Raw genomic sequence first — 71740 nt, forward strand, 5'->3', positions numbered from 1 at the left:
AATCCTCAATATAAATATTTCCCTCAAATTGTTAGAATGCTTTCTTATCTAGTTTTACAAAAATGCCCGTATTTATCATACATTGTATTCCTCACATCAATGTCCGGTCTTTGGACTCAGGTTATTTCCCTACCAGGCAGGGAGGTCATCAGGATATCAGCCACCTGTCATATTGCTGTGCTCTGTGTCCCTTGCACTTTTTTCCCCCTGTAGCTAGGATAATGCCAAATTCCGAGAAATACAGGGTTTCACCCCTCCCATTAGTTTCTGCAGTTATTTTATACTTTTTAAGAATTTTAAATTTATAATTACTCATCTAATGTTAATAGATTACCAATCTATTTGTATTTAATTACTAATCTAAGATATTAATAATAGAGGAAACTGGCTGCAGTGTATGTGGGAACACTATGTCCCCTCTTTGCAACATTTTTATAAATCTAACACAATTTTCAAGTTACGTGTCTATTTAAATATAAAAAATAAGATTGGTTTATGGATAGGGGAATGAATAGATCAGCAATTGTGTGATGAAAAAATATAGTAAAATATTACTGATAAGATCTAGTGCTGCACATGTAAGTATTCACAAACTTTGCTCTATGTTTGAAAAAAATCATTGTAAAATATAAAATGAATATAAAAAATTCATTATAAAATATCCATATAAAATAAACTATGGATGATAGAAATTCATTATAAAATATAAAATAAAGAAAATAGGCTCATGTAATTAAAAGCAATATTATTAATTTTTTCTTTTTGTGCTGAAATTTGTCCTTTTCCCCTTTCTTATTTTTTTACCAGCATGATTATAAAAGTTCAAAAGAAGAAAATTTTCAAAAAAATTTTTAAATAAAAGAGAAGAAGAAAATTTTCACTTCTGTCACTTTTCACTTTTGTCACTTTTCATTTTGTTTCATGATTATTATTGAAAATAATTTTGTCATACAAAAGGATGTTTAGAAATTATCCCCTCTGGGTTCCTACCCGCTGGAAATCACTAGATATGCTACTGCTGAGATCAAGCAAGGGTGGGTCCCCAGGTTGTCCCCCAGCCCAGCTCCCGTCCTGGGGTAAGTCTGTGAGGGAGGGAGGTCAAGTCTGTGAGTATGGTTAGGCTGGACTGGCCTCCTCAGCGGCTTCTGCTCTGCCCTTGGGGCATCAAGGACACCTGCAAAATAAAACTGGGCACTTTTGGCCCAGACATTAGCTGCCTCAGACCCAGACAGAATCCCAGGGAGATGGACCTGAGCCAGTGGCGACACCTGGTATCTGGGGAAAGAGCCAGAGAAACACGATTTTGTAGGGGGATCCCAACGTGATCCCCGTTATGGGCAAGCCAGGAAATGCGGGTTAAAGCTTCAGCAGCACCTTTATGTTTTCTAGGAAAATTGTTTGAGGACAACAGTAAAAAGCATTAATATTTTGGTGCCTTTTATAACTCATCTGGTTATTTTCAACACCCTCTCTCCACCTTCTCAACTTGTATAATGAGGAATTAGGTATGCAGCCCGGGGGTCCGCTGGGGCCTCGCTGCCCATTTCATCTTTGGCTCAATTTCCCTGGTTTTCTGAAGGTTTTCAGGGTACTTACGTTCTATATGGCCTGGAGCTTTACCGTTCCATAATTAGGACTCTTATTTTGTCACGCAGGAACCTAGACATGAAACCCTGCCACGTCTTCACTTAAGACTTCAGAGGACTGGGCGCCTGGGTGGCTCAGTGGTTTAAGCCTCTGCCTTCGGCTCAGATCATGGTCTCAGGGTCCTGGGATCAAGTCCCGCGTCGGGCTCTCTGCTTGGCGGGGAGCCTGCTTCCTCCTCTCTCTCTCTCTGCCTGCCTCTCTGCCTACTTGTGATCTCTGTCTGTCAAATAAATACATAAATAAAATCTTAAAAAAAAAAAAAGACTTCAGAGGAGTGATGGGGGCGGGGGTGTGGCCTGGGTGGTTACATGGTAACACAGATGACTTGAGGGGCACAGCTCCACTCACTAGAAAGGCCCAAGTGGCCAGGCCGCTGTCACCACATCCTGGACTTGCTTCAAAGCTAGAAACCATCTCAGTCCCCTGAAAGGGGCTGAAGCAGCGTTCATGAATGTGGAAAACACTGCCCAAAGAACCCTAATGGCTTACCAGGTTCTGTGCTTCTTTCTTAGTAATGGAAGGGAAGAAATGCAACAATCTGTCCTTTACTTTGGGGGAACGTCTCAGTACAGGCCAGCCTCTAGACCCCTAAACATTTCACAGATACAGCAGAGCCTTGGATCTCCACCCTCTGAAAGACAAGGATCTTACTGAGGCCTTCAACTTACTCTTCTGGCTCACCAGTGTGATTAATATGGTTTCATTGATAGAGCAGACCAATTGGAAGGGATATTTTCTTCAAGCTTCTAAGAGTCATCCCAGCAGCGTGGTGACACCATCTCCTGGGGCCCTTGCCAGGGTGAACTTCTGTGTCATGGGAGAATGCTCTTACCAGCAAAATCTTCCTTATTCAACTTCACTTTCTCTGCCCCCTCCTTAACCCCGCACTCGGGATCTACGCACCCTCTTCTACTTTTGCTCCTTTGAGGCATTGTCTGGTTTCCTCTTTAGCAGGCCCGTCGGTAATGTTGGACCGAACCCTTGTTATCGGTTTGGGGGTATGAGATGGGGGTTGTGCAGGGGGTTAAAATCCTCTGAGGGAAAATGGTATTTTCCCATAAGGCAAAAATCTCTGTACCAACTTCAGAAGTGAAGAGTGCTAAATTTTAACTTGGAGAGTGGGCCCCTTTTACAGCCCAGAGGATTCGGGGGGAAATCTGGGGAGTCAAGATTTGCAAGAACATCAACCCATGTGTCCTTACCCCATATCTCAGGATCTCATTCCTTCTTCATTAACGGCATGACTTTGGCGTAGCTAACTCGCTAGGATTGAGAATTCTGTCTTCACTGCGGCTCAGCTACCTTACACATTAAGTTCTGGGCCTCAGCTTCACAAGGTCTGGCCTCTTCAGTTGGTGATTAATCACTCCCAGGCTTTCTTGTCTCTCTCAGTGACCAGTAACAGCCATCCCATCCACTATCCTTCTATCACTACCTTCCCTGAAGCTCCAGATCCCTCAGAGGCCGAACCCTCCAGGGCATTGCCTCCTGCTGGCATTCCAGCCCAGCTCACCACTGCTAAAAGTTTTCCTATGGTACCTCTAACTTATCAGGGACCCTGCCTACCACCAGTGAGGGCTTCTTATTACCCTCCAGTCTGTAGGTGACCCATCTCCAAAATCTTATTTTAGAATGTGTTTCCCAGGACCACACCACCTCCATACCAACTACTGGAAGGAAGGATCTTCCCCATTCTCAGACTCTGAGATTTGCTTGTAGGGGCATATTAGGGAGTGCTTTCTGGATCTGCTACCCTGAGGGAGAAGTTGAGTTGAAGGACAGTTGGAGCAGAGGCCTCTGGGCCTCTGGGCCACAGGGAGCTCTGGAGCTGGGATGGTCAGTCAGAGGTGTCCTGAACTGAGGATTTAGACCATGTCAGTGAGTTACTGCTCCTGAGGACAGGACGTATTTGGAGTGAGACAGCTTCCTGAGTGGGCTGACGTTACCAACAGCTGGTGAAATGAGTGTCTTGGTTCTGAAGTAGAGATCTGGGGGTACACCATGACATCTACTACAGATAAATGACCAAGGCCAACCAGGAGTAAGAGATAGCCCAGAACATGGGAATATCAACACTAAAACTGAACCAGTCCTAAATGAGCTTGGACATCTGGTTGCCCTACAGCTCCTGACCTCAAAATACTAATGGGAGCTGCAAATTTACCCACTACAATTTCCTCTGTAACAATAAATGTGTATCTGTGGAATAGACATCAGCAGTTAAGATGCTGGGCCATTGGATGAATTTTCAAGGGGGTAGCTTAGCTACAAAAGGGTGCTAGAGTATTTGTGATAATTTGACTTATAATCTTCAGGGGGCAAGTCATGGAACAGGAATATCCACCTCTCTTATGTTAGGTCCCTGATAGAAAAACACACTGAAAGTTGCTCAAATAAGGCCACTCTGAGGAAGTAAAAGTTAGTATCAGAAAAACTACAAACGTCCTAGATGTCTTGACACCATGTCAGCTAGCAAAAGCACCAGAAAAACCTGGGGTTCTTCTCATTGCAAATGCAGAATCCTACCAGCAGAAATGCTGATTTGGCATCTCTAGGGTGAGGGTAGGGGACGGCGGGGAGCTGCCTTTTAAATGGGCTTCATCGGGATTCCAGTGCAAGTGACACTAGATCACACTTTAAGAGATGCTGTACTGTTTCTACTATCCCCTCCCTTTCAGCCCGTTGGTTTATCATCAATGACATTTTTAAGTTTCTAGCAAGTCAGGTTGCCAGGTTCAATACAGGACAGCTGGTTAAATTTGCATTTCAGATAAACTATAACTTCTTAATGTAAATATGTGTTATGATAACATATAAAATAATATAAAAGTATAATATCAATATGTTATAATAAATAGAATATATGAATAATATTATAAGTTATATGATTAAATTAAATGGTATGGAATATTATAGTATATTATGATAAAATATAAATTATGAATAATAAGAAATTATTCAGTATTCATCTGAAATGCAAATTTAACTGGGCACACTGCATTTTTATTTGCTAAATCTCCCAACATGGCTATCAAGGGAATTCTCAAACATACAGAAGTAAAAGGAATAGTAGAACAAACCCACATATAACCAACACTCTGCTTGGACAATTATCAACATTTTGCCCCAATTGTTTTTTCATTTAGTTTTTGTGCCTATCATTCTATTCCATGTTGTGGGGGAGAATGCAGAAAAAAACTCGTGTCCTTAAATAGATTATCCTCAAGTGGGGGGAACGCAGTGAACATTCCTAAAATAACTAGTAAAGAAATTAGTGTTAAAGTCTATAATGCCGACTGTAAGGAGCACAGGAGGCTGGAGAAGGGAGCATCAGTGTTGACAGGAGTGGTCTTGGATGAAACAAGCCCAGAGCTGGGATTGTGTAAGGCCCAGTAAAATCTGTTGAATAAAGATGAGATGAGCAGGCTTTCCAGGTAAGGTAACCAGCATGACCAGATTGTATTCACTTGGCTCCATAAAAGTCTCTCTCCATTTGAAAGTACTTACTGCTCCCCGCCCCCGCCTCCCCCGCCCCCGGGCTTCACACTTTAAATCATCAGGGCCCACAGCAGCTGTCACCCATCAGGCTAATATACACCAAGCCCTACTGCAAATTACATCATCAGAACCGATTAGCCCTTGAATGTGTCAGCACAATGGCTGTTCAATCTTCTCTGGATGACTTGTTAATTAACCTCTGCAATATGCTGTCTTTGACATCATTGGGGAGTTCAGTTTTTTCTTGATTGAAAGTAGCCCTGGGGAGAATTATAAATTGATAAGAGAAACAAAATTCTATTCAGATGCCCAGCTTTATGCTCATGCTTATGAAACATCCTGGCTACTTGAGCCTATAGGCATAGGTCCAATAATTAGGAAAAATTCAGGATGATGCTGTAGCTCATATCTTGAATTGCATTAGCATTTGAAATGGTCTATTTTCTTATGCATGTGTTAATGGCACAAAATCTAGGGTCATACATTTAGTAAATTTTTGCTTTTTAATTCCTCTCAACTTCAAATACCACTAATTCAAGTACTAGGGATGAAAACTTGAAAAAATATTTTACTGAAATATAATATAGATACAGATCAGGATACATAACCAGTATCCCCAGGAGCCCCCTTCGCACTCCCGTCTGGAAAGTGACCCCCTCCACCCAAACAATAGCCACTATCTGTACTTCTAACACCACAGAGGGGTTTTGCCTAGTTTTGTACTTTATATAAATGGAATCATACAGTATCTGCTCTCTTTTGTATCTGGCTTCTCTCAATCACTCAACACTACCTTTGCAAAATTCAAGGGATGCTAATTTTAAAATGACTTTTGTTATGAAATAGATAATATGTACCCCACATTAAAAATTGGAGAACACATGATTGCTTTTCATTAGCTTTAAAATGACACGTGTGCTTGTACACAATTTATTTGGTCAAGGTTATAAGCTTTTATAAAGGTCCTCAGCAAAAAGAAACGTTCTCATTTCTTTTTTGATATTTTTATTAATCCTCTTATCCTGGCCTAATATTATGTCTGTTATCCCATTTCTCCAAAATTTAATCCTTAGCCAGCCCCAAGTGCCTTACCATCTTTGCAGCACCTTTATAATGAGAAGAGAAATACAGGAATAAGACGCAGTTTATTTTTCAGCTGGTGTGCTCGCTGGTAGCTGGTGGCCATTAGGAAAGTAGTTATGTTGCCAGCTCTGCCCCTGTAAGGACATCTGTCATCTGTCAGAGTGATACTCTGGGACTTTTCTAAGAAGAGTGGGTGTGTGCCCAAGAGTTGCAGTGAAGAAGCAAGGTTGGGTTGTTCGTGCTCACCTTATTATGAGCATGAGTTCAGCTGAAAATAGCCCACTTATCTCATAAGCCACCCAGTAAATAAGGGAACCTCCACCCTTAGCAAAATGCTGTGTGGATTTGTGGCTTGAATGATCAGGCATAATGTAGTGCACAGATAACTGTCACAGGAATTTACATACTATTAGCCACAAATCATGCCCAGTGTTGCTCTGAGATAGACATTCTTTTTTCAGTTTTTAAAATTATTGTAAAATACACATAACATAAAATTTAGCCTCTTAATCATTTTTAAGTGTTCAGTTCAATGGTATTAAGTACATTCATTCACATTTTTGTGCAACAATCACCACCATCCATCTCCAGAACTCTTCTCATCATGCAAAACTGAACCTCTGCAGTGTTAAATAATAATTCCCCATTGCCCTCTTTCCCATCTCTGGCAATCACCATTCCACTTTCTTTGAGATACAGACTTTTAAAAAAATTACAAAATACAAAATTCTTGCTCATGTACTCAATCCTGGCTCTGGGGACCCAAGTTTTCCTTATAAGAAGGTCGTTCTCTGCTCTCCAGGATGAACTCCAGCCCATTATCTTCTTCTCTCTTCATCTTTGCAAAGGTCATCACCCTAACCTCAGGATTCCCTTTGGCATCTCAGACCATTTGCGCAGGTAGGAGGAGTTCCTTGTTTTAAATATAAGGACTTAGAGTGTATCTCACCCTCAGCCATCTCTTGTTGTCATTTCTGGTTCTTCTCATTCTAGAGTGTTCCAGTGAGTTGCATGCTGGTTCACACCATGCCTCATGCTGACTTAGGAATCTTCTTCAAAGTCCATGAGGCAGGATGGGTTGTGAGTGACGCTTTTCTCACACTAGGTAATTTCTGACCTGTTCTATGATTCAGTCCCTTACCCCTTATGTCTTGAGCCACCTCACCTTGCCTAACCCAGTGGCCCTTCTTAAAAGAAGACCTACCATCAGGGACTTTTAACCATAGCTAGTTGACAAAGTCAGCAAATAAGCTCTGCAAAATTCAGCCATAAAACTGGACAAAATTGACTAGAACAATTATTTCAGTATTCTGAGAATCGATGAAAAGCCCACAATAATCTGAAAATCACTTATGTTTGGACTTGAGGGAAGAATGGTGGGTGTCTGCAGCATTCTGGCCTGGGGTTGCCCCCGTTCTTTCCCTGTCCCCAAGCCTGGGTTGGCCAGTGTCGATGATGTTCTGGCAGAACAGGTCACGAGTACCAGCACTACCTCTGCCATGATCAAAAGGGTTCATCAGTTTGGTCTGCCCTTCCTGCAGGGAAACTTGAAGAGCTCCAGAGATGTTAATTATGTGGGCTACTACAAAAGACTATAGTTATCTTGTTTTCATGTCTTGTCTTAACTTCTTTAAAAGACATACAGTTATACAAAACAATAATTATAACATTGTATTGTTGAACTTATAGATATGCAAATGTAATAAAAATGACAATAATAACAAAAGGGAAGAGGAAATAGAGGTTTATTAAAGCAAAGTTTCTACCTTTTTCTAAAATTAAATTAGAATTGATCTGAACTAGATTATGATAAATTAAAATGCATATTGTAACCCTTAAATTACAATCCTTAAAAAAGTAACTAAATTTTTTTTTTCAAAATTAACAAAGTAGGGGCACCTGGGTGGCTCAGTGGGTTAATCCTCTGCCTTCGGCTCAGGTCATGTTCTCAGGGTTCTGGGATCGAGCCCCACATAGGGCTCTCTGCTCAGCAAGGAGCCTGCTTTCCCCTCTCTCTCTGCCTGCCTCTCTGCATACTTGTGATCTCTGTCTGTCATATGAATAAATAAAATCTTTTTAAAAAATTAACAAAGTAATTTAAGGATACATTGAAATATTTGACATAAAAAAAGCCAGTCAAGGAGGAACAGATGACTGAAAAAAAGAATTGACATGTAGAAAACATAGAGGGAAAAATGGCAACTCCAAATCCAACCAAACCAGCAATTGCATTAAATGTGAAAGGTCTAAACACCCCAGTCAAAACGCAGAGATTGTCAGACTGGATAAAAATACACAGTCCAACCATACACTGTCTTTAAGAGAGAACTTAGATTCAAAGACACAAATAGATTGAAAGTGAGAGGATGGAAAAGATATACCCCTCAAACAGTAATCATTAGAGAACTGGATTGGTTTTATTAATATCAGACAAAGTAGATTTTTTTTAAAGATTTTATTTATTCATTTGACAGAGATCACAAGTAGGCAGAGAGGCAGGCAGAGAGAGAGGTAGAAGCAGGCTCCCCGCCGAGCAGAGAGCCTGATGCGGGGCTCCATCCCAGGACCTGGGATCATGACCCGAGCCAAAGGCAGAGGCTTTAACCCACTGAACCACCCAGGCGCCCCTCAGACAAAGTAGATTTAAAGACACATATTACTGGAGACAAACAGGGACATTTCATAATGACAGAAGAGTCAGTACCCGAGAAAGAACAATTATAAATATATATGCACTTAACAAGTAGGTCTCAAAATATATGAAGTGAAAATAGATGCCTATCCCAGAGATAACCCAGGTGAAAGAGGCAAAGATAAGGTTGCTGTCTCCCCATCCTCCCAACTCTGGTCTCCTGCTTGTCCTGCCAAGTTGCACAGCATTTATATTGACATTTTGTAATCACACATTTACTTGTTTGGCTCACTCAGAGCCCCTTTGCCCTTCGTATGCCCAGTATTGAGCACTCTTTAGCATATGCAGTATATTTTAAAAATTAACCAACAACTGACGGGAATTCCAGGCAGAGGGCAAGAAACTAAAGAGAATATGGCATATTCTAGGAACTCTAAGTTGTTCCAAATGCCTTCAGTAGCATTTCTGAAACTGAATTCCTTGAGCTGTTAACAAAGTTTAGTGCTCAAACTGAACCCACTGTGTTCCTTTGTTGGACATTCTCAATGTCCATTACTGTGTTGAAATTTGTTTCCATCCTTCCTCAAACTGATTTGACCAGACTTTAATAATATCTTGAGGAAGTGCTCCTCAGAACAGCACTGGAGAGATATGAACCTAGAGAGTAGGATAGTTGTGAAGGGTTGTGGGAGATGAGCCCAGAGGGGTAGGCAGGAGCCAGGCCACGAGGAGCCTGGTAAGAAATGCTAGGAAATTTGAATTTTATTTTTGCAGACCACATAAAGTCATTGAATGATTTTACTTAGACAAGGGAGTATCATTGTGCAATTTGCATTTCATAAGGATCATCCTGGCAACCGCATAGATGATGTATTGGAGGAAGGCCAGGTTCAAGGCAGAAGAACTGGTTGGGAAAGTGGTGGCAGCAGCCCATGATGAAAGCTTAGACTAAGTCTGTGGTAACAGGAGTGAGGAGGAGGGACTGAACTAAGAAAACATATTTGGGAAACAGAATTGACAGGTCTTCATGATCAATTTCATCTAAGGGTGAGAGAGAGGGAGGTATCCATGAAACGTTCTAGTTTTCTGACTTAGACTGTTGGTGGGTGGTGATGACATTCATTTGACAGAGAAGAGACGGGCAGAACTGTGGGGGTAGAGGTTTAGTTTGAGGTACTCAGGAAAGTTCAGTTGGAAATTCAGATGTGAAGCTCCAGAGAGTTCTGGGGCGGATGTGAAGAGGTGAGAGTCATAGAAATACTGGTTCAGTGGAAGTGACAGGTTTGAATGAGGTGATTCAGAGCGAGTAGGGTGAGAAGGAAGTGAGCAGGAGACTGAGCCTTGGAAATCAATATGTGAGAGATCAACAGAGGAAGGATTAACTAAGAAGGAAGAGATGAAGCAGTAGAAGGGAAACCAGGGGCGCGTTGGTGGCTCAATTGGTTAAATGTTGATCTCAGCTCAGGTCTTGATTTCAGGATCTTGGGTTCAAGTCCCATATTGGGCTCCACACTGGGCATGGAGCATACTTAGAAGAGGAAGAGGAAAAGGAAGAAGGAGAAGAAGGAGAAGGGAAACCAGAAAAAGGATATCAGGAAGCCAAGATAGGATAGGGAGAAAATATGATTAGATCAACAGCAAGTTCTAGAAAATCAGAAAAAAATGAGGAATGGTAAGTAGCCACTGTATTTAAGAATGTGAATGGAATTGCTAGCCTTGGGGGAAAGTTCTAGTAGAGGGGTGGAGAGGGGCAAAGTTAGTTGAAAGTTAAGGTAAGCCAGACTGTGGTTGGTTGAATGAGAGGCAAATGTGAATAGTGGACACCTATTACTCTTGCAAGTAGTTTAGCTTTGAAAGAAGAGCAAGAGAACTACAGGGCAGTAGCTCGAGGGGCTGGGGTCCTCAGAGAAGCTGTTTCCTTAAAGGTGGATGGCACTTCAGGAAAGGGGGTAGAGCACACTTATGTGCCAGAGAGAAGCCAGAGAGAGAGAGGGGGAAGGTGTCATCACAGGGGATTGAGCAACGCTACTGAGGAGACAGGAGGAGATGTGATACAGGTGAGGCCCGTGAAAACAGGACCAGCAATGTTTTCTGACTCTAGTAGCTTCCCCATCATTTGACAAATATCCTTAAAACAGAACTGTTAGGATAGATTCAGTAAATTAGACAGAGAACTCTTGTTACATATTTTTGTATTCTCTACCATAGCATGCTAGATGGGGCAGATATGCCTATGATTCTTAAAATTTATTAAATCATTCCTCTGATCCAGACTCAACAACATTCTGTTGCTGACAGGGAATGAAAGTAGAAACCCATTCAAGTCCTTCAGCGTCTAGCTAACGTCACGGGCTGCTCCTGTTTCCACTGTGGCTGTCCTCTCTGGTCAGGATGCTGTGTCGACTTGCCCACAAATGTGCCTGGCTCATCCTGCTTCCTTTGCCCTGCTCCCACCCTATCACAATATTATCCCCCTCTGTATATATAGGGAGACTGAGAATACAATCCCGACCTATCCTAGCCTACAGGACCCTTAGGAATGTGCCATCTGCCCATCTCTCCAATTGGATTTGAAACCACTCTCCCCCATGCCTTCTTTGCTCCTCCAACGGGAAAGTATTTTCCTGCCCTCAGACATTCGCCCTGAGTCTGCTGCCTGGGATGCTCTTTCTTTGGCATTTTTTGTGGCTGGCTCCTTCTCAACCTTCAGGTCTCAGCCTGAATGTCGCTTCATCTCATGTGATGAAAGTCGATCTATGCAGAGTACATCTTGCACCCCATTATGAGCGATCATAATACATTTTTTATTTCCTTCAAAGCACTGAGAACTCTCTCTGCTTATTTTGTTTATTGTCCTTCCCTCCTTCCCCCAACAGAATGGAAGCCCCATGAGGGCTCTTCCCAGTCTGTCCTATCCCCTTCTTACCCCCAGTGTCCAGTGTAGTGCTTGACAAGTGGTTTATGAGTGTGTTTCATCAATAAACGAACAGCTCCTCCACACTCTCAAACCCCAGCTTAAATCCCACCTACTTAGTTAATAATAATAATAATAATAATAATAATATCTGATATATATTGAGTGCTTCCTTTGTGCCAGCGGTCGCATATATTATCTTACTTAATGACCCCCCTCCCCCATTGACCTCCTGTAACTCATACAGTACTTATGAACCAGAACACACATTCTGTGTTTACTTGAAATTTAGCCTCCTGCTTTGTTATTTGATATATGCATCACTCTTTTTGCTCCAGTGAAGTGAAAATTGTTAGTGCTCCCCCATAGCACTCAGAATGTTCAAGGTATGCTGAGTGACTAAAGATATTCCCCCCAGGTTATAAGATTCACATAATAAAAGTGTTGATAAGGGGATGCCTGGGTGGCTCATCTGCCTTCAGCTCAGTTCCACATCTGGCTCCTTGCTCAGCCGGGAGCCTGCTTCTCCCTCTGCTTGCTGTTCCCCCTGCTAGTGCTTTCTATCTCTCTCTCTCTGTGTCAAATAAAAAAATAAAATCTTCTTAAGAATTTAAAAAATGTTGGGCGCCTGGGTGGCTCAGTGGGTTGAAGCCTCTGCCTTTGGCTCAGGTCATGATCCCAGGGTCTTGGGATGGAGCCCCGAATTAGGCTCTCTGCTCAGCAGGGAGCCTGCTTCCTCCCTCTCTCTCTGCTTGCCTTTCTGCCTCCTTGTGATCTCTGTGTCAAATAAATAAATAAAATCTTTTTTAAAAATTTTTTTAGATGTTGATAAGTTATGTTTATTCTAAACTTCAGACAGAAAATCGAACCCAATATACAAGGGGTCAAACGCCATTCAACCAGTAAAATGTCAAAATGGTTAAGGCTAGATAGTTTGAGGTTTGAGGTAGGAGATATGCAGTTCGAACCCCTCCATTTCCAGAAGAATTTGCTAAAATCTTAACTTTCTAGAAGAAAAATTGTCCAGCTTGGCAAAAGTGCTTGCAAAACCCAGCATTATCTCACACAAAGAAACGCTGTGGCAGGTTCCTTAAGAAAGTCTCCCAGCATGAAGCATTGGGTTTTGAAATATCTGATTTGCCGTGTCGTGCAGTCCCAAGCTGAAGTGCCCTTTGGTGTGCATGATCTCAGGAATCCCTTTGCACGTGCCGTGGATAGGAGAACCTGGAGTCTATCCTGATGAAGGTGGCGGGAGGAAGATCCTCCCAAACTCTTCTAGATTCTTCTGCAGTCTGGAAATTCTGTCCCACATCTCACCTTGGGTTTCAGTTGCAACCTGCTAGTTCAAGTTTTGAGCTCAGATCAAAGGAAACATCCCTGTTCCCCAAGGAATCCACCCTTCATCGTAAAGATGACTTCAGAGTCAATCTACTCTGCTTACCCCATATGGGGATGGTCCTCCCCAAGGCTCTTAGTAAGCTTGGAGTCCCCAAGGGCTCTTATCGCTAGCGCTCTACCCCTGGGTGAACCACAGGAGTCACTCCTGAAATCTCAGACTCTGAGGACGCGCAGTAGTGATTTCCTTCTTGGGTTCCACCCTGGAGCAGATGTGTACAATCAGGAAAATGTCACCCGACCTGTCTCTCCTCATCTGATAGGTCAGCCAGAAGCACCAATTCTTCTGGGTGACCTACTGGATATGCTTTCTTGAAGAGAGATCCCTTCTATTAAAAAAGGTATCTTCTCTTAATTGTATTTTAAGCTCCATAGAAACAACTGTTCATTGCAATAGAATATGGGCAATGCTGTACTTTGCCAAGGATTCTGTTTTTCACCTTCTTCAGTGGTCAGGGTATAATTAAATGCCAGCATTCTGATGATACACATTTTCCATCCCAGCTGCTTGAAGTTCCTTCTCTGCTAGATAGTTTAGTAATTATCTCTTTGGCCACTACCTGCCTCCCCCAGGGAACGGCCTGCCAGGACGACCTCTACACCTCCTTCCATTTTAGAGTCTCTATAAATTAGGAAGAACTCTTGTCATCTTGAGTAATGTCATGATGTAGCTTATTTATTTATTTATGGGAGTGGAATGTGGCTATCTTTTCTCACTTTAACTTAGGACCACTGGGGACAAGCAACCTCAAGGTAGCCATGATTTACCAGAATGTCAGTTTTTTTAAATCTTTATATGCACAACATTCCAGAGTGTAAATGGAATAAGAGGAAAGAAGACAAAATTTATTGTCATAATCGTGTGGGGCTAGCTTTGGGAGAACCAAGTGCTCACATTCATTCAAGAGCTCACATTTGGGTACTGACATTATCTCCAAGTGAGACTGTAGAATCCCAATGTGTGTGTGTGTGTGTGTGTGCGTGTGTTAGCAGATCACTCGCCAAGTGTAAATAAACATTTAAAATATGCCACAGGGCAATCCTGCTCTTGGTGTTGCGTTTTTTTATTTGTTTATTTAATATATCAGGAACCAACTCCCCCTTACTCCCACCTCCACCCCACGCAAGAGCCGGTCCCAGGCTACTGGGGGGCCTGACTCAGCATCCTACCACCAGCGGGGGACAGGGTGAAAGGGAGACTTGGAGGATGGGGTTTGGGCAGCAGGAATTGCAGAGTCAGGTCCCAGGCCTCAGAGATTCCGGCTCGGTGCTCCAGCGGAAGCCCATGAAGGACGGATGGAGGGACCAGAGGACTGTTTGGACGCCGCAAACGCCAGACAGCCTGGCCGCCACCTGCCGGCGAGCTGGGGGCGGGGCCTCGCCGGGCTGGGTTGGAGCGGCGGGCGCGACGGGGCGGAGCCGTGGCGAGGCGCGGGCCGCGGGAGGGCAGGCTCCGGCCGGGAGAGGTGGGTCGGTGGCGGGCAGGGAGCGGTTCCCGCTACGACTCGGGAGGCGCCCTGGGCCCCCGCGCGCTAGCGCCGGGCGGGGCCGAGGCGCCCGCGGCCTCGGAGCGCCCGGAAGGGCCGGGCCTGCGCGCTCCTGGGGGCCGGGGGCTGGTGGCGGGAGCGCGGCGGGAGCGCGGCGGGAGGGGCTTCGAGCAGGTCTGCTAGTCGTTTCCGTTTTCCTCCTTGTCTGAGGCTCATTCCCAGACCGGAAGGTGCCAGGGCCGAGCGACGCACAGTCCCACCCACTCGGACCCCCTTGTGTTTGGCCACGCGGGCCCCCATTCCTCCCCAGACCTCGCCCATCCAAGCGGTTTCAGGGTACGCCTGTATGGACACAGCTCCCCAAGGTGAAAAGTTAGCCTTTAGCCGTTTTGAAGTTCGTACCTGGGGGGAAGGAGAAACACTCCCGTGGGGCAGAGGAGATGCCAGAGGGAGAGCCGTAAGGAACTCACAGGCCCTCACCCGAGGAGTGCTTTTTTGCTCTAGGCCCGTGGCGTGAATTTGCCAGGCCCTGGACCCCTGCTTTTATCCCTCCCGGAGTTCGGCATAGCCGCCTGGGAGCAGCTTCGGGGCCATGCCGATTTCACCCTTTAAAAGCATTGCATCCTGATTTTGTGTGTGTGTGTGTGTGTCTCACATTTAGATCCTCCACTCAGTGACGCAGAGCCTTTCAGGGTTGGCTGCGAGCCAAACCCCAGCTTCCCGATGCAGCCTGAATCCAGCCAGTATGAAGAGGAGACCCCTTCCCTCTTGTGGGGCTTGGATCCCGTGTTTGTAGCCTTTGCAAAACTCTACATCGGGGATATCCTGGACTTAAAGGAGTCCCGCCAGGTACCAGGTATGTGGCTGGTGGGCCTGGAGGATGCTCAGGGCTGCACCTGCACCTCACCCTTCTTTCTCCAAAGCTGCAGGAAGCTGGGGCTTAGTGGCTTTCAGGAGAGCCTTCCCTGCTGCAGGCTCTGAAGATGACCTAGCGTGGACTCTCAAATGAATACTTTTCTGTGCAAGTTACAGAGTCTGAGTCTTATTTTTATTTTTTAAAATAAATGCGTGAGGAAGTAACCTTTGTTCCCTGGAATGTTTGGGGTTTTTTGGTTTTTTTGTTTTGTTGTTTTTGGTCTGGCTTTGAGGTCTTTAATATTTTAACATGCTCAGTGTTTTTCTCTGGGACAGCTGTTGGTGGAAAGCTTCAGCGGACCAGACATCTCCAGGCCTGTTCCCTGGCCTGGACATGTGACTTACCTGCAAAGCTTAGGTGTCTTCTTTGTAAAAAATGGGGATTAACCAGGCCTGATTTTCTTGTGGGGTTTTGTTTTGTTTTCAACTACTCAGAACCAAGTAATATAAACTCCCTGAGAGGAGATACATTATCTGCCTTATTCATCTACATAATTTCAGTGCTTAGAACTGTGCCTGGCATGTGGTGGGCCCTCAGAAAGTAATTGGAGCAACAAAGTATTATAAATGTAAAGTTAAAGAAATCATTTTTTTCTTTTAAAGGTGGTTACTAAAGATACGTTCTTCATGCCTAGAAACATAACATATAATTTGGGGTAGATTTAAGTAATTCACATAGCTGTGTGTGGATCTTCACATGTTTATGGTGCTAGGTGAAAAGTTTGGTTCAACTCTTTGCTGTTTTGAGTGAAAAGCAAGCTGTGAGTCAGAAGTAGTCAAGAAGCTCAAGTATTTGAGTCAAGTCAAGCTACTTGACTATCAAGTAGTCAAGAAGTCACGGTTTTAATGAGAGGATATTTTGTGTGTTTCCAGTTCTATGTACAAATATATTTGGAGGACCTTATTCTAAAGCCTTATGTGCAAAACACCTTGGTTTCCTAATTATTGTTGGAAATGATCTATGTTTGTTTTTTTGTGTTTTTTCTTGGAAGGCAGCCGTCCTCCCCCACAGTTGTCCATTTTCCAGAACAGGCTGGTATTTTTCATAGCTCATCTCAGGAAGAAAGTAATTCACACCAAATGCCAGCTTTGCATTTGAAGAAAGTTCTTATAGAGTGGCTCAAGGAAATGTCTGGGCATGACAGGGGCTTAACTCTTTTTGCGGGCAAAAGACCTCATGATGTATTAACAGCCAACCAAGGAAAACGGATCCTGATGGTCTTTGCTAGGTCACTGGTAAAGCTGTTTTAGATGTGATTTTGTTGCCAGGTGGACTGGGGAGACTCCTGACCCCGAGGCCTCCGTCCATCCTTTCCCAGAGATGTTGCCAGAAGCTCTTTTTCCCATTGCAAGAGAGAATTCAAGGAGAGACCCGAGACAAGGGTTGAGCGGTGCAAATTGGAAAGTTTATTAAAGTGAGAGTACACTCTCGACACAGAGGGAGGCAAACCATAAGAGACTCAACTTTAGGAATCAAACTGAAGGTTGCTGGAGGGGAGGTGGAGTGGAGGGATGGGGTAACTGGGTGATGGGCATTAAGGAGGGCATGTGATGTGATGAGCCCTGGGTGTTGTATGCAATGAATCATTGAACTCTACTTGTGAAACTAATAATACACTATATGCTAATAAATTAAATTTAAAGAAAATTTAAAAAAAATAAAGTGAATGCAAGTGAGCTCAAGGGAGAGCTGCATCCCAGGTTTTGGGTTCCTGTCTTTTACTGACAGGTGTTAATTAGGGGTTGGAATATTTATTACTTGGGGAGGCATTTTTTTGAGGAGCGGGGCTTTGTGTCTTTTCCCCCTTACTTGATCCAGGTTCTTGGCTCTCTTTGTCTTGAGACTGTCTGATTTGATCCAGCTTCTTACAGCTTTGTTTTTGGAGTGCTGCAGGGACAGGACTCTGACTTCCCCCATAGCTAGCCATGACTCCCCCTTTGTTGGCCTAACTGCTGACTGTAACAGTTTTTAAAATGAAACATCATGCTTGAAGCAGGCACCAACCATAATTGCAAGAGAGTGATTTTGAGATTATACTGTAGGGCTCAAGGGGTGGGAAATGCCCCTAGTCTGGGTTTTTCTTTCTGTGTTGTTTTCATTGTTGTTTCTGGTTTGGTTTGAGGAGAGGGGTTTTCCATGCTGACCCCTGGGGAAAGGAGCGGGCTAGAGATTGAGTTGTCATGTGGCCAAGGATTCAGTCATGCCTGCAAAATGAAACCCAAATAAAAACTCTGGACACCGAGGCTCAGGTGAATTTTCCTGGTTGGCAATCGTGCATTGATTTGTCAGGACGGTGATCTGTTGTGTGGGTGTGGAAGCTTTGCGCTTGGACTCTTCCAGACCTTGTCCGATGGATCTCTTTAGTGAGCGAGCCCTGGTTTGTACCCTTCATTATAAAACTATAGTCATAAGTCTAGTACCTTCCTGAGTTGTGTCCCATTCTAACACAACACCAAAGCTGAGAGAGTTGTAGGCCTCCTGAAGTTGTAGCCAGTTGGTCAGAAGTGTGGGTGGCTTGAGAACACCCCGATTCAGGGCTGCTGAGTGAAGAAAGCAATTGTGTGGTAGACTGTGCCCTTGGCTTGAAATTTGACCTTTGTATTTGCCATCCATCAGAATTGCCTTGCAAAATGGTTGCAGAATGTCTACTTCTCTAAATTAATCTGCAAACTTAAAATAATAAAAAAATTATGAAAAAATAGTATCAAGTTTGTGGTGGTGTGGTGGTATTTATAGGTTTGGGGGTCTTTTTTTTTTATTTTCAAAGATTTTATTCATTTATTTGACGGAGAGAGACAGCGAGAGGGGGAACACAAGCAGGGGAAGTAGGAGAAGGAGAAGCAGGCTACCTGGGGATCAGGGTAGGGGTAGGATCAAGGTAGGGCCCCTTGGGGTCTTTTTTTAAAAAAAGATTTGGGAAAGAGAGAGGGAAAGAGAGAAGGAGCGTTGGGGGAGGGGCAGAGAGTGAGAATCTTCAAGTGGACTTCCCACTGAACATGGAGCCCATGAGATCTCACCCCTGTGAAACCATGACCTGAGCTGAAATCACGGATTGACTGCTTAACCAACTGAGTCACCCAGGTGCCCCAGTTTTGGGGTCTTTTTTGCTTTATCTTTTCGTTTATAGCATGCAGAAATAGTCTTTATTATTCTAAATGTGTGTGTCAGACTTAATAATGGGATAAATAATGAATCTGATGTTTAAATCAAAATCTGTTACTTAGGGGCACCTGGGTGGCTCAGTGGGTTAAAGCCTCTGCCTTCGGCTCAGGTCATGATCCCGGGTTCCTGGGATCAAACCCCACATTGGGCTCTCTGTTCGGCGGGGAGCCAGCTTCCTCCTCTCTCTCTCTTCTCTCTGCCTGCCTCTCTGCCTACTTGTGATTTCTATCTGTCAAATAAATGAATAAAATCTTTAAAAAAAAATCTGTTACTTATATTATCTAATCTTAGAGGGTCCGATGAAGTGGGAATAGTGCATTTGTAAGAATTATATGCAAAATAGTATCTTGGGCACTTGAATATTATTAGACATCAATTAAATAATGGCAGACTAAAAAGAGATCAATCAAAAGTACTTTTCTTTTTTTTTTTTTTAAGATTTTATTTATTTATTTGACAGAGATCATAAGTAGACAGAGAGGCAGGCAGAGAGAGAGAGGGAAGCAGGCTCCCTGCTGAGCAGAGAGCCCGATGCGGGACTCGATCCCAGGACCCTGAGATCATGACCTGAGCCGAAGGCAGCGGCTTAACCCACTGAGCCACCCAGGCGCCCCAAAAGTACTTTTCAAAGAGAGAAACCAGGCGAATGTCTTGCTGTGGTGGTGGCAGTTTGGGGATGGGCTGCCGTGAAAGCTGACTTAGTCCTCGCTGTGTGACCCAGGTCCCTCAACCCTCCCCACATGACCCTACTCCTTCCTGGGGACCTAATGGTCCAGGAGGTCCCCCAGTATGTTTGGGCCTCTGGGGGCTGCATGTGAAACAGAGGCAGCAGGAACAGAAGGACCATGTGGGGAAGGCTGCAGCTTGAACTCCCCCGTCAGCCAGTATCTGTTGTTTGGGTGGTTTTCGGTTGTTTGCTTTCTGAGCTTTCCTTCAGTCGACAGAGCCACCGTCCAACTTTTTTTTTTTTTAATTATTTTTTTTAAGATTTTATTTTTATTCATTTGTCAGAGAGAGAGAGCGCACAGGCAGGCAGAGTGGCAGGCAGAGGCAGAGGGAGAAGCAGGCTTCCTGCTGAGCAAGGAGCCCGATGTGGGACTCGATCCCAGGACACTGGGATCATGAACTGAGCCAAAGGCAGCCGCTTAACTGACAGCCACCCAGGTGTCTCCAACTATTTTTAAGCTCTTCTGTCGTAGAAGAGAATCTTCTGTTGATAGAAGGACATGGTCCTCTCCACTTCTTGTCTGTCCCTTCAGCTTCTTCTCGTGGATTGCGTTTCTGATACGTGTAGTCTTGTTTCTCTACAGGTGGACACGTGTCTTCTCTATTCTCAAGCAGTGTGTTTTCTTCTCGCTTGATTTCCTCTGTTTTGATTCAACCCATGCATTAGTTTCTCCTGAATTTGCTCTCCTTTATTCAGAGATGCTTTAGAGATGTTTTCTATATCAATTGCTTGAGATTGGAAGGATTTTTTGCATTTTTGAGTGACTCTGTCTGCCCTTCAAGGTGAACCATTGTCAGCGTAGAAGATAAAAGTTTAGGGAGCGCCCTTTTCAGTGCTTTCTTTGAGAGAGAGTCTGTTGTGTCTTCAGATGAAGACCTGTTCAGATTTTTATCTAGTGGCCTGACACAGTTGGTAACCTTGGAGGGTTGGCCTCCATTGCAGGTGACTTGAGCACCCTCACTGGCTTGTGTCATTAGTCCTGGCTTTTTATCATCTTTTTCATAAACTTCAACCCAGGCAAAACACCTTTTGGCTAGCTCTGTTTCCCTTCTTAAAGTGTGTCAGCTCTTTACTATAAAACCACCATAGTAGCGCGTGGCAGGGTGTCCCAGGGAAACCCAGAGAGTCCTGGGACTATCTTGAATTTCCAGACGTCACCAGAAGAGCACCCTGTAGTGGCTGAGAAGACATTTCAGGGATAGGCGATGGGCTATCCAATGGGTCCAAAGGCCTCCATAGTTCTGCTTCCTACTACTAATGTCCTGGGGGCCACAAGTGACCACGTGGAACCCTGTAGAGTGTTCTGTCTCTAATGCCAACAGATGCCTGGCAACCAGGACAGACCAGCCATTGAGATGGGGGTAGGGGAAGACCAGTCAGGTTCTAGAAAATGGTTCTTTCTAACTTTGCTCTGTTCAGTGCACCGGTAGACAGTGTTATTACCTGTCCAGTGCCTTTGGGGAAGCAGAAAGGGCTGTCTGCAGCCAGAAAACAGCATGGAGCTCAGGCCACTCCAAGCCCCCCGGCCCTGTAGCAGACCCGCTAGTGCCATGCCATAGCTCTTCTCTGGACACAAGCATATCAGGCCATGGTGCTGGGGAACACTTCAGTAGAGGACTCCGTGTCCACATCCCTAGGGGAGGCCCATAGTCTCCCGATTTACCCTTCTTTCTGCCGCTGGGAAGTCTGAGCTTGCCTGCAGCGGTCCTGCAGGGCTCTCCCTCTGAAGTCACCCATTTCCCTTTGTGTTTGGTCAGTGGAGGCAGGTGGGGGCAAAGGCCCAAGGGTCTCACCAAACGTAGTAACTAAAGGACCTGGATAGCAATCCTAAGAACTCAGGAGGAGTCGATTGGAACTGTCCTGCTCTTAAAATTGCATGGATTTTCTGTGGAGCCAGTTTGTCCCCATTCTACCTGTGTTCCTGGAAGAGGGTGACCCTCCTTCGGGGATGACACAGTGACTCCGGCTCCTTCCCTTGTGTGGCCCTGCCATTTCCGCTCATGGCCCACATGGTTACCCCGCCCACGGTCTCTAACCAACCAAGTATTCTTTAGAAGGATGCCCTGCTTGGGAGAGGGCCCTTCTTTAGGCTAAATTACCACCATTTTTTCCCTTCCAACCACATCTGACTCTCATAGAATCTCCAGCGGGCTGAGGCTCAGAGCTTCCTTATCCATCCTCTGGGACTCCCCATGAGTGACTTGTCCCCAACCCCTTTGTCCACATGGGATACAAGAGAACCATCAGCAGAGGCCAATCTGGGGGTTTTGAAGGGCATCGGGGTTCAGGCCACAGATCTGTCCCACCGTCTAACCCCGTGGATGTGGAGAACAGAGGTTCTGACCAGGTTTGGTGGGGAGGGAGGAGGTGGCTAGAAGTCTGTGCTGATGAATGTTTGTTTACAGGTCCAGTCTTCATTGAAAAAGGAAATTGCCACTTAGACAGTTATAGCCTCTTTCTGCAAGTAAAGAATTCAGCCATCATGGGGGAAAAAACAGGCTGGAGAAGATTTTAGTCTGGACTCAGGAGCTGCAGGAGACAGACGCATGTGCAAGTAGCTTACACCAAAAGGGTCAGGATATCGGGGGGCCGCAGACGGGAAGCCTGCAGGGGCCAGGACAGCACTGGGACCCAGGATTGGAATCAGGGAGTCCCTGCAGCCAGGAGTCCCTCTGTCTGTCCCTTCCCAGGTCTAAAAAAGCATGTAAGGTTTCTCCTCTCAGTTTTCTCCTCTGGTGGGAACCTGCCTGCTGGCATCTGTCCTCTGAGTTTGGAGAATAGTTTTAAAAAAGAGAAGTTTGGGGGGCACCTGGGTGGCTCCGTTGGATTAGCGTCTGACTTGACTTTTGGTTTTGGCTCAAGTTATGATCTCAGGGGTCCTGGGATCAAGCCTGCATCAGGCTTCGCACTCAGCAGGGAGTCTGCTTCAAGATTCTCTCCCTCTGTCCCTTTCCCCAATGCATTCACTTGTGTACATGTGCTCTCTTCCTCTCTCTCAAATAAGTAAATTTTTTTTTTTTAAGAGAGAAGTTTTTGAGTTATAATCTGCTGGCTCCAAAGAGCAGCTTTTTTTTTTTTTTTTTTTTAACTTAATTTTTCTTCTCTTTAAAAAAAAAAAATCAATGTTAATTCATAGAAATGATGACTGGCTTTCTAGAAAAGTGCAAGTAAAAAAAATCAAGCCTTTCCTGTGATTTCCTCTTTTCTTTTGCAATCCCTCAAAATAGATTTGGTCTCATAATCTAATGACTGTTTTCAGGCCTGTTGTGAGAGGTCCACAAAAAGGCACATTTCATTTTTGCAAACGGAAAGAAGGTTAACCAAATCTAGTTGGGCAACGTTGGTTTTCTCTTTTCTGCAGTAGTACAGGCTTCTTTAAAACCAAACTGTCTACTTTGGACCCTTAAGGAAAAGACATCTGAATTTCTTAGGGCATGCCATTTGTCAAGGACTAATTTTTTTTTTTTTTTTTTAATTTCAGGTGTATTTTTTTACAAGGGGCACCCAATAAAGCAGGTAGAGATCTTGGGAACTGTAATTGGAAGGAGAGAAAAAGATGCTTTCTACAGTTATGGAGGTAAGAACAATTGTGTCTGACATGGGGTTTATGTGGAAGGACCTCACTTAGCTGATCTTTGCCTTTGAAGCAACGGCAGCCTTTCCGAGTGGCTGGGGATGCTTATGGAGCCCATACACTTGTCCTTTCTTAGGAGCCCTTTGGAGCCACTGACGTGGACTGAGTGTAAAATGAGGCAAAATGTAGGAATGAAGCTGATGAATACTGTCGAATGACAGCTGATGGGGAGTTAGGAGGTAGAAGAATTAGAATATGACCGTGTTGATCAGGGACAGACACCTGATACTGGAGGGCGTAGCCGTAAATAGCAATGGATGGTAGCAGATGTTTATATCGATACCTTTAAAAATAAAAAGGCCAGGGGCACCCGGGTGGCTCAGTCGTTAAGCATCTGCCTTTGGCTCAGGTCATGATCCCAGGGTCCCCGCGATTGAGCCCCACATTAGGCTCTCTGCTCAGCGGGAAGCCTGCTTCTCCCTCTCCCACTCCCCCTGCTTCTATTCCCTCTCTCACTGTGTCTCTGTCAAATAAATAAATAAAATCTTAAAATAAAATAAAATAATAAAAAGACGAGATTAATGTTAAGGAAGACTGTCCCAAGAAGACAGGGAGGTATGAAAAATAATTGACAAGATTTATATTCAGAACAGGAATTTTAAAAGGCCTTTTGGTACTCAGTGCTGAATATCTATTATCAGAAAATTTCTGTCTCCTCATGATGATACAAACTAAATAAAGGATTTCTGTAGTTTGGACACCAGCAATTAGCGTTGTGGGTCTTGAGTTTTTTCATTGAGTTTAACGTAAACATTTTAATCTGTTTCCTTGTAGGGCGCCTGGGTGGCTCAGTGGGTTAAGCTGCTGCCTTCTGCTCAGGTCATGATCTCAGGGTCCTGGGATCGAGCCCCACATCAGGCTCTCTGCTCAGCAGGGAGGCTGCTTCCCTTCCTCTCTCTCCCTGCCTCTCTGCCTACTTGTGATCTCTGTCTGTCAAATAAATAAATAAATAATCATTAAAAAAAAAAATCTGTTGCTTTGTGCAGCTCTTAGAGTCTCCACAGTTAAGAGGCCAAGCTGGGTATTTCCTGGGAAGCTGAACTTTGGATTCCAAACCTTTGCTCTAATTAGCAGTGTTGCTTTCTGTTGTGTTGCCCTGGGTTTGTGTCCTTGCTCTGCTTGTGGAAACATAGAAGGCAGTTGAACTAGGGGACGAAGAACATCTCCCTGGCAGTCTGTGCGCCTTAGATAACGTAGAGTCTGGATGCATTTCGTTGTATTTCCTCAACGTGTTCATTTTCCTGAGGATGATTGTCTCGTGCTTATGAAATAACGTGTGAGGGAGGTTTCTCATGTCTTCTTCTTTTCCCCAGCATATATATTTTTTAAACTCCAAAATAGATCATCTTGTCAGGCATCCCCATACTGGATCTCTTCTCTGTTTTACCAGAGGTATTGGTTCTGTTTTTCTCCAGACAGTTCAGGAAGTACTCACCAGTTTCCTATAACATACTCAGCTGTGGGCAAGTACATTTTCTATAGTATAATCAGGTACTTCCTCTCCAAATCCCACTGATGAAGTAACAATTTCAGGTTACAGAGCACTTTTACATGTGTACTTTTGTGTTATTCTCCTCCTGATGTTTTGAAATAGAAAGGATAGATGTTCTGGGGTGCCTGGGTGGTTCAGTGGGTTAAGCCTCTGCCTTCAGCTCAGGTCATGATCTCAGGGTCCAGGGATCGAGCCTCGCATTGGGCTCTCTGCTCGGCGGGGAGCCTGCTTCCTCCTCTCTCTCTCTGCCTCTCTGCCTATTTGTGATCTCTCTCTCTGTCAAATAAATAAATAAAATCTTAAAAAAAAAAAAAGGACAGATGTTCTTTCCATTTTGTTGATGAGGAAAAGAAGGCTCAGTCACTTGCTCAAGATTCCACTGATGGAGGTTTATAGGCCCAATTTGCTTACTGATTCCATTGTGATGTATAGTCTCCGTATAATTCAGTGTGATTTTTCTCTGTCCCATCACCTCACCACCCACCCTTGCACCAGAAATCAACTTTGTCTGTTTTTTGTTTTTTGGGGGGTTTTTTGGTTTGTTTTTTGGGTTTGTTTTTTTTTTGCTGGAGACAGTATATTTCATTGATGGTACATGACAAAGTAGGGGTTCCCAAACCCACCCCTTCTCAGGGGTTCTGGGATGGACTTCTAATAGGTAGAGGTCAGGAGATTCTCAGTATATTGGGGGATGAGTTGGGGCAAGGACTCCCCACAGCTGAGGGCCTTTCTCTTCCTCTTGCTCTCACTAGGGCTGGTGGTCCAGGGGGCCCTTATTCCTTGGAGGCCATGTGGACCTTAAGACTCTCCCCCTGGAGCCTTGTTGTACCAGGAAATAAGCTTGACAAAGTGGTCATGAGGGCAATGCCAGCCCCATCATTGAAGGTGGGAGAGTGGGTGTCACTGTGAAAGTTGCAGGACACAACTTGGTCCCCAGTGTACCCCAGGGTGCCCTTGAAGGGACCCTCTGATGCTTGCTTCACCACCTTCTTGATGTCTTCGTATTTGGCAGCTTTCTCCAGGTGGCAGGTCAGATCCATAACTGACACATTGAGGGTGGGGACACGGAAGACTGTGCCAGTGGGCTTCCTGTTCAGCTCAGAGATAGCCTTGCCTACAGCCTTGGCAGCATCAGTAGAAGGAGGGATGGTGTCCTGGGCAGCCCTTCAGCTATCACATCTCAGCTTCCCAGAGGGGCTGTCTCTGGTCTTCCAGGTGGCAGTGATGGTATGGACCGTGGCCGTGGTCATGAGTCCCTCTATAATGCCGGAGTTGTCATGGATAGTGCAGGAGGCATTGCTGACAATCTTGAAGGAGTTGTCACACTTCTCATGGGTCACACCCATCACAAACATGGTGGCATCAGCAGAAACAGAGATGATGACCCTCTTGACCCCACACTCCAGCTGAGCCCCAGGCTTCTCCGTGGTGGTGAAGACCCCAGTGGACTCCACTACGGACTCAGCTCGCCCCGTTTGATGTTGGAAGATCTCACTTTGGAAGGTGAAGATGGGCTTTCCATTGATGACAAGTTTCCCATTCTCAGCCTCAACTGTGCCATTGATCTTACAGTGGTGGAATCACACTGGAGTGCGTAGACCATGTTGTTGAGGTCAACCAAGGGGTCATTGATGGCGACAATATCTACTTCGCCAGAGTTAAAAGCTGCCCTGGTGACTAGCACCTGATACGGCCAAATCCGTTTACTCTGACCTTCCCCATTGTGTCTCAGGGATGCTGGGGCACTGCACTGGGAGGTGCAGCTGTTTGTCGGGTGTGGAGAGACCCGACAGAGCCCCTCTGGTCTTTGATTGTTTTTTAGGTCACATGAAAGAGGCTATTCGAGGATCTTCATCCTGGCCCTAAAACCAGGCCAGTTATTGTACCTGTGACCTAAAGGGGCTTCACTTAACCCCTTTCCCATTCTAGAAATATTACGGAGATAGGCATGACTGTTCCCCAATAAATGTGCTCTTCAGGGTGGAGGTTAGAAGCAATGGGCAGATGTGTCTGTGGGAAAACAAAAAGCACCTGAAGGTTGGGGTAATTGAGAGCAGAAAGAAGTTTAGTTCTTGTGAGGCCTGTTCAGGGGCGAGCTGCAGCCTCCCTGCGTCCTCAGGGCCAGCTTGGCTCTTGGGCCACTGGCCAGGCAGCCACTCCTCGCTGTCCTGGGTCTTGCTCCACCTGACTCACCATAGTCCTGTCCTGGGGGGTGTTTCCTGTTCCCACTGACTCATTCCATTGCTGAAACAAAAGGCCAGCGGCCCCGGCAGTGCTGCCCAACCGGGGAGGATGTTGTGCAGCTCTGCAAGGATGCTCCCTTTCCGGGGCATTCCAGCAGCCAGACCTCAGGCTGCCGGCTCCCAGCACCTGTTGGGAGATGTTGCAGGCCAGAAAGTCCAAGGGTTTGGTGGCCGTGCCCGGCAGAGCACTTGGCAGCAACTCAAGCTCATACCTAGAATCCTAGGAGACTATACTGTTAGTGTCTTCACAGTTTCTAGAACAAATGTTCCTGTGCTCATGTTTTTACTTTACATGATGAACCAAGATTTTACACTGGCCAGAGAAGTGGTCTCCCTAGAGGTGTCATATAGTCGTTGTTTTTTAACTCTGAATGTCCTCATTGATTTATTTTAAAATGACACTCCTATCATAAAATAAAATTTAAAACTAGAGAAATTTTTACTCAAGTACATAAAAGTCATGTGAAACCCTATAAATAAGATAAAAACAATGTCACTGTTTGGGTGAACATCCCTCCTAATGTTTTTTACTTGTTCCTAATATTGGAGAAATAGAGATGTGTCTTATTTCCTTTTACTATTATGCATATTTCCTTCTCTTAAAATCTCCGAAATGAGGCTTATAATCAGGATGTACATTCAGTGTGGAGTTCCTTTCCAGTGTTCCAGAAAAACCCTGCTATTATCGTTTCACTGTCTTAAAATCATTTCTGTCAAAATACACTACTTAATGTTTTACATAAATTAGATTATATATAAGATTTCTTTTTTAAAATGAAGCATATCTTTTAATAGCAGTGAACATAAATCTTCATTATAACTATTTTTATATGGTATGTCACTGTAATTTATTTAACAAATTCCATATTTATAAGCATTTAGATTATCTCCAACTAACAATATTATAAACAATGTTGCAACAAACAGCCTTATACAAGATATGTAAATCTGTATGTGTATTCTGTTTTTCTCTTCAGGTTAAATTTCTAGAAGTAATCACTAAGTCAAAGAGTATGTACATTTAAAAAATCAACACGTTTCCGAACTTGCTCTTTAGAAATTTGATATGAATTTATATTCCCACTAACAGCATATGAGGATATCAGTATTTTTAATGTTTGTCATTCTAATAGTTGAGAAATTATTTAAGTTTGTTCTTTTTCTGGTAACTAATGAGTTTAGTGTACTGACACATGTGTATTTGGCTGTTTTTATATCTTCCGTAAATTATGTATTCTTTCTCCTTGCCATTTTTTGTCTGGTGGTTCTGATCTTTTCTTATTCATTTGTATAAGTGAGCTATCTATCTATCTATTTATTTATTTATTTGAAAGGGGGGACAGAGGGAGAGAGAGAATCTCAAGCAGACTCCGTGCTGAGTGCAGACATGGGGCTTGATCTCACAACCCTGAGATCATGACCTGAGCCAAAATCAAGAGTCAGATGCTCAACAGATTGATCCATCCAGGAGCCCCTGTGTGAGCTCTTTATATATTAAGACACTAGCCCTGTCATTCAGAAAATTGCTGTAAGGTATTAAATTTTTATTATTTATTTATTTATTTATTTTTAAAGATTTTATTTATTTATTTGACAGAGATCACAAGTAGGCAGAGACGCAGGCAGAGAGAGAGAGGAAGGGATGCAGGCTCCCCCCTGAGCAGAGAGCCCGATGTGGGGCTCAATCCCAGGACCCTGGGATCATGACCTGAGCCAAAGGCAGAGGCTTAACCCACTGAGCCACCCAGGCGCCCCGGGTATTAATTTTTAGTTGGTCATCTATATCAGACTTTTAAAAATGAGTTCTGATCTTCGAGTCTGGTTAAAGAAGTCTCTTCCAACCAACTATAAGCCCAAGGTCCAAACATATTTACCCATATTTTCTTCCTATCTTTTTAAGTTTACCTTTTTTGCATTTAATAAAATCTATTTAGAATTTATTTTCGTATAAGAAATATTTTTCTTGGCTTCTGCTTCTAGTGCAGATTTAAACCAGCAATAAAAAAATTTGCCTTATATTCTGTTTTACATGTGCGTTTACAGCAGTCTTGCTGATGATTTTTTAAAAAAACCACTGGTCTCTTTTTTGAGTTTTTCAGAAATTAGAGAAAACACCTGTCATACCAAACATCTCCAGTTCCTCTGCAGTTTTAAATCCATGTACAATGGGAATTCTGTGTGTGTGTGTGTGTTGCACTAGGGATAAAATAAGCCAAAATTATTTATGTGATTAAAGTATAATTATGTTCTAGTATGAAAACAAAACTTTGGTCTTCTGCAATATACTTGGCTTTCCTTATGTCCCCTGCAGTATTAAGGACTGGGCAGAAGCTCATTCATAAAGAGAAGTGGGATGCTTTGTCTTGGGAGGCTGTGGAGCTCGTGAAAGAGTGGATGGTGAGAGATGGTTGCCCTCCGAGTCTTCTTACCGTGGGCTATATCAGCGCACTCTTGCTTCAGGGTGGGAGGGCAAGGCCCAATTTGCATGTTAGCATTCATGGAGATGTCTGTACGTAAGCTCCTGAGGATGGTGAGGACAGGAATCACCAGTACCCCCAAGGCGGGATGAGTGAAATGTTGTCTGCCTTATGCTCACATATCACAGCGAGCCGTGCAGACAGGCAGTTCCCGTCGGTGTACCCGCAGACATTACTTCTGAGAATAGAAGGAGAGTTTCACAAGGGGTTTGCCCAGCCAGGCTATTGAAAGATGCATTTTGGGGTATGGCTGAGTGCGATGACAACCCGCTCATTCCCTCGCGATGCCCGGATCTCTCTCCTGCCCTTTTGCACTTCTCTTGCAGTGGATGACAGCACTGGAGTTATCAATTGTATCTGCTGGAAAAAGTCGAGCAATAACGAGGCTTCATCAGGTACTTTGCTTTGACACCCTCCTCTACTTTCCAGCTAACCAATGTTTTTTACTCAAGGGGACTCATCAGAAGAGCTATAGGGCTAAGTTTACATGTTTGCCCACTGGTGAATTCTGCGGATCAGCCTGAAGCGCTAAACCCGGAGCTCTGGGCCCTCGGCCGACTGATGTCACAGAAGAGCAAATCATGTTTTTTTCTGCCGTCTCTCTTTGGTGCTCACTGCCTTCTGAGCCTGCCTGCCAGCGTGGGACCAGGTTGCTGGGAGGTGGAGCATTTCCTTTTACCGTGGTCGTTATCACAGAGGTCGAGGTGTTTTAGCCTAGTTGCCAGTCGGCTCAGAATCCCCTTGTTCCACATGTAACCCTTGACCAAAGAAGGTTTTGGAGATTTTTCCTTTTGCATGGTGGCCACTAACTTCTGTGCTGCCATGACCCGGATTTTCTGAAATCTCAAGGATACCAGAAATTCTAAGATTGATGAGAAGGTAAATAGGATTCCTTTGAAGTTAACTATTGAGTAACATGAACTGAAAAGAAACTTTATTGTTTTTAAAGATTTTGTTTATTTGAGAGAGAGAGAGAGTGAGAGAATGAGAGAGAGCACAAGCAGGGAACAGGGGTAGAGGGGCAGAGGGAGAAGCAGACTCCCTGCTGAGCAAGGAGCCTGATGCGGCCTCCATCCCAGGAACTTGGGATCATGACCTGAGCCAAAGGCAGTCACTTAACCAACTCAGCCACCCAGATGCTCTGGAAAGAAACTTTAAAATTGTATACTGAACCCATTGACTATAACTGAAACAGCATTTGGAATTCCTTGAGTATATTTTAATAGGCCCTAGGGAGTTTTTTCAGATAAGTTCATAACTAAAAAAAAATATTGGACAGTACTGATAATAATTTTTGGCTCTAGAGAAGCGACAGCCACTGGGACCTTGTCTTCCCGTCTTGCAGTACACACAGGGCAGTGCCATACACACTGGGGTCATTCATGAAAAACTGCCTGCTATTCTATCTAACATCTGTATCCATCTCCTTGGGTGATACACAGTGTCTTTCCTTTGTGCCATTACCTGCCAGGATCTCGGCTTCTTACTTTGACTGTCTGGACCAATGCAATGGCCTTGACTTAATTTTTGGACGTATTTACATTTAGAACTTGGCCACCAGTTTCCTATGACTTCAGTATTCCATTTCCTTATTTGGGAACATCTTAATCATTGGCACTGCTTTGCTTAGGATGCTTTGTAGATTTAAAAAAAAAAAAAAAATTAAGGGGTGCCCAGGTGGCTCAGAGGGTTAAGCCTCTGCCTTCAGCTCAGGTCATGGTCTCAGGGTCCTGGGATCGAGTCCCGAATCGGGCTCTCTGCTCAGCAGGGAGCCTGCTTCCCCCACTCTCTCTGCCTGCCTCTCTGCCTACTTGTGATCTCTCTCTGTGTGTTAAATAAATAAAAATCTTTTTAAAAAAATTAAGACAACAGGTTTTTATACGGCTGTTTCAGAGGTAAGAAATAAACCTATAAGACAATCAGATTCTTGAATTTTCATATAGCTATGTCTAGGATATTAAAATCAATCCGCAGACTTACAGTTTTAGTGTTGTCAAAACCTTCAATCAGAGCATGTTGTTTGAATATATGTGCTTGTTTCAGGCCATGGAGCAGCAGACTTGTTCTCTACAGGCTCAGACAATGTTTTCTGCTTTGTGGGCTCTCTGGTCTGCACCTTGATTACCCAGCGTTGCCATGGGGATACAGAAGTGGCCACACACAGTACATACAGTAAAACTTTATTTACCAAAACAGGTTGTGGGTGGACTTGGCCCAGGGGCTGTAGCTTGCTGATTCCTATTTTAGACATTGTTCTAATTTCCAAAATCAACTCATTTTTTTTTTAAATGACCTTAGGAATACTGTATAACTTATATTTAGTCATTTTTTAGATAAAATGGCTACTAATACTGAGAGTGAGATTTTTAAAAGATTTGTAAGTAGAGGAATAGATGAACAGTCACGGTGGGCAGCCTTAATTGGAAATTCCTTTGAGAATAAAAAGAGAGAGTAAGAACGCAAGGAGAAAGCCCAAAAAGGATTCCCATCATGTTACATACAAAGTGATATTTTAAAATTATTCCTGACTAGCCCATTCTCTCCTTTTCATCTAATTGCCCTCAATTTAAAAGCTTTCCCCTGGAATGTGGCCAACGAAGACAATTTTTTTTTAAAGATTTTATTTATTTACTTGATAGAGAGAGATCACAAGTAGACAGAGAGGCAGGCAGAGAGAGAGAGAGAGAGGGAAGCAGAGAGCCCGATGCAGGACTCGATCCCAGGACCCTGAGATTATGACCTGAGCCGAAGGCAGCGGCTTAACCCACTGAGCCACCCAGGCGCCCCGACAATTTTTTTTAAACAAAATTTAGTCTGAGTCAAAATCTTGTTCTCGTCCGTTAAGGTGTATGAGAATAGGCCATTAATTCCTATAAACGTCCTGTTGAATGTACCATTTGGACTGGCTTGTGAGACAAATTAAGAAAGCTTGGCCCTTGATACTAGAACTTTGGGGGTGGGGGGGCTCTCTCTTCCAGCGTGGAATAGACTACTTAAAATGCAGTCCAGTCAGGCTCCAGCCATCTCATTAGGTTCACCAAATTACAGAGCTCGAGCCGTCCTTTCAGGAGTTTGGCTCACCCTTTAAATGAAAGCTGGGCCTCGTTCTCAGACTGGCTGCCTGTTCAGTCATTTCAGCAGTGCTGTAGGAAGCATTTATTATGACGTGTTTTCAGTTCAGCCCAAGTACAAGATGGCTGGACGGGACAGGAACACGGATGGAATAACATCTTATAAAGTAACACTTGGGTGTTTTTTGAAGAAAGCCGGTAAGCTGAGTACCGTTAGTGCCGATAGTGTCTAGATTCCTAGGTGTTGGTTACTGGATACAGAGTGCCCCGTGCTCCCTGGGTTGCTCTTTCCCCGGATAGAGTAGATGCGGTACAAGAAAAGTAGTGCCTTTACACTTTACAAAGCCACAGTCATCTAAGTTGTGTTAGATTAGAAAGACAGTATGATCAATAGGCTAAAAGAACATCTGTTCATTCATTATAGGAACACTAAGTGTATGACAGACCAGAAATAAATCAAGAGCAGGAAATACATGAGCATTTAACAAAAGTTGTTGGTTCAGGTAGATAAAAATATTTTTTAAAAGAGGTGACCGTGATCCGTATCTTCCAGCTTGCATGACATAACCCAAAGAAGATGGAGTTGTGTATTTATCACAGCAAGTATGGGGGTATACAGGTTAAACTCTGATAAGTCCTTAGCTGTTAAAGCACCAAAAACTATCATCAGTGACAATAGGATAGACTAAACATTTTTTTCAAACTTTTATGTAGTAAAATGAAATAAAAAAGCATAGAAAAGCAGTGGAATGGGGGGAGTGGGTGTAATTAGCAGAACTGATAAAGCTTCCCTAAAAATTTTTCAGAAGTTAACATGAAGTATTCAAAAGACACGAAGGATACATAGAAATGAATAAGATGATTTCTTACACGTAAAGAAATACAGAGAGCGGATCATCTTATATAAAAACACAGAGCCTGTCTGGCAGTTTAAAAGCAAAAATAAAACATCATGGAATCATTATGTATGTTTTAAGGTACTAAACGTCCAAGCCAGCGTAGGAGCTACAAGTGTGCGTGCATCGCTGGCCACACCTTGTAAAAAGAGAACGGTTGGAATGTTTCTTTCTGGCAAACCTTCTGACAATATGTAATGAACTGTGAACCTGTTTTTAACTTTTCTGTCCAGTAATTCCCAACAAAAGACCCCAAGAAAAACACACAATTTTGTCTAGAGGGCTTCATTACTTGTTTTTTACAAATAGCTGACATTTATAGACCATTTCCTGTGGCTCTGACATTGTGCCAAACCCGTGATGTAAGAGTTAACTTAGATCATGTGCAACAGTTCTGTGTGCAAGGCGGACTGTGTTGTTACCCACAACTCGTAGTTGAGGCAACCCCGGTGCAATGAGGTTAACAGCCTGCCCGTGGTCTCAGAGCTGGTAGGAGGTAAGTGGAGATTTCAACCTAGTCTGTCTGACTCCATTATCCAAGTGCTGACCTCTAAGTCCCATCTGGTGCCGATGATTAAAGCCAAAATAAAAAATTACAGGGGCGCCTGGGTGGCTCAGTTGGTTAAGCCTCTGCCTTCAGCTCAGGTCACGATCTCAGGGTCCTGGGATTGAGCCCCACATTGGGCTCTCTGCTCAGCGGGAGCCTGCTTCCCCCTCTCTCTCTCTGACTACTCGTGATATTTCTCTGTCAAATAAATAAATAAAATTTAAAAAATATTACAGAAAGAGGGGAGAATGGGACATTTAACACGACTAGCTCATCGAACTGTGGCTTGTTAACATGCCAGTGCTCTACGATTTTTTAAAGTGCTTGAGTTGTATAGATTCTGTAGATACATGTGTGTATCTGAACTTGGCCCAGGCAGAAAATCAGAACGTCGAATTGTTTACACACCCCAGCTGTAACTGGAAAACGCGAGAGTGCTCATGGGGCAGGCAGCAGAGAATAACGAATAATAAGCAGGATGGGGCTGGAGTCAGGAACCTCCTGGATTCAAACTGCAGCTTTGTGGCTGGCTAGCTGTTTTACTTTGTGCAAGTTGCTTGACCTCTCTGTGACTCAGTGTCCTCCTCTATAAAATGAGGCCAAGAATGAATGGGTGTAGTGGTGAGGTTTAGGTGTGCTGATCCACTATAAAGTCCTTAGAGCAGCACCTATAGTACCCAAGTATTCATGGCTGTGCTTACTATTTAATACAATTTGAAATTAAACTTAAGTAATAGAAATTACTTAGAATTGAATGTGCATTGGGTTATTTTCACCATGAAGTTGCTTAAACTTACGGTTTTAAGTGGTGTGAGAATGTGTGTGAGAGAGAGAGAGAGATCACTGCAGTGACCCAACAAAGATGAGAGGCAAGAGATTAGGGTGTTGGGAACCAAAGTGGGAAATCAGCCTGAGGCACATTCACCTTCCCCATAAACAGAACTGTATATGGAGACCTGGGTCCCCTTTTCTCCTATGCCAGATTTGTCTTCATGCAAAGACACTTGAAAGGGTTGTTGAGAGCTGTTTCTACCAAACCCAAATGAATTCTACAGAATTCAGCTCAGGACCACATAGAGCCCTTTGAGGGCACTGGCAATGCAGGAGCAGGGGAGAGCATTTTGGAGCCCTGCCAGAACTTTCTTACTTGGGTTATCAGGCCTCCTAGACTCCGTTCCCATTATCCTACTTTCGAATAGTTAACAGCTTAGGCCTGTGTTCAGCAGAGGATTTCAGAAGGGTGTGCAGGTTTCTTACAGTAGAGCGGCTCATCAGGAGAATGACCCAACACCATCTCACACATGTGGTGCCGTGATCGTGTTATGCTTTTGTCTCTTCTTTTCTGGTCCTAGCAACTACAGCTACCGCAACGCTAGGGGTGCTGAACTTAACCTCACAGCTTAAGAAGCTGCAAGACACCATTGAGCAGAAGACAAAGATTGAAATTGGGGACATTGTCCAGATCAGAGGTTATGTCCACACATACAGAGAAGAACGAGAGATTCGTGTCACTACTTACTGTAAGCACAAGTTATCTCTGCCAAACTGGTTGATATTCTGAGTGTGTGTCCAGTAAACTCTGGGTTTGCTAAAAGTCAAATGGTGGAAAAGTTCAGATTAAAAAAAAAAAAAAAAATTAACTCTTTACTGGAGGAAATTTTATTTCATAACAGGCTTTCTTTAGAAAAGCAGCATTTCTTAACTTTATTTTGAAGAGCAGTGACTAGAAATTGGGGAAGAAAACCAATGATGTATTATATATACCCGGCAAATTTATTTGGGCCGCATCAGAGTTTAAAGTACTTTGAAGTTTGAAGTGGCAGTCCACGTAGGGTACAATGTTCATATTCTTTAAAATGATAGAGATTTCTTGAACACTGCTGAGTCCATTAACTTTGAAGGAAAAGAGCTCATCGGAAATACGATAGTCCCACATCCTCTGAGTGATATGTTTTGCAGGGCTCTGGCTGACTTGCGTTGGAAATCCCACGGATGACCCCCGTTGTTCGCCATCGTAGCAGTTGGGTGAATAAGGGAATGTACTTTCCCTGGTTCCAGTCTGCTGCTGGACAAGCCTGTGAAGCTGAGGGCATTGCATTCCCTCTCAAAGGATGACTGGGACCCACACTAAATGTGTATCTAGAATGTATGCTAGGCACCTAGAGGAAGGGTGACCCACTGGGTGCCTAGCAGCAGTTTAGACGTGGGAAAGAGCTGATCTTGTTGTATTTCTATGGCATGTCTTCCCCCATGGCTTGTTAGATAAAGTGGATGATCCCGTGTGCAACATTCAAATCTTGAGAATGCTGGAGCTGCCCCGTATCTACAGGAAGGTTTACGACCAGCCTTTCCGCAGCCCAGCCCTAGAGCAAGAAAGGTAAGCTGTGGCCTCTCCCTGCTGAAGATGTGATGATGGCAGTAAGGCCAAGCAGTGGGCGCCCAGATGCTGGGGTGGGCCAGGGTTCAAATCCTGAAGGGTCCATACTTATGGTGGGGCTCCGGGCAAGTCCACTTACTCCCCATATGCCTTCATTTTCTTACCTGCAAGGTGAAGAGAGTAATAGTACAATTCTAAGGTTCTTGTGAGGAAAATGTGTGTGTAATAGGGAGTCCCTGAAGGAGTGCAGGGAGCAGAGAAAATGTATTTGAAGAAATAACGGATAAAGTTTTTCCAAGTTTGCTGAAAACTATATAAATGCACAGATCCAGGAAGCTCAATGAGCCCCCAAGGCAAGAAACCAAAAGAAAACTGCCCTGGAACCTCAAAATCAAAATACTTCTCTCTGACACATTCTAACAAAAAACTGTAAAAAATGATACCCGTCATTCCCAGCCCGGACTGATTTTACTTTCTTGTGTGTGGGGGGGAGCAGGACGACTAAGAATATATGTATACTCGTTAGTGTCTGCATCAGAGAACTCTGAGAGCTGCCAGAAAACCAGTAATAGCTTCTTCCTACGGGTAGAACTGAAAAAAGTTTAGAAAGGAGACTTCACTGTGTACCCTTTCATTTTTTTTCTAAGATTTTATTTTGAGGGAGAAAGAGTGCATGGAACTGGAGGTGGATGGGGAGGGGCTGAGGGCGTGGGAGAGGAGGAGAGAACCTTGAGCAGACTCTGCACTGAGCACAGAACCTGACGCAGGGCTCTGTCTCACGACCACCAGATCACGACCCAAACCAAAAGCAGGATTCGGCCACTTAGCCGACTGAGCCACCCAGGTACCACGCCCTCCACCACCACTTTAAATTTTTTAAACATACATACATTACATATTCAAAAAATGTATGTTAAAAAAAACCCAAACTCTAGACCTGTGGAAAGTAAGAGTGGAAGCTCCCCATTTTCCTGCCTCAGTACCATTTCCCAGAGGTTGCCACCATTCGTAGGTTGAGGTGTATCCTTTTAGACATTTTTCTTCTGTGCGTATACAAGCATGAATATTCACCCATGTCTTTTTGGGTTGTCATTTGCTTTTTAATACAAATGGAAACATACTTTATATAACCATTCTGCAGCTTGACTTTTTTTCAGAATTTCTCGTGAATATTATAGTTCCTAGAGTCCTGCCTCATCCTTTTAAACGACTGCACAGTACTCACGGTACGACTGCCCTTTATGTCAGAAACAAGCGTTATTATTGAACAGACTGATTACTAGTAATGAATTTGAATCAGTGGTCAGAACACTCCCAAAACACAAAAGTCTAGGACCAGATGGCTTCACAGGTGAATTCTATCAAACATTTAAAAAAAGAGTTAATACCTATTCTTCTCGAACTATTCCAGAAAATAGAAGGGAAAGGAAAGTTTCCAAATACATTCTGTGCCGCAGGCATTACCCTGACACTGAAACCAGACAGACACGCTATAAAAATAGACAACTACAGGCCCGTATCCCTGATGAACATGGAAAATCCTCAACAAAATACCAGCAAACGGCATTAACAATGCATTAAAAGGATCATTCGCCATGATCACGTGGGATTTATTCTGGGAATGTATGGATCGTTTAATATCCACAAATCAATCAACATGAGACACCACATTAATAAAACAAAGCATGAGAGTCACATGATCATTTCAGTAGATGCAGAAAAGGCATTTGATAAAACCCAACAGTAATTCATGGTAAAAACTCTCAACTGAGTAGGCTTAGAGTGTACATAGTGTAGTGAAGGCCATATATGAAAACCCCACAACTAACATCATATGCACTGGTGGAAAACAGCGTCTCCTCTCAGATCAGGAACAAGACAAAGAAACCCACTCTTGCCCCCTTCATTCAACATCATACTAGAAAGCCTAGCCATAGCAGTCAGGCAAGAAAAAGAAATAAAAGACATCTAAATTGGTAAGGAAAGAGTTAAACTGTTGATATGTGCAGATGACATGATACTATATATAGAAAAATCCTAAAGACTCCACCAAAACAAATCATTAAAACTACAAATGAGTACTGTATGGTGACTAATGACATAATAATAATAATAAAAAAAAAGAAACTACAAATGAATTCAGTAGACTTGGAGGATATAGAGTTAATACACAGCAACTGGTTACATTCCTATACACTAATAACAAAGCAGAAAGAAAAATTAAGAAAATTCCATTTACAGTTGCACCAAAAAGAATAGAATACCTAGGAAAAAACTTAACCAAGGAGGTAGAAGACCTGTACTCTGAAAACTATAAAACATTGATGAAAAAATTGAAGATGACACAAATGGACAGATATTCCATGCTCATGGATTGGAAGAATTAGTATTGTTAAAAGGTCCATACTGCCCAAAGCAATCTATGGATTCAATGCAATCCTTATCAAAATACCAACAGCATTTTTCAAAGAACTAGAACAAATAATCTTAGAATTTGTATTGAACCACAGAAGACCCAAATAACCAAAGCAATCTTGAGAATGAAGAACAAAGCTTAAGGTATCACAGTTCCAGATTTCAAGATATACTACACAGCCACAGTAATCAAAACAAGTATGGTACTGACACAAAACTAGATACATAGGTCAGTGGAACAGAATAGAGAGCCCAGAAATGAATCCACATTTATGTGCTTAATCTCTAACAAAGGAGGCAAAAATATACAATGGGGGAAGTTTAAAAATCAGTTTAAAAAAAATTAAAAAATTAAAAATAGAAATGCCATATGATCCAGTAATTCTACTACTGGGTATTTACCCAAAGAAAACAAAAACACCCCCATGTTTATTGCAGTCTTATAAACAGAGGTCAAGATATGGAAACAAGCTAAGCATCCATCAAAGGGGAAGAGTGTGTGGGGTGGGGGATGGACAAAATGGGTGAAGGAAACTAGATACAGGTTTCTAGGTATAGAATGAATATGTTGTAGGAATAAAAGATACAGCACAGGGAATACAGTCAGCAGTACTGTAATAGCTCTGTATGGTGACAGATGGTACCCGCGCTTGTGAACATAGCGTAGTATAGACTTGTCAGTTGCTGTGTTTTACACCTTAATTTAAAAGTGGGTGTCAGCTGTACTTCAGGCAATCGAACAAACATCAATATAGTGTCACATGTCCCAGCCAAATTTCTGTTTTAAAAAGAAGCAAAGGTGATAGTTTTCTGCAGGGCTTTTCAAAACTTTCCCCAGCAGTGATCCAGGTGCCTTGGACCTTGCCAATCTCACGTGTTTGCTGAGTGAAAGAGCCAAAGAATTCCTTGTGGAGAACAAAGTGCAAACCTTTTATCAGCAGGAATTGGAAATTGTGGAGTCTCTGATGTCCCTTGCCAATCAGCCTGTGATTCACAGCGCCGGCCCTGAGCAGGTAGGTGCAGCACGCATGCCCATGTGAGAATTCAGGTCCCCTGTCCCGTATGTGCAGCTCAAGGGTGTGGGCAAACATGACTGTGGCATGGACACTCAGAGGGTAGACCCAGGGCATAGAAGTTCTGGTGCTAGTCCATGTGTCTCTTCTGGAAAGGTCACTGACCACTAAGAATTTGAAATGAGAATGTACCTGCCCTTTTGCCCTCTTCACTTAATCTCAGTAAACTTTATCTTTGGGTAGGGGGAGAAAGTAGTTTAAGGTTCATACTGTTCCTTAGTATTTATGAGATGGGTGTTTAATCTCAGAAGCAGGAGATAAATGAGAAGAGGCAATTTTCTTTCCAAGATTATTTATTCAGCAAGATGATTTTTTTTTTTAAAGGTTTTATTTATTTATTTAACAGACAGATCACAGGTAGGCAGAGAGGCAAGTAGAGAGAGACGGGAGGAAGCAGGCTCCCCGTGGAGCAGAGAGCCCGATGCGGGGCTCGATCCCAGGATCCTGGGATCATGACCTGAGCCGAAGGCAGAGGCTTTAACCCACTGAGCCACCCAGGCGCCCCAGCAAGATGATTTTTTTAAAAGATTTTATTTATTTATTTGACACAGAGAATAAACACAAACAGGAAGAGGGGAAGAGGGAGAGGGAGAAGCAGGCTCCCTGCTGAGCCCGGAGCCTGACGCAGGGCTGGATCCTGGGACCCTGGCATCATGACCTGAGCTGAAGGCAGTTGCTCAACCCACTGAGCCTCCCAGGAGCCCTAGCAAGTTGACTTGAACTAAAGTTTTTAATAACTTGCTCTCTCTTCATCAAAATAAGGTTATCTTATTAGGATTTATATAAAGACCAAGTTGTATTCAGTCTGGTTTATAAGTAAAAATTTCTAGAAACAATCAAGTAATTTCTTACTCCTCTGGAAAAGAGCTATCCCTTTTCCCCCCTCATGTTACAGGTGAATTTAAGTTGTTTGGTGTTTATTCACTTGTAATTAAGAGTTATTTGAAACTTTGGTTTTAGGCTTTCCCTTTCATTGCGATTCTCAGGTTTTTTGTTGTTGTGACACCATTTATTTATTTATTTATTTATTTATTTATTAAAGATTTTATTTATTTATTTGACAGAGATCACAGGTAGGCAGAGAGGCAGGCAGAGAGAGAGGAGGAAGCAGGCTCCCTGCTGAGCAGAGAGCCCGATGCGGGGCTCGATCCCAAGACCCTGAGATCATGACCTGAGCCGAAGGCAGAGGCTTAACCCTCTGAGCCACCCAGGTGCCCCAACACCATTTATTTTTATTTATTTTTTTCCACCAGGGAATGATCTCTGCTGAAATGTCACCTTCTTGCCCTCCCCCCTATTTGCTGTGATAGCCACCTGCTTCCTCACTGTGTTATCACCCTCTTTTCATATCTCAGAATATCACTGGTATTTACGTGTTTGTTTGCCTGTTCCTCTGCCAGAATTTAAATTTTACAAGAGCAGAGGTCTTCCTTATCTTGTCTTCATTCTCTAGAACCATGGCCCAGAACAGGGCTGCCATAAACTAAGTTCTTGATTATTTGTTGATTGAAGGAGTGAATAGTTTTTAAAAATTTAAATAGTCCCCAAAGGTACCTGGTTAAAGTTTCCTTCCCATCCTCCCTCGTACCCCCTTCCCCCAGAGATAAGCACCATTACTAGCCCTCATGAATATCCTTCCAGAGAGAGTCTGTGCATTTATAAACTAGGAGTGGTTATATCCTCCCGCCTTCTTTTTACACAGTCGGTAGCAAGCTAAACTCTAATCTGTACCCAGCTTTTCACTGAATGGCTTGTCTTAGCCTTTCCTAGCCATTCATACAGATTTGCCACTATAATGATCTCTCGTTACACGTACCATAATTTATTTAACCACTCTCTCCATTTCTGGACTGTTCAGAAGTTTTCCGGTCTTTTGTCACTGCCAGCGGAGCTACCGTGAACACCTTGTTAGGTAACATAAGTTATTCCTCGTGATTCTGGTGGAACAGGTACTGGGTCCTCATCCTGACCTCCTAGGCCACGGCCGCTGCTTCTCAGTTTCGTTCACGAACCTAATTATCTTCTCTTGGCCACAGGCTGTGGGCCCGGTGACCCGTGATGTCATTTGCAGAGACCGGGATAGCGTGTCAGGGACGCCCCGGTGGGGAGGGCCCGGACTGGCTGCTGCCTTCTGCGACACTGCCGCTCTCTCCTTCGCGGCTGGGGCCCTCTAGCTGGCCACCGTCCACAAGATTAGCCTTTCTCTCATGTAGTCGTCCAGAGGTGGCTCACCGCCAAGTTAGCCCCATAGCACTTCTGACCACTCTGTCGGCCTGTTTGGAAAGAAACCGAAGCTTAGCAAAGACCGCATTCTTCCTGTCAACCCGCTTTTCTGTCGGGGCTAAGGATTCTCTCAAGGCTTCTCCATTCAAAACAACTGTAGGGCACTTCTGGCGTGATATCTTTCTGAAAATGCTTAGAGCAGAAACTTATATCTGCCCGTCATGTATGTTTAAAGAGATATGAATGTGGCACTTTGTTTTGTCTTTGGAAACTCTTTTCCATCAATTATGAATTACTCCCTCACATGACTCTGGTTGGGGAGGTCAGCATCATTAAGTTGAATTCTGCTTAATAGAGCCTAGGAGACGAAGGATGCTTTACAATGATGGTGAAACCCTAGATCCTCTGGCACTTTCTGTTGTCATACAGATGAAAGCTTCACAAAAAATCGTTGTGATCGTGTTATACAGTTTAGAGGCCAAGGGAGAGAAGGTTTGAATGTCCCCCGCCCCCTTTTCTTTTTCCGTAGTGGCCCTTCTCAGCAAATCCAGAAACTTGATAAGCAGACCTTGCAAAACCATTGTTTCTTTGACAGCGGGATAAATGTGGAGTGTGTTTGAGAATGAAGACTATATATATATTTCAGAGATCCACCCAGTTCCTGACCTGCGGCTCGGAGAGGCCTGCTCGGGCTTAGCATGATCCGCCGGTCACACTTTCTGTCTCTGTGCAGTTTCGGTTTCCTGAATCGGATGAGCCTTGTCTTTAGAAAAAGACAAGAAGGACACAAATCCCAGGCCAGGTCAAACTACTGGCTAGCAGACATGATTGGAGGCCTTGCCCGCTGAGACTGTGGCGTTAGAACCACTAGGGAGCTGTGTTCTGAGGTCAGCCGAGGCAAATGTTTTTGGAAAGGAAGTTTCACACACTGTTTATATTCACAGAGCCTCTTCTGTTGGGTCCTTGTTCACAGCTGAAACTGTTTCAGATCTCACAGACCTAGCACACTTTCTGCTGCCTGAGCTTACAGAAATCTGGGAGGAGGAACTGAGCTTTTGTGTGGTCTGGGGATAACCAGGAGTCCTTTCTAATGATGGCAGTAATCATGCAACAATCATTTTTAGTCTCCAATATATTTCTATCTTGGTAAGAGCCATAATAAACTCGACTCTTAGGGTCGTGATAGTAAATGGACTAAAAAGATGAATTCCTTAGAATTACAAAGATTAAGTAGCCGTAACTGTTTCACGGGGGAGTCTATTTTGGGTTGATTGTGCTTCCCCTAATAAATACAGCTTTCCTTGAAGCCCCCAGAATACAAGGCTGTGTGTGACCAAAAACTGTTGGGTGAGTTGTTTATTCTAAACAAACTCACAGAGATTTTCTGCCCCGGGGGAGTCATCACATAGTTCTTGGCCTTATTCTGCCTTCAGAGATCAGATGTTGTCATAACTGGGAATGTTTGTCAACTTTCAGGCCTTTAATGTTCTAGTAACCAGGTGCCCCAGCTTGTTGACTATTTATTAATTGAGAGTGTTAGGCTATCCTCTTCAGGCCAGGGGAGCGTGTTTTTGAAACATCACTAGGATCCATTAGATTAAAACAATGCCTCTTTGGGGGCATCTGGGTGGCTCAGTCGGTTAAGCAGCTACCTTCGGCTTAGGTTGTGATCCCAGGATCCCGGGATCTAGTCCCACATCCGGCTCCCTACTCAGTGGGAAGCCTGCTTTCCCTCTCTCACTCCCCCTGCTTGTGTTCCTGCTCTCACTGTCTCTCTCTCTCACTGTTGAATAAATAAATAAAATCTTAAAACAAACAAACAGTGCCTCTTTGAAAGTCTTCTTCAAAGAGGGTTCCTTAGAGATGTGGTTATCAATGCTTGCAGCCATTTGGGAGTTTCTTTCCTTTCCCTGTCACTTGCTGGAAATGTCATTGGCAAATGACAAGCAAGTTCTCTCTTTCAGCATTTGTGGGTACTGCCCCAGATAGCTTTCATCAGGATTCTTTTTTTTTTTTTTTTTTTAAGATTTTATTTATTTATGTGAGAGAAAACAAGTGGGAGGACGGGCAGAGGGAGAGGCATACTCCCCACAGAGCAGGGAGCCGGATGGGGGACTCAATCCCAGGACCCTGAGATCATGACCTGAGCCTAAGGTAGGCACTTAACCCACGGAGCCATTCAGGCGTCCCTTCATCAGCCTTCTTCATTAGGGGTAGGACCTTGCCTTCAAATGCTTTTTTAGAAGCTTTACCTTATTCCTTCGGTGCTCTCATCTTCTAAGCATCTCAGCGAATTTCTGTCACATTCAAAATGGGTCTGTACCTTGAACGACAGTCATTCACCACTTTGTTTCAGGAATGGACTGAAAACCCCCAATGGAATAGTAAAAAGAATACCGCCTCTATAACGGGGGTATTCACCTCCCATTCATTATGCAGACTAATAAGACTATGAGTTACCCACTGTGTGCCAGGGAGGAGGTGGCCAAGTTGAAACAAAGCCCCCAGCTCGGTAAGCTTACAGTTTTGTGAACCGTGGCTGGACACGGCTGAAGGCCTGGCTTCCTCGGGAGCATGAAATAGGTTGGAGTGGTAGCTCTGGGTAAACCTGTGTCCTAGAGAAATACTGATAACGAGGAGCCAGAAAACTGAGAGCTGCAGAGGTTCTTTCCACGCGGCCTGGCACCCCCCTGCCTTCAGCCCCATGGATGCACCTGGGACAGACAGGTCTCCCAATGGCTGCCTCCATTTATTTATTTACTTTTTTTTTTTAATTGAGTTATGTTAGTCACCATACAGTACGTCATTAGTTTTTGACGTAGTGTTCCATGATTGATTGTTTACGTACAACACCCTGTGCTCCATGCAATCCGTGCCCTCCTTAATACCCATCACCGGGCTCACCCATCCCCACACTCCCCTCCCTTCTGAAACCCTCAATTTGTTTCCCAGAGCCCTTAGTCTCTCATGGTTCTTCTCCCCCATCTGATTCCACCCCTTCCTCTTCCCCTTCCTTCTCCTATGTCCTCCATGCTCTTCCTTATGTTCCACAAATAAGTGAAACCATGGCGATTCAGTAATGTGGCAGGATAAAAATCAGTGCACAGAAATCAGTTGCTTTTTTATACACTAGCAGTGAAACTGTAGGAAGAGAAATTAGAGAGTCGATTCCATTTATAAGAGCACCAAAAACCATAAGATACCTTGGAATAAACCTAATCAAAGAGGGAAAGGATCTATACTTTAGGAACTGCCTCCATTTAAAATAAAGAGACTACTTCAAATATCGTACATCCAAGAATCCCCAACTAATTTTAATATGTGTAAAATTCTCTGATGTCCTTAGGAAGAGATTATATATAGCCATAGTTTTTTTTTTTTTTTTTTTTTAAAGATTTTTATTTATTGATTTGACAGACAGAGATCACAAGTAGACAGAGAGGCAGGCAGAGAGAGAGAGGGAAGCAGGCTCCCCGCTGAGGAGATAGCCCGATGCGGGACTCGATCCCAGGACCCTGAGATCATGACCTGAGCCGAAGGCAGCGGCTTAACCCACTGAGCCACCCAGGCGCCCCTATAGCCATAGTTTTAATGAAAAAACTGAGCTACTATATATGTAGTGTTTTGGCTCTGAATAATAAAAAGAAGATTATCTGTTTGTTTAGGAATCAATTCAACCAAAACCAACATGGAAATAGAAGTAATTTTAAATGTTCAAGACATAGAAAGTACATACTCCAGTTCAAAGATTATGTTCTTTTATCCTCTTGATTTTCCATTTCATAGGGTAAAATCGAACAAAAGGACAACTACGGTATGGAACGGTTATCAAGCACCAAGCAAACTTCCCAGTCCTGCTTAAATACCATCCTGCCAGGCCACACACCTGGATGGTTTTGACTCAGCAGATCAGAAGCCTGTTGGGTGAATTCATAAACCAGTTGGTCCAGTGAGTTACTGCTAGATGCTGTAAGACGGGACTTAACTTCTTTTCTTTTTCTTTTTCCTCTTCCTACAGGGGGATGCTAAGAATGACAGCACGTCCAAGGCAATTCACAGCATATTTAAGAATGCAATACAGCTGCTGCAGGAAGAAGGATTTGTTTTCCAGAAAGATGATGGTTTTGATAAGCTATACTATGTAAGAGACCTGCAACTTTATTGTTTTCCTTCATAGCTTTTTTTTTTTTTTGACATTTTTTTTAAAAGATTTTATTTGTTTATTTGACAGAGAGAGAGATCACAAGTAGGCAGAGAGGCAGGCAGAGAGAGAGAGGGGGAAGCAGGCTCCTCGCTGAGCAGAGAGCCCATTGCGGGACTTGATCCCAGGACCCTGAGACCATGACCTGAGCCGAAGGCAGAGGCTTAACCCACTGAGCCACCCAGGCGCCCCGTTTTCCTTCATAGCTTTGATCACGACTATATTCATTCGTTAGGAATACCTGTTTACTGTTTTAAAAAATCATTAAGGAGGTTCATAAAATAAGGAGTGAAAGTCAGCCCTTCTCTTTCCCCAAGGTGCCATTTCTTTTTAAAGATTTTATTTATGTATTTTAGAGAGCACAAGGGAAGAGGGGGAGGGAGAAATAATCTGAAGGAGACTTCGCATTGGGCACAGAGCCCAACGTGGTGCTTGATCCCATGCCCAGGAGATCACCACCTGAGCCGAAACCAAAAGTCAGATGCTTAACCCCCTGAGCCACCCAGGGGCCTCCCCCTGCCCCCCACCAGCTACCATTTTTAACAGCATGTCCTTCTAGACACTTACCTGTACATTTACAAAATGTACACATATAGATGCTGATATGGCTTTTTTGAGAAAAATGTGATTATCCTGCAAATTGGGACTTCTCGAACTTAATACTGGGCCAGATGGCGCCTGGCTGTGAGTGGCTTTCCTTTGCATTGTAGGATGTCTAACAGCATCCCTGGCCTTCATTCACTAAACAGCAGTAGCAGCCCCCCGCTTGTGACAACCAAAAATTGTCTCAGGACATTGCCAGGTATCCCCTGAGACAGTTGAGAACCACTGCTCTCAGTAATGCCTGGAAGTTTTGGGGGGTGGGTTACTAGAATAGCACATCCTTGGCGTCCTTCCATGTCAGTACTTACTAATCTTCCTCAGTCCGTTCGACGTCACATGGCACTCTTTCTTATGGGTTCTTGCCCCACACTTGTAACCGCTTCTTTCTGGTGGACATCGATGCTGATTCTGGGTTTTGCTCACACAGATAGTGTTGCTGTGGAGATCTTTGTGAATTCATGTAAGCGTTTCTGTAAGACTGGCTCTTAAAAGAGGAATTGCCAGAGCAGAGGGCATGTACCTTTAATCCTCTGGTCAGCACAGTCTGACTGACCTCCCAGAAGGCCATACTCATGGACATTCCCACCAGGGGTACAAGTGCTTGCTTGCTTCATACTTCCGGAGTTGAAGGTTCACCTCTTGCTACCTACCTTTGATTATCGGAGGAGCCATGCTTTCAGTGAAAATGGGCTTCCTCCTGACCACTGATGTTAGCAGTGGAGATGTGGCTTCAGTCACAAGTGATTCTCCTAGAGGCAGATAAAAATTCTGAGGAAACTGAGAAGTCTCATCATTTACAGACATGATTCTTGAGGGGAAGCATTCCTTAATAGGACATTTTCTTAATGTTGATTTACTATAGTGATTCTCCATTTTAGAGAGTTTTTTTTTTTTTAATTAAGATATGTTTTAAATACTATTTGAGTAACTTTTAAGTTTAGGGTTTTTAAATTTTTATTTTTAAGTAATCTCTACACCCAAGGGACGCCTGGGTGGCTTAGTCAGTTAAGCGTCTGCCTTCAGCTCAGGTCATGATCCCAGGGTCCTGGGACCAAGTCGTGAGCAAGTCGTCAGGCTCCTTGCTCAGCGATAGCCTGCTTCTCCCTCTGTCTGCCTCTCCCCTCTGCTTGTGTGTGCTCTCTCTCTCTGACGAATAAGTAAATAAAATATTTTTTTAAGATTTTATTTACTTATTTGACAGACAGAGATCACAAGTAGGCAGAGAGGCAGGCAGAGGGAGAGGAAGGGAAGTAGGCTCCCTGCTGAGCAGAAAGCCCGATGCGGGGCTCGATCCCAGAACCCTGGGATCATGACCTGAGCCGAAGGCAGAGGCTTCAACCCATTGAGCCACCCAGGTGCCCCAATAAAATATTTTTTAAAAAGAAACTCCTACACCCAGTATGGAGCTTGAACTCACAACCCTGAGATCAAGAGTCACATGCTTCACCAGCTGAACCAGCCGAGCTCTCCAGTTTTGTGTTTGGGTTTTTGTTTTATTTTTTAAGTACTACACCCAGGGTGGGGCTTGAACTCACTACCCCAAGATCAAAGGTGCATTCTCTACTCACCGAGCAAGCCAGGCACCCCAGGTAACTTTTGAAAAGGGTATTCTGATCTGTGTACAGGCGAGTGCAGACCACCTCCTCCTACGTGGAAAGGCCTGGTGAGGTTGGAGAAGCCTGTGCTGGGCAGCTCCCCTTCACGTGCCTCCCCCACCCCTCCCATTCCCCCTGGGAGGCTCTGGGTTGGCCCCCTGTGTCCATGGAGTAGAGAGCGGCTCTTCCTGGGCAGCAGGCCAGGGCTGAGGTGTGGCAGGGTTAGGCACTTCCTCCTGTGAATCAGTGTGAGCTGGAATGGTGTGATGAAGCAATAATAGCTCTTTTCCTCTGCAGAACCATCCCCTCCCCCTTCTCTCCTCCCCTTCCACGTCCTGCCTGGGCTGTAGGTTTCTGTTTTCCGGAGGGCCTTGCCCTGGGGAAGTAGTTATCACAGCGCTGTGGATACTTCTGTTTTTGTAGCACTTTCCTGCTTTCCGAAGCTCTCACCTCCCCCCATTACTTTAGATAATCTTCACAATAACCTTGGGAGTCAAGATCCCCATTCGTTCTGGTCTTCGTCCCACAATTACTGATACATGTGTTTGTTTGCATGCTGGTTTTGTTTTGTTTTTCCCTTCCTTTCTCTTTCCCTTCCTTTCTCTTTCTCTCTCTTTCTCTTTTTGTTTTTAGATTTACTATGGAACATGAAAGTGAAACCCATCTGGTTACTTGGCTTCCTTCTTACCGGCCAGTTGAGAAAGGAGCTTTGCTATGTTTGCCTTTGAGACAGAAAGTGTTTCCATGGATAAGCTAGATGTACTCCCTTCCTAGCTTTTCCAGACAGTTTTTGTTTCATTTGTTTTTCTTTGGAGTTGGGAGAAAGAAGAAAACTCATGAGACATTAGACAGGTATCAGGGCCCAGAGGAAGGAGTCCTGGGTGGAGATCAAGACTTTGATCACTTGTGCCTCCCTTTGAATATAAAGACGAGCAAGAGAAACTTCATGAATGTGTCACAAATATTTGAGAAAAAATTTGCTCCTTAAAAGTACAGAATTTCAGTTTTTCTTGACATGGCCCTGGTAAACCACCTTCCTAGGGAGCGTGCCTCTGGGCCAGCTACAAAGCAGTGAGCTGCATAGTGACAGAGCTGCTTTGACAATAGGCCAAGTGTCAAAAACCCTCTTGTTGGTGTAGGGATGGTGATGACTGTGAAATCTTTAGAAACCATCCTAAATACTAGTCTGGGAGTCTGGATGAGGTAACCGCTTCATTACTGAAAAATGCCCTCTCTCCTGTTTTTCCCATTTAGGTAACCAGAGAAGACAAAGAACTGCACAGAAAGATCCACCATATCATTCAAGAAGACTGCCAGAAACCAAATCGTAAGTGGTGGGATGTACATGTATGTGGTGCCCAGGTGCCCTGGAGGGGAATGTTCCCTCCCAGAGAGCACTGGATGGAGAGTCAGGAGACTGGGGCTTTCCCCAGTACTGACTTGGAAATATGACTGGTCGGGACAGCTGCCCCTCTGAGCCTCAATCTCTTCTTCTGTACAGTAGCATTAGATTCTCACAGTTGTTCTGACCTTAGCGTCACACATGACTGGACCCTGGATCTTCTTACCATGCAGTGCTAAGGTCCCAGCCCTGGGGACACGGATTGATTAGGGGAGGGGACAGGAGCTGGCCGGCTGAGTGTCTCAGGTGGTTGCAGTACAGTGAGCTAAGCCACTGGCTGAGACTTTTTGACCTTCTGGGTCTCATGTACTCTGATTTGTCTTATTTCTTTTTTTTTTTTTTTTTTTTAAGATTTTATTTATTTATTTGTCAGAGAGAGAGAGAGAGAGAGAGAGCGAGCACAGGCAGACAGAGTAGCAGGCAGAGGGAGAAGCAGGCTCCCTGCCCAGCAAGGAGCCCGATGTGGGACTCGATCCCAGGATGCTGGGATCATGACCCGAGCCGAAGGCAGTGGCTTAACCAACTGAGCCACCCAGGCGTCCCTGATTTGTCTTATTTCTTATTCTACTCTTACCCCTTGTCTTTGAACGCAGACAAGATCGTTTCCTCTGTTCTGACATCAAGCCTTTCAGTGTTAGGAGAAATGTTTCTAGACATTACAGGTGATGATTAGTATAATTCAGTCATCTTGGAACCTGAGAATTTGCAGAGGAAATGGTTTAAAGTACAGTTGGTTTTAGTGGAGTTAGGTCAACCCCTAGTGGTTAGAGACTCAAACTGTAGATCTTCTGACAATAGACATTACCATTTTCATACAGGTTAGAAAGAGAAGAAAGCACTAGTCCTGTCTTTAAATCCTGTGTAAACTGATCAGACTTCAAGGTGACTTTTCAAAGTCTGTCTTTTACAAACATATGCTGATAATGAATGTTGGCATTTGTCAACAAATGAGGCTAAAAGAGAAGGGGAAGGACTTGTTAATGACTGCAGGTCTCCTCAGCCTGCCTGCTTGCTTTCTCTCCAGAAAAATGCACCCCCAGCCCTTTCAATCCCTCCATCCCTGGGGCCTGGCCCTGCTCCAGGCTGACTCAACGGGCGGAGCTGGACCAGGTCTCCAGCCCTGGTGTTTACGGTATGCAACCCTACTTAGCCTTTAAGAACCGATGAGGTCAGATCCCAGAATGGTGTGACAACAGATCTTAAAATAAACTGAAAGCACTCTATTATTTTAATGCGAAGTTTCTGGCTTTTGTTCACATCATTCAGAACAAGGACGAGTATCCTTGAGTTAGGGGAGAACCTGTCTATCCATAATTTAGGGAGCTTTAAAGAGCAGTGCAATGTCAAGTTCTTCAACCAAGAGGAGATGAGAGGCTGCTCCCCAAATAGCCTCCCTGCCCTCATCCTCCTTGTCAGCCACCTGACCAGACCCTACTTTGATCTGCACTGGGAACAGGATCGGTTGAAATAATCCCAGTGCCTGGTGAAGCAAATGAGAGGAATTCACACTGCATTTCTCAGGAGAGCCAGACTACCTGGTGGCCTGAGAGTCTGCAAAAGTGACAGGTTTTCCATGCCCCCCAAGCCCCCGGACCCGCCCCAGCCCTGAAGAGTGTGTGTGTGTGTGTGTGTGTGTGTGTGTGTGTGTGTGTGTATCCAGGTGGACCCCTGTGCCCCTCAGTCTATATGTGGGAGCCTCTTGACAGCTGTAAGCCAGGCCCCAGAACTAGGAAACTCCCAGGAGCTGAACTCTGGAGCATGAGTAACTGAGAACGCCAGGATTCATACCTCGTAGGAACTGTCTTGGCATCTGCTGTGACCACTCCTTGTCCTAGAAAATATTTGTGATCCAAAAAAATATATGTGTGTGTGTATATATATATATTTTTTTTTTCTTGTTTTTCTGAGTGATCAGGTATGGACATGGTAAAAAGTCAGTGCAAAGTGCACACAGAAAATCAGGATCCCTCCCAACCCCGAGCCTCAGGCTCTGTGTTCCCATGTCCAAAGGCAGTGGGTGTTACTAGTTTCCTGCATATTGTTCTAGAGGTGTTACATACACTGACAAACGTATTTGTGTAGTTTCTTTTTAAAAGCCCCACAAGTAAAGGTTAGCATATGATGCTCAGTGTTCCACACCTGGTATCTCAAATCTAACACTGGCTTCTAGAAATCATTCAGCAACAGCACATCCAACACTGCCTGAGTCTTCTTAATACCACACAGGATTCCATTGTATGTACAGATAGGTCTTCAATCTCTTCATCATTCCTGCTGGGCTTTTAGTGTGTTTCTGACCTTTGTATGAAATACAGCATTGAGTTTTTACTTATCAGGATGATTGGTAGAATGTAAACTCTCCAGTCATTTAGGAGTATTTCTTTTCTTTTTTGTTTTTAAGGTTTTATTTATTTATTTGTGAACCAGACATTGAGTGAGAGAACACATGCTGGGGGAGAGGCAGAGGGAGAGGGAGAAGCAGGCTCCCTGTTGAGCAAGGAGCCTGATGTAGGGCTTGATCCCAGGACCCCGGGATCATGACCTGAGTCGAAGGTAGCCTCTTAACCGACTGAGCCACCCAGGCGCCCCTCACAGTTTTACTTCTTTCTTACCAATTTCAGTGCCTTTTATTTCATTTTCTTTTCTGATTGCTGTGGCTAGGACTTCCAGTACTATGTTGGCAGAAGTTTGCCTCATTGTCTTTATTCGTAAAATGGGGATAATAATAGTACCCACATGATGGGTTGTTATGAGGTTTAAATATGTTGGTGGAGTAGGAAGTACCAGCAACCTGTCTCTCCACTTAGACAACAATTGCATCTGCCTAATATAATTATATTGAAACTCTAGAGTCTACTGGGGGCTTGCAACTTCCAGGGGAAGGCTTGGAGAGTAAATTTGGACTCTTTCAGTCAGTTTCAGCTCTTAGTAGCAGGATTCATTTCCTCACACCCACCCCCCACACACACAACATGGCAGGCACCTGTGCACATGTTCTTGGAGTAGCTTACACAGAGTTTGCAGCAACCTATGTAGCCAAAAAGGAACACGTCCTCCAAATATCAGGGATCTGTGCTCTGTTTGCCTTTTGCTTCTTTTTTTAAAAAATGTATTTTATTTATTTATTTATTTGAGAGAGAAAGCAAGAACAGAGAGAGCACAAGCAGGGGGAACAGCAGAGGGAGAGAGAGAAGCAGACTCCCTCCTGAGTAGGGAGCCACAAGCAGTACTTGATCCCAGGACCCTGGGATCATGGCCTGAGCCAAAGGCAGATGCTTCACTGACTGAGCCCCCCAGGCACCACAGCCCATTGCTACTTCTCCGAGTTGCAGACAGAGAGGTGGCTGACCACTGCCATACCTACTCCCATTGTTGCCAGCCAAAAAGCTGAAGTGACTTCCGATGGATTTAAATGACTGGTGCCCTTCCCTCCCACTTTCACTTTTCTTTATTCCCCTTTTGGGAGCCAGAAAAGAAAGACCAAGGTATTAAAAATCAATTGCATATATGGGAAAAATCAAGAAGTGACTATGCATGCCCAAAAGACATAGCCCGAGAAAAAGACTTGAGAAGACCTTAAGTTTATGCCTCAGGATGATCCTTGGCACAGACCCAGCCTATAATTTAAAAAACAAAACAAAAGAAAAACCCAGAAAATCCTGGGGGAAGGGGGAAAATCTGCTCTCCAAAGTTATCACATTATTAAATTCAAATGTCCAGTTTTCAACTAAAAATCACAAGGTACACAAAAAAGTAGGAAAGTATGGCCCATTCAAAAGAAAAAAATAATCAACAGAAACCATTCCTGAGAAAGCCTTGATGGCAGATCTACTAGACACAGAATTTAAAACAACTGTCTTTAAAATGCTGAAAGAACTAAAGAGAGATGTGGAGAGATATGGAGAAGGTCAAGAAAATGGTGGATGAACAAAATGGAAATACAAATAAGGAAATTGAAATTGAACCTCAGAAGAAACCAGAAAGAAATTCTGGAGCTGAAAAGTGTAGTAACTGAAATGAAAATTTCACTCTAGAGATTCAAAGGCAGAAGAAAAAAAATCAACAAACTTTACTTTGAAGAAAAATAAACAGAGTTTAAGGGACCTGTGGGACACTGTCCACTGGGCCAACATATGTATTATGGGAATCCTAGAAGGAGAAGAGAGAATATTTGAAGAACTGGTGGCTAAAAACTTCTTTAATTTGATGAAAAACAATTTGATGAAAGACATGAATACAAACATCTAAGATCCCCTGTGAACTCTCAAGTAAGATGAACTTAGACCCATACCACAAAGCGTCATAATCAGATATTTGAAAGGCAAAGACAGAGAGAGAATCTTGAAAGCAGCAAGAGAGAAGCAATTTGTCACATACAAAGGCCCATCAATAAGATTAGCATATTTCTCATCAGAAACTTTGGAGGCCAAAGGCTATAGGCCAATATATTCAGAGTGGTAAAAGGAAAAAAAGCCAAAAACCTGTCAATGAAGAGTCCCATATTTAGTAAAACTGTTCATCAAAAGTGAGGAAGAGGGTGCCTGGGTGGCTCAGTCGGTTAAACCTCTGCCTTCAGCTCAGGTCATGATCTCAGTGTCCTGGGATGGAGTCCCGCATCGGGCTCTCTGCTCAGCTGGGAGCCTGCTTCCTCTCTCTCTCTCTCTGCCTGCCTTTCTGCCTACTTGTGATCTCTCTCTGTCAAATAAATAAAATCTTTAAAAAAAAAAAAAGTGAGGGAGAAATTAAGACGTTCCAAGATAAAGCTGAGGGAGTCTGTTACCAGTAGACATGCTCTGTAAGAAATGTTCAAGGGCATCTGACATAGTGAAATGAAAAAAGACACTGGGCAGTAACTCAAAGCCATGTGAAGAAATACAGGTCTCAGTAATGGTAAATATGTGGACAATTATAAAAGCTAATATTATAGCAATGGTTTGTAACTTCACGTTTTGATTTCTGTACGATTTAAGAGGCCAATACGTTGTTAAAGATAATTCTCAATCTACTGACATTATTGTAACTCTGGTATTTATTTATTTATTTATTTATTTTTAAGATTTTATTTATTCCTTTGACAGAGATCACAAGTAGGCAGAGGGCGGGGGAAGCAGGCTTCCCGCTGAGCAGAGAGCCCGATGCGGGGCTCGATCCCAGGACTCTGGGATCATGACCTGAGCCGAAGGCAGAGGCTTTAACCCACTCAGCCACCCAGGCGCCCCGTAACTCTGGTTTTTAATTCCACATTTTGTTTTCTATATAATTTAAGAGACTAATGAATTTAAAAGAATACCTAGTTTATGTTCTTAGGTGACAGAATGCATAAAGATGTAATTTTGTGATATCAACAATCAAAAGATGCAGGGATAGTGCTGAAAAGGAGCAGGTTTTTCAGTGTTGAAGTTAAATTGGAATATATTCAAATTAGGAATGTGAGTAAAATCCCCATGGTAACCACAAAGAAAATAGATATAGAATATGCACAAAAGGAAATAAGAAAGGAATTTAAACACTTCACTACCAAAAAATAAAAAAAGAAAGAAAAAGAAAATTGGCTGAACACAAAAGAATTCAGTAATGCAGGAAACGAAGGACAAAAAGTTATAAGGCATATGGAAAACAAATAACAAAATGACAAAAGTAAGTCCTTCCCCTGCCAACAGTAATTAGTTAAAACCTAAATGGATTTAACTCTCCACTCAAAAGACAGATTGGCAAAATGGATTAAAAAAAACACGATCCAACTCTATGCTGTCTATAGAAGGCTCACCTTAGATCCAAAGACACAAATGGATTGAAAGTCAAAGGATGGAAAAAGATAACCCAGTGCAAACAAAAGTAACCAACAGAGAGCAGGAATGGCTATACTAATATCAGACAAAACCAACTTTAAAACCCAAAAGTTTACAAGAGCAAAGAAAGGCATTATATATTATTAAAAGGTTCAGTACAGCAAGGTATAGCAATTATAAACATTTATGTACCTAATGACAGACCATCAAAATAGATGGAGCAAAAATGGACAAAATTGAAAGGAGAAATAAATAGTTCTGTGATCAGAATTGGGGTTATCAGTCCTCTACTCTCAATAATGGGTAGAACAAGCAGACAGAAGATAAGTAAGAAAATAGAGAACTTGAACACCACAAGAAATTAGATCTAATAGACCTACACAGAACACTCTCCAACAACAGAATACACATTCTTGTTGAATGTACATGGGGCATTTTCCAGGATAGACCATATGTTGGGTCTCTAATTAAGTCTCCGTCAATGGTAAAAACATACCGTACAAAGTATCTTCTTTGACCATAATCAGATGGAGTTAGAAATCAGTAACAAAGCAGGAAAACTTAACAAATTTGTGGAAATTAAACAACACTCGTAACTAGTAGATCAAAGAAGAAATCACAAAGGAAATTAGAAAATAGCTAGAGATGAATGAAAATGAGAATACAACATAACAAAACTTAGGAGATGTAGCACTAAAGGGAATGTTACAGCTATAAACACATTACAAAACAAGAGGGATCTCAGATCGAAACCTAACTTCTAACAATTTAAGGATCTAGAAAAGAACAAATTAAACCCAAAGGCTAGCAAAAGAAAGGCAATAATAATGATTAGGATAAAGATAAATGAGATAGAGAATAGGAAATAATAGAGAAAATGAAACCAGAAGGTGGTTCCTTGAAAAAAATGAACATCTGCCTGCACTTCAGGTCATGATCTCAGAGTCCTGAGATCGAGGCCTGCATCGGGCTCTCTGCTCAGAAGGGAGCCTGCTTCCCCCTCTCTTTCTGCCTGCCTCTGCCTACTTGTGATCTCTCTCTCTCTCTGTTCAAATAAATAAATAAACTCTTTAAAAAAATTTTTAAAAGAAAAAGGAAATTTGAGTAGAGCTGTACCTAGTAAGGAGATTGAATCAGTAACTAAAAATCTACCAACAGAGAAAAGCTCTAGACCTGACGGCTTCACTGGTGAATTCTACCAAACATTTAAAAACTAAAACCAGTCCTTCTCCCATGTGACTGCAAGGTCACTTTGTGAGAATCCTTCCCAGACAGCAGCATGGCCTTTCTGAAGAGACAGTTGAAGGCCTTCGGGGCATTGCTGCTTAGGGGCCCACATACGTCCGTAGGTCCTCTTGAGCCCTGAGCTTGGGCACGCAGGCCCTACAAAGACAGATTAAAAGCCGAACGGTGGTGAGGGTCCTAGTGCTCCATCTGCCATGTGTGGGCCCAGTTTGGCTGGAGCCCCTTTACACCATCCAGCATCACCCTTCTCAGGAAGAGCTGAAGCTGCTTTAGAGCCCGGACTAGGTTATGGGTGTCATCTTAGGTTATGGAGAGGATGACAGAATCATAGTCATTCCTGTGTAAGAGACACCTGCCACCAGGCTCCTTTAATCCCTATAGCCACGGGTGAAGGAGGTGATTTTCTCCCTATCTTACAGATGAGGAAACAGACCCAGAGACACGAACCAGTCTTCCCTGTCGGAGCCAGTACTTGAACGTGGGCCTGTTGGCCTCACGAGTCCACTGTCCCTCTGTCACTTGCTCCTCCTTGCTCAGCACTACACACACAGTAGGTGTTCAGGAAGTCTTTATTGAATGAATGTTGGAGGGACAGTCTGGAAACCAGCGAAGGTGACAAGTTTTTCAACAGTAAACTGGGAGGGAGAATGAGAGGACAGGGCCACTAGAGGTCAGAATTTAACAAGTCTTCGTTAGCTCTGGAGCACTGCTTGAGGTAGTGTCTGACCCTGAGAGCTGGAAAGGACCCCAGAGGTACCCACACCCCCTTCACAGTCCCTCCCCCTCCTCATTGGTGAGAAAACTCGGCCTCAGAGATGCTGTAAGTTGCCCAAGGCCGCAGACCTGTGCCACCTCCCAAACCATGCTTTGCCCAACACCATGATACCTCTTTAATCACCTTCCTGGGGCCTCAAGCATTTCGTTCTCTGAAAACAACATTTGGTGACTGTGTTGGAACAGCAGGGGTGCCAGATGCTGGGGAGACAGAGAGGCCAAACCTGGCCCTGCATAGGGCTTGAAGCCAATCTGGGAGGCTGTTTTCTGTAATGACGTTTGACTTTGACTCAGAGTTACAGATGCGTTTTACATCATGATCTGTTACGTTATATGTACATATATATGTACAGAAACACACACATATATACGCATTTATGCATATGTAAAGTTTCACAAAATAATACTTGTGCTATAATGCAATGCATTTTGTAATTTCCTTTTCCTGTCTTTCTTAATCTGTTGGTAAGGAAACAATTGCTGATCACAACCCATTACGTTGATTTCATGACCCTCTCTAACGGTCACATCTTCACTGTGCATTCCACTACTGTGAATCATTGATTTGAACTAGGATAAAGGCTGCTAACCCTGAACTTTTCTCATTGTGTACCAGATGGTCTTAGGTGTTTTGGGGTGGAGGATAAGAGATTACTAGAACACAGCCATCATAGACAGGAATTCTTGGAAGCCTAGGCAGAGAAGTGGTTGGCGTCCCTTCTTCTCCAGGCTGTTACCTGAGTCAGGACTTATGGGAAAGGATATGGAGTCTGCCATAACCAGCTCTGCTGTCCGTCTCAAGAGGGGTCCCACCTGGAAAGCTATGGGTTCGGCACTGAATAGCACTTATACCTGTAATTGCCCTAGAGAAAAAAGATTATCAAGCACTAAAAATCCATTCAGTTATGGATAGTCCCTGAGCCAGGAGCAATCCTTGAAGGTTGAAGGCCTGAGTTTCCAAGTAGTGGGTCCACATCATGTGGCGAAAGAAGGGGCCTAAGAACAGGGCTTTTGTTTCATTCCTGCTGGTGACCTAAACCAGTGCCTTTCCGACTCTGCTGTGCGTCAGAATCGCCAGTGGATCTTGGGGAAGTGCAGGTTCTGACCCGGGAGCTATGGAGACTTGTCCCGAGACGGGGAGGCCGCCGAGGGGGCTGAGGGTCTGACAGGAGCGCCAGGCTGAGCCCGCTGCCTCTCTCCAGCAGACGCAGAGAAGGGCTGCCACTTTCAGCACATCTTGGCCTGTGCCCGCCTGAGTGTGAGCCCGGACCTGAGCGAAGGCGTGCTGCAGCAGGTGCTGGAGCTCCTGGAGGACCAGAGCGACATCATCAGCACCACAGAGCGCTACTACACGGCGTTCTGAGGGGAGGCCGGCCCATGGGCTGGCGGGGCCGGGCCAAGGAAGAGGAGGAGCGGGTGGTGGTCACTCCTGGGCTTGGACTGTAAAGGTCACACAGAGGCTTACAGGTCTGGTGGCAGGGATCTCTTAATAAACTGTGAAATATGGTCACTTAAGGAATGGAATTTGGTGTGAATTCTGTAGGCTGCCGTGTAGCTGCTGTCTCTGTGGGATAAAGTAACGCCTCTCAGTCATGACCTAGAAGAAAACCCTCCCCTTGACCTTCTCCCTGGACCGGCTATTGCCCCTCAGAGCAGAAGGGAGGAGACAGTGTTGGCGGCTGAGTTGGTGTGTGTGTGGCTCCAGGCTCTGTCACGGTAAAGGGATGTCACGTGGTAAAGTGAAGTGAAGAGCACCTAGCCAGATCACACAGACCCAAAATGTTTCCAAACTTCAGAGCCTCTGCTCTTGTAGGCCTCTGTCAGAGGTTAGGAACCGAGTGTAAGGAACCGCTTCATGGGGGAATCCACTCACCTATGATTTCCAAGGGTCGAGTCCCAGAGGTGGGTCCCGAGTCCTGGGATGAATGTTGTTCACAGACCCACGCAGAGATGGGAATAAATGGACCCAAGACATGGCCCTGTGTTGGTTGTTTTCCTTATTTTCCTTAGGAATTAAGAGGTTTCTCAGTACATTTCCCTATACTTGAGGACATACGTGACTAAATGTGTTGTCCTTTAATGCCCCGAAGTCGTCGGAGGCTCTCAGCCAGTTGCCTGGCTGCTGGGCGTTATTTTCAAGGTTCCCGCTGAATGTGCAGGTCTCCCTGACACCACCCAGACAAAGACTCTGTATCTGCCCGGACAGGTGATGGAGTCCTGCTGTTACTAGGAACGGCAGGGGAAAGGGAAAAAAAAAAAAAATCCGAGGTATGTGGTAGACTTGTTCTAACAGCTAAATGACAGATCCAGCCAGCAAAAATAAAGTGTGGGGAGAGATTTGGAGTTAATTACAGTCATTTCAAAAAAGCACATCTGCCTTCGTCTGCTACATTTGCTCTTGACGTCATAAGCTCTTAGTGGCTCTGCTGGAGAGCTTGCAGGCCTCAAGTTCTGCTCTATGTGGAAATGGAGTGGTTTTTATACTTAGAAGTTGGCTGCCGTTTCGTATGTCCGGCTGAGGGCTAGTACCAACAGATCGCTTCCTGTCGCCGACTTCTCTGACTTGATCCAGACATTTGCCCTGTTTTTAACAGCCGTTTACCCAGATGGTTGCCCCGTGTCCTCCATGCATTTGGAAGCTTCCCCCGTGGAATGGAATCTCCTGGAATAACACCCCAGCTGCCTTCCTTGATAGCAGCAGATGTTCCTTTTTGAATACATCTAGCCCAGGAAGGAGTCTCAAATCAGCAACCCCACTTCCAGGGTTTATCCCAAAGAGACGATCATGCAGGTGGGATAGGATGAATACACAAGATTTGCATTGCTGTGTGATCTAGAGTTCTTCATTGGGAAAAAATAGTTGCTCATGAGGAAAACTGAGTTATGATACATGCACACAGTAAAATACTATGCAGCTATTAAGTGATGAAGAAGACAGATACTATTGCTATGTGAACACTCTTCCCAAGAAAGCAGTCACAGACCTGCTTCTATAGTATACCGTTGATCTGAAACGACTTGTATGTGTCTATCTGTAGAGAGTGTGTTTCTGTGTGTACATTGGCATAAATATGTCCCGTGTATACACATACACACAGTTGATCAGTCCCCCCTCCTAGAAATACTTTCTGCACTCAGCTTTCCACACACTCTGGGTGCTCTCTCTCTCTTTCTCCATCTCCTTTTCCTGGTCTTCCATCTCCCTGAGGGCTTAGGGTTCAGGGTTCAGTGTTAGACCTCATTCCTGTGCAGCTGGCTCCCTTGGAGAGCTTCACCAGTTGTGTGGCTCAGAAGATACATATGCTGACAGACTCACATTTTATCCGGTTAGGACCTCTTCTGAGCTCCAGACTCCTGCCTGCGGCTTCCTACTGACATCTCCACTTTGGTGTCTGAAGGACCCCACACACGTGCCCGCAGCCAGGCGCCTAATCACCCCTGACCCAAGACTTGCTCCTTCTGAAGTTTTTCCTGATTCGGAAGAAGGCAGCCCCATCTTTCCAGTTGTGCAGACCAAACGTTCCACATTCCACCTGTCCACCAGTCACCGTGGCTCCACCTTCTAGATATTTCTAGACTCTAACTGCCTCTCACTGCTGCTCTGCTACCCGCTGGATGTTGCGGTTGCCTCCTGACTGAACTCCTGCCCCGGCCCCTCTTCAGTTCATTCTCCACACAGCAGCCAGAGCAATCTGTCCAACTGAAGCCAGATTCTGCCGTCCTCTGCTCTCACTCTCCCATGACTCTCTGTCTCACTTCTGGTAGGACCGCAGGGCATCCCAGTACCAACAATGTGCTGCTCTGCCGGGCCTCCTCTGTGCACTATGCCCCGCGCACCCACCCTGCTTTGCTTCCTGGGCCTGGGCCTTGCCGTGCCTCACACACCACCAGCATTCCTGCCTTGGGGCCTGTGTGCTTGTTTCCCCTGCCTGGAATGTTCCTCACCCAGGTAGCCATGTGATGGCCTTCCCCCTCCCCTTCTTTGGGTCTTTCCTTGAGTGTCACCCTTTCTCTAAGGCCTGCCCTGATCCCTCTTTTGCTAAGTAGAGCCAAACCCTTCTCCTTCCTTCCCAGGACTCTTTAGTACTTACTTTTCTCCACAGTACTTGCCACCATATATTTCACACATTCCATATATTTCTTCCTTGCTTGGTTTATGATCTATGTCCCCAACAGAAGAAATGTTCCTTGAGGGCAGGACTTTCCCTGTTCTGTTTCCTGCCGTGTCACCTGCACCTAGAGCAGTGCCTGGCATATCTTTCCAGCCATACCGCTTCTGGGTACGTGTCTGGCTGCAGGTGTCTTCCTTTCTTTCCTGGGAGGCTTTCTCCAATGTCTTGCCAGGCTGTTCAGGCTGGAAGTGCTCAGAATTCAACCCACTGGGAGCGGCCTCATCCTGTGGGATCCGGGATATAAGTACCCCAGCTCCTTTGCCCTTCAGATGAGATCTCTGAGGCAAGTGTTCTCCACCATTTTCCAGAGTTTCTCTGTGGGATTAATCTCTGTCCACCCACCGTAGCAGCTGACTTGATAGTCACCGTTAACTGGCTGCCGTTCCCTCCCTGTCTTCCCCACTCCCCGTTAGTATTTGCCTCACCTCCCATATGAACTGCTTCCGTTCCAGTCCTTGTCTCCTGGTCAGCTTCTGGCAGATCACAAATAACCCCATGTTCACAAGTATATTTGGGAAATGCTGTATGAATATTGTATGCATCAAGCAGAGATTACTAGAAAAACCAAAGTGACCCACTTTTGCTTTTAAGCTACACATCTCTATTTGATATTTTTACAATTAGCAAGTGTCATTTCTACAAAAGTAATAAAGCTCTTTCTCACTCCCCATCCCACACTCACACAACCTGAATGATGAGCGAACCAAAAATAAGATGGCCTTCTATCCCATAGCAGCATAAGAACTCGGAGAGCATGAGGGGAACCTTTGGAAAATTGTCTGGGGCTAACTACAATTGGGTCACTGCTCAGGCACTGAAGAGCCACCAAAGACTTCCCCTGAAGAAGAGGGAAACAGCCAACACCGTGGCTCTCAGCGTGCACATTTCAGAAGGCATGAACACTGTGTCTAGTTTATGGAAGCAAGAAGACAAATGGTGCTACTGTCTGGTCAGGGGTTTGTTTGAAGCTCTGTGATTTTCTCCATCTGGTAAGCCACCAGTGCTTCTCGTCCCTAAAAGACACTTCTTTCTAATTATTTTCCCCTCTGATAGTGTGCCAGGGCACTGGCCGAGAGAAAGCCAAGTGGAAAGAAGTCTATTCAGTGATGAGGAACTCAAGATGTGGTGCCAACGACTGACAACCAAGCAAACTTGTAATTTTCCGTCGGGGAAAAGTATCCACACTTTCTTATTAGTGTGGTTTCTCATCTATAAGCGGCCTCTATAGGAGCTCCCCAAAGAAGCAGCTCATTGTTTCCTTACTAGATTAATGTGAAGCATACGGGCAGACTCCAAATTCGGGGAGCAGCAGGCGCTGAGAGGAGAATGGGACTGTCCCCAAGGGAAATGGGGCCCAGGGATGAAGAACCTTGCAGTAGCGCTCAAATTTGCATGCCATCTACTCCAAAGGCAAGCCCGAGCTTCCCCTCAAGTGAGTTTTTATGTAGTGCAGAAGTTATTTTTAAATATGGCCTATTTTTACTGAATTTTTATTATGTAAACCCAAACAGGTGAGTCACAGCACAGCACAGGGCTGTGTTTGCAAGAATTCTAAATCAGACCCCAAATTCCTGAAGAGACTGAAGGCTTTCCATGTATGTCCAATTAAAGTACTAGGTTTACAACTTGGAACACAAAAAGAGGAATTTTGAAGACCGCATAATAGTCTTTTTAGATAGTAAAGTGGCATGTCATTAACTCAGACTGATTTGGTGAAAGGTTTATGTAAATTAGTGAAAATCTGGAAAGAGTGCTATTTTATTACTTTACGTCTATGTTCCATATGTTCCATATGTTCCATATGACATCTGAAATAGTATGGGGTAACAGATTGGCTGCTCTTAGAAACCTGTTTAATGAATAAAAATTATTGTAATTATGTATCATTTAATTATTATATGTTTTATGCTGTTCAAATATTAATAGGTGATTTTAAAGTTCTTGAACTTAAGAGATTTGAGAACATGTCCACACAAAAAATTCTATGTCAGTGTTCACAACACTATCATTCCTAATAACCAAAAAGGGAAAACCACACTAATGTCCATGAAGTGATGAATGGATAAACAAATGTGTGTCTCTGTGATGGAAAATTGTTCAACCACACAAAGGAATGGAGTCCTGAAATATATTCCATGGATGAACCTTGAAAACATAGTAAGTGAAAGAGGCCAGATACTAGAGGCCACATAATGTATGATTCCGTTTATAGGGAGTGTCTAGAATAGGCAAATCTATAGAGGAAAAAAAAAAAGATAGTACTTGTCAGGATGTGGGGGAAGGATTGGATAGTGCGGGGTTTCCTTTTGGGGTGATGGAAATGTTCTGGGATTAGATAGTGGTGATATTTGCACAATTGCGAATATACTCCAAACCCCTGAATTGTGGGCTGGGTTGGGATTCCTCACAGCATGGTGACTGAGTTCCAAGGGCAGGCATCCCAAGAGAGAGCACCACCCTCGCAGAAGCTGTATGGCCGGTCTTCGCATCGCCCCAGAAGCTGCACAATGCCGCTTCCATGGTATCCTTATTGCCAAAGCAGCCAAAGCCGACCCAGTTTCCAGAGGAGTGAATAAACCACCTCCTGATGGGGAGTAACAAGATTCCCGGAGGGTATGTAGAACCAGGAATATTGCCCTGGCCATTTTTGGAAAGCACAATGTCTCACAGACACGTTTCAACTTTTATACACATATAGCCTCATTCTTTTTTTTTTTTTTAAGATTTTATGTATTTATTTGACACAGAGAGATCACAAGTAGGCAGAGAGGCAGGTGGGGGTGGGGGGTGGAAGCAGGCTCCCTGCTGAGCAGAGAGCCTGATGTGGGGCTCGATCCCAGGACCCCGGGATCATGACCTTAGCCAAAGGCAGAGGCTTTAACCCACTGAGCCACCCAGGTGCCCCTAGCCTCATTCTTTAAAAAACAAAAACAAAAAACCTTTTTTGGGGGGGTATCAATAAGTACAAAGAATGGGGGAAAATGGTCTACCACTTTCCAGGTACTCTCTATTTTCTTTTTTAGATTATATGTATATTCTTAGCAAACAAACAAACAAACAAACAAACAAAAAAACTGTGTTAACATTTTGCCTATCCTTCCAGAAAAAATATATCAGCATTTTATATGTATCCTGGTTTTTTAAATTTATTTCTGTATATTAGAGGTTTCTTTCTACTTTAGCATGTAAGGTTGCCACATCCTTTTATTTATTTTTCAGTTGTAAAAAAAAAAAAAAAAATCATGGGGCACCTGGGTGGCTCAGTGGGTTAAAGCCTCTGCCTTTGGCTCAGGTCATGATCTCAGGGTCCTAGGAGCCTGCTTCCCCCTCTCTCTCTGCCGGCCTCTCTGCCTACTTGATCTCTGTCTGTCAAATAAATAAATGAAATCTTTTAAAAAAATCAGTTGCATTTCTGTATACTAACAAGCTATTTTAAAATGCAGTTAAGAAAACACACTCATTTAAAATAGCATCAGAAACAATCAGATACTTAGGAATAAATTTAAACAGGAAGGTAAAAGATCTGTACACTTAAAGGAATAAGGACACGGATCAAAGAAATTCAACTGGGCACAAAGAAATGCAAAGATATTCCATGTTCAGGGATTAGAAGCATTAGTACTGTTAAAATGTCTATACCACCCAAAGCAATCTATAGATTCAAAGCCATCTGTATCAAAATTCCAATGGCCTCTTTCACAGATCCAGAAAAACCAATCATAAAATGTGTATAAGACCACAAAAGACCCCAGAGAGCCAAAGCAGTCTTGAAAAAGAACAAAGTCACAGGAATTACATTTCCTGATTTTAACCTGCAGTTGGCCCTTGAACAAAACGGAGGTTAGGGGTGCTGATGCCCTGTGCTGTCAAAATTCAGGTATAACTGGACTTTCCAAAAATATAATTACTAATAGCCTACTATTGACTGGAAGCTTTATCAATACAATAACAAACAGTCAATTAACACGTATGTTGTATGTTATATGTATTGTATATTTTTTTTTTAAGATTTTTAAAAAATTTATTCAACAGAGATCACAAGTAGGCAGAGAGGCAGGCGGGGTGGGGGGGGAGGCAGGCTCCCTGCTGAGCAGAGAGCCCGACGACGACGACGTAGGGCTCAATCCCAGGACCCTGGGATCATGACCTGAGCTGAAGCCAGAGGCTTAACCCACTGAGCCACCCAGGCGCCCCTATATATGGTACTCTTAAAAAGAAAGTAAGCTACAGAAAAAATGTTATTAAAAATCACAAGGATGAGAACACACATCGATAGTACTGTATTTATCGAAAAAAATTCTGTGTATAAGTGGACCTATATAGTTCAGACCCTTGTTGTTCAAGGGCCAACTGTGTATTACAAAGTTATAGTCATCAAAACAGTGTTTGACCACATCCTTTTTTTTTTTTTTTAAGATTTGATTTATTTTTGAGACAGAGGAAGCATGTGAGCAGGGTGAGGAGCAGAGGGAAAGAGAGAACCTCGAGCAGACTCCCTGCTGAGCGCAGAGCCCAAAGCCCGGCTCTATCTCATGACCCGGAGCTGAAATCAAGCATAGCGTGCTTCACCAACTAAGTCACACGGGCACCGTGACCACATCCTTTTAAATGGTCACAAAATCCACTTGTGTGTGGCTGTCCCTTAATGTATTTAACCATATTCCTATTGAGAAACATTTAACTGGTTTCCGGTTTGTGTCTATTGCCAGCAACGCTGCAGGAAACATCCTTGTACATTTTGCCTTCCTCGCAGTGCATTTGCAAGTATGTTTGTTGGTAAATTTTTAGCAGTGCAACTGCCAGGAAAGAGGGCATGAGCATTTAAGAATTTGAACAGACATTGACACATTACTCACGGAAAAGACTGATCCATTTATACTCGTATCAATGATTGATGAGTCTCCTGTTTGCCTCCAAGCTCATCTATAATTTGTACGATCTGTGGTTTTAATCACCAACCTTTTTAGATGTAAAAAGGATTTCCGGGTTTCGTTTGCGTTTACATTTTCTTGCATACGAGTGGTGTTGAGCATTTGTCATTATAGGCAACCTCTGATGTAGTTTTGCCCTCGAAAGTAGCCGTGGATTCCAGAAGAGTCTAAGAATGGTCCTGGTCCTGTGTTCTGCGGTGGTATCAGCTACAGAACCAGCCCAGAGGCCTGCTGCCGAACTCCCAACTAGTGCACAGCTGGAAAAAACATCCAGAAGAACTCAAACCTTAAGGTTCCCATTTTGCTACTTCAAGGGCTTGGGTCCCATGCCTGCCCAAATCTAACATATACTAATACATGACGGCAGCAATCTTTTTGAAACCAATCCCCATATTATCGATGCAGACCTCTCACAGACCAGAGGTTCACCGACACTGTCCTCAGCTAGATGAATTTGAAAACTAAGATCATTTTTAAGAAAGTGCTAATTAAGTAGAGAAGATAGTGTTAGGAATAGAAATGGTTTTAATTTACAGGCTTTGATATGATTAATTGGGGCACTGGGCAGCAACACTTTTGATAATCTTCTTTGCCCAGAAATTGCTTCCTCAGGGAAAAGGGTTTTTATGTTGTTCTGAGGATAATCAGCGAATGGGAGAAAAAAGCGGTGAGGACAGAGTATCCTTCCATGTTTTGTGCTCTACTTCAGAACTAAAGAATGGCGGCAATGATCAGTTTATTCTCATGCAAATTAGGTGGCAGGGTAATACATTGAGCTCTTTGTTTTTCATGTATTTTACTTCTTCTTTCTGAGAAGGAAGCCAGCCTTGCCTTGGGGAGGTTGGGTTGGGGGCCAAATGCAGAAGTTGTTTGTGCAGACAACCTGGCTTATGTTTTCTGGAAGCCTGGAGCCTGGGAGGGATTGGAGATCAGTGGACTCCAAGCTTGCAGACTGGAATGTGCTCCATACCCTGCCCGAGGCAGGTGGGCAGGATGGCAAGACTTCCACGGAGAGGCTTTGTGGCATCTCTCCAAGGCTTAGAGCCTTGGCCTAGGATTCCCAGCTTTTGCCAAGATTTCCAGCTTGGAACGGATGCCGTGCAAGCCGCCTTCTCTGCAGAGACAGCCTGGGGATATCAGCAGAAGACTTGGTCTCAGTAGAAGAGTGGACTTGTCTCCATTTTCCAGGTCTGTGTAACCTGGAATTTCATGCATCCCCATGGAGAGAGAGAGCCTGTCCTACCTGCTCCCACCACTATTATTTTCCTGCCTGCCTGGGGGGTAAGGTCTCCAAGCTCAAGGTAACTTGAAATAAAGAAAAGTATATGACAAGTCTCACTTCCGTGAGTTTTGGCAGTAAGATTCATATAGCACTACACTTAGAATATATTCAAGGTGAATCCTACAACAAATTCATGCTCCCACCCACTTACATTCCAGAACGGCCTCTTGAGTGGGAGAGAAAGAGGACACCACAGTACAGTTCCAGGGGAATTGCTCATGACCCTTCCGCAGAAGCATGCCATCTATGAAAACTACTGGTCCTGTGTCACTGCAGAAACAATTGGAAATCACCTTCTCTGCGGATGGGGGAGAGAAACTGTTAAAAGTTTGTTGCATCTCCTCAGCGGGGTTCACCTTATCCTGAACGGAAAATCTGACCTTGTCCTGCAGTCGGCGTGTACGCCGGTCCCCTGGGGATGACCTGGCCCACAGGCAAGGGAGCAAACAAGATCTAACTTAGGAGAAGGGCCCCAAACCACGGGAGCCGTGAGTCTTCTCCCAACATGAAGAAGCTTGAAAAGACCTTACTCACTCCAGCGGCCCACCCCGCCCAGCCCAGAGCCCTAGAACGAGTCAGCAAACTGCCTGGGCCTGTGGTTTCTGTCCCGTCCCGGCTTGCCTTGACCCAGTGGAGGGCAAAAAATGGAATCACCACTCCTGCAAATGACAGCTGGCTTGGGAATGCTGGTGTCAGCACAAGCAGAAACCCCATCAGGGCAAGCCTGAGAGCGGGGTGTGGTCTGCTCTCTCTGTCCATTTGTTGTAGGCTCAGGTAACCAGGGAAAATGGGAGGTGGGCAGCTGTGAACCTCCAGCCAGCTGAGTTCTGGTCGTTTCCCCAGGGCTAGAGACTTACCTAAACTTAACTGCTATCTTGTCTCCTCAAAGGGTGCCCACATCACAGTTCATCGGGAGGTCTGTGATAGTCCTAGCAACAGGCACAGAGTGGTGCTTAATAAATGTGTAAATGGATGGGCACTTATTGAGTGCCAGCTGTGTGCAAGGCATCATTCCAGGTATAGAGGGGGATGCCAAGACAAAGCTCCACCCCTGTCTTTAGGGAACTTTCGATCAAGTGGGTCACAAGCACATGCCTACATGATTTATAACCCATGGATGCAAATGTGTCTTGCTTGACCCTCAGAGTTTTAAAATTTTCTATCAACATAAAAAAAAATTGGCTACCATCTGTATAGAAAAAAAAAGGTGTGTGTGTGTGTGTGTGTGTGTGTGTGTGAACATGTATGTATGTTTGTGTGTGTGTCCAAAAGGCTTCAGAGGCAACTGTTAAAAGAAGGGCCTCCTTGGTTAGGGAACCGGGGCCAGGAGTGGGTAGGAGACTTATTGCAATGTTTTATAATTTTTTTTTAACATGAAAATGTAATAACTCTAACACTAAACAAAATGGAAGGGGGAATTCACATAAAAATCCAGATTTCTGGCTTTTCTTAACAACTCAGAATTCTGGCAATACTGGGAACATTTAGTCTGAAAACAGTGTGTGGGTGGGGGGAGGGGCAGCATTAAAGGATTTTAAGCTGAGAGCTGGCATCAGATTTACACTGTGGCAGCCGAGAGGAGGAGCGTCGAATGAGGGCAAGCTCGAGGGCAGGTAGACCAGAGAGCCCTGGGTGCAGCAGGAAGTGGGAAAGGTAGGGAGGGCCTCAGCTGCGACAGTGGTGGGTGGACAGATTCAGAGACATTTATGACGTAGATGGGTAAACAATTTAGGGGGGAAGGAGAGTGGAAGTGGTCAGGGCGACTCCCAGGTTCTGCCAGACCATAGGACCTTGCCACAGGGGCTTTAGACCAATGGGAGGGAAAGACAGCCCAGCAGCTCTGTGAGCCTTCTGAACTGGACAGAGCAGAAATGCTGGAAGAATGTATCTCCTGAGATGAATGGAGAGGCCCGCGTAGGAAATGCATTCTCGGGGGGTAATTAGCTCCTCTCCTCCATTCCAGGCACCTATGGTGTCTGTGATTGTCTCAGTGGTTTACAGCCTCTCTGGAGAATGCAGCATGGGATAACTGGAATTTCAGACAATCTTAATGCTCGTGGCTTAAAAGGCAAAGAAGCACCAACTGAGAAGTCGTTGAAATCCTACTCCTTCAGGGAATGGATTTTCTTGGCTCTGGGTGCATCCTTTACAGCTTTATTAGTCACCATGAAAGCCCTTTTTGGGTCACAATGCTGCCAGCAGGGTGCTGTTCCTGGGAGGAATATAATTACCTTGAGCAACAAGCCCCAAACAGCAACCCAGCACGTCAACAAGCCAGGCTGCCTGGCAACGCCACCCTCCGCAGGGAGGGGCGGGTGCTCCAGCCCCGGGGTTCAGGCAGCAGTAAATGAACCAGCCTGGAGCTTCCACCATCTTCCTGTCCCTGGAGTTTTGATTTAGCAGTTTGGGGTCTTTCAGAAAGCGTACAAACAGGTCAGTTCCTTGAAGGCAGGAAAGGAGCGTTACGGCCCCTGCTTCTGCAAACGGCGCATCCCCGACAATGTTTGATCCCAATTGCTACTTGAATCAGAATTGAAAATACTTCTTAATGCTGTGACATGAGCTTTAATCCACAATGTAACAAAGATATTTGAAGTACAATCACACAGTTAAGTACGTAATAATAGCTAGTGATTATTGAAAGTCGTACACCCATCACTCAGCAAAGGTAAATCTTCACATAAACCCACGTAGGGAGATCCTGCTATCGTTCCCATGTTTCATGTGAGGAAATGGAGGCCAAGGTTCACTTGCCTAAGAGGACACAGCAAGTAAGTGGCAGAGCCAGGTTCCTACCCAGTGAGGTTCACCACTGGGCTGTATTGCTTTCAAGGTTATGAGAAGCCTATTCTGTGGTGACTCTCACTGGTGAACGCAACACCATGTCTTGACTTTGATGTATAAAGTGTGTTTTCACTCCGTCTAAGGCTACACTGAGAACGCCACTTCTCGTGATGAAGTCACAGTGGGGGCCGGGCTGAGCAGGTGGGAGGATGTCACATCCCACACATGGTACGGGGGATGCAGGCATTTACTGACACATGCAGGACAATGGGGTCGGGCCCGTGAACATTCTTAGCTAAACAGCAATACATCCCCAGAGTGAGGCCAAAAGAATGATTTGGAAACCTCCAGAGGGTTTGATTTGGCCCATACGGTATTGGTATTCTCAGGTGTTATTTCTTTTTAATAGGCAAAACCTTTAATTATGAAATATTTCAAACATACAGAACAAAATAAGGCAGAAAATCTGGACACCACAGAGATAGCTATTCACAATTTCCCATACGTGCTTCAGTTCTATCTCTTTAAAGAAACATGATGTTAGAGATACAGGTAGAAAGCAACCCCACTCCTCCCCTGCCTCCACCCCCCACATGTGACCTTGAGGTTGATATCCATCATTCCCATGCAGATTTGTTATTGTGGCATCAATTACAAGGGGCAAATTGTACAAATCTTAATCATACAGCTTGATAAATTTTTATCTATGTATATTCCCAAAACAAGATATAGATCAAGAACATGTCCAGAACCTCAGGGGGCTCATTTGCCTCACATTTCAAAAATAAATTGATGGACTTGCCAACATTTAGAAATTTAAAAATTTAGAGATTTAATGTAAAAACCCAAAATTCTGGATTCTCTTGACATGTGACCATACTAAGCTCATATTCTGGCCCAGAGAGTGGCCGCTTGCCCACATTAGACAGGGTGCAAGGTCCCCAGTTTATCTACTGTTATTATCCAGTCCATCTTATTTACTTATATAATCTAACCTCATCCCATGAAAGGTGCCTCATATTTATAATATCTCAAAAGTAATGCAAATCAAAA

The 71740-nt window shown here is 44.1% G+C and overlaps 1 protein-coding gene across 11 annotated transcripts; it reads left to right on the plus strand.

The window, feature by feature from the left end:
- The first annotated feature begins 14571 nt into the window (after positions 1-14571).
- On the plus strand, positions 14572-59030 carry STN1 (STN1 subunit of CST complex). 11 transcript variants are annotated; one of them, XM_032880807.1, is made up of 11 exons: positions 14572-14635; positions 15318-15512; positions 22943-23038; positions 29634-29702; positions 35174-35341; positions 36084-36198; positions 39452-39626; positions 45928-46050; positions 46782-46794; positions 49563-49635; positions 58721-59022. In XM_032880807.1, exons 2-11 carry the CDS (start codon positions 15380-15382, stop codon positions 58962-58964), a joined length of 1209 nt encoding a protein of 402 aa, XP_032736698.1. In that variant the 5' UTR covers positions 14572-14635; positions 15318-15379; the 3' UTR covers positions 58965-59022. The 11 variants fall into 11 exon arrangements, with proteins under 11 accessions (XP_032736698.1, XP_032736706.1, XP_032736680.1 ...); XM_032880815.1 differs by lacking the exon at positions 14572-14635 and adding an exon at positions 14803-14992 and having other exon boundaries at positions 58721-59023; XM_032880789.1 differs by lacking the exon at positions 14572-14635 and adding an exon at positions 14803-15021 and having other exon boundaries at positions 58721-59021.
- Positions 59031-71740: the final 12710 nt, after the last annotated feature.

This window comes from Lontra canadensis, unplaced genomic scaffold (assembly GCF_010015895.1).
Source record: "Lontra canadensis isolate GAN:19392208 unplaced genomic scaffold, GSC_riverotter_1.0 scaffold3, whole genome shotgun sequence".
In the NCBI taxonomy this organism is placed as follows: Eukaryota; Metazoa; Chordata; class Mammalia; order Carnivora; family Mustelidae; genus Lontra; species Lontra canadensis.

Coding starts and splice junctions, on each gene's coding strand:
- STN1 (XM_032880789.1), top strand. Junction 15,513..22,942: donor GGAGTCCCGCCAGGTACCAG/GTATGTGGCTGG, acceptor TTTTAATTTCAG/GTGTATTTTTTTACAAGGGG. Junction 39,627..45,927: donor ACAGCGCCGGCCCTGAGCAG/GTAGGTGCAGCA, acceptor CTCTTCCTACAG/GGGGATGCTAAGAATGACAG.